General features: G+C 46.1%; 4 protein-coding genes across 13 annotated transcripts in view; 1 reads left to right on the top strand and 3 right to left on the bottom strand.

Annotated features, from left to right (window-relative positions):
• Window positions 1-4,416: 4,416 nt before the first annotated feature.
• hnf4g (hepatocyte nuclear factor 4, gamma) lies at window positions 4,417-22,998 on the bottom strand. Of its 2 annotated transcripts, XM_084460105.1 has the most exons (10): window positions 22,866-22,994; window positions 13,581-13,746; window positions 13,030-13,124; window positions 12,009-12,115; window positions 11,022-11,180; window positions 10,762-10,849; window positions 10,278-10,430; window positions 8,682-8,918; window positions 5,840-5,959; window positions 4,417-5,650 (listed from the first exon to the last, which is right to left on the bottom strand). In XM_084460105.1, the coding sequence occupies exons 1-10, from the start codon at window positions 22,882-22,884 to the stop codon at window positions 5,559-5,561; spliced, it is 1,236 nt and encodes a 411-aa protein (XP_084316231.1). In that variant the 5' UTR covers window positions 22,885-22,994; the 3' UTR covers window positions 4,417-5,558. The 2 variants fall into 2 exon arrangements, with proteins under 2 accessions (XP_084316231.1, XP_084316232.1); XM_084460106.1 differs by lacking the exons at window positions 4,417-5,650; window positions 5,840-5,959 and adding an exon at window positions 7,117-7,631 and having other exon boundaries at window positions 22,866-22,998.
• A 3,379-nt stretch (window positions 22,999-26,377) lies between these two features.
• gpr141 (G protein-coupled receptor 141) lies at window positions 26,378-27,253 on the bottom strand (the record flags this gene model as incomplete). The annotated part of the gene is made up of 1 exon (XM_084454489.1): window positions 26,378-27,253. The coding sequence occupies one exon, from the start codon at window positions 27,251-27,253 to the stop codon at window positions 26,378-26,380; it is 876 nt and encodes a 291-aa protein (XP_084310615.1).
• Window positions 27,254-31,444: 4,191 nt separating this feature from the next.
• On the bottom strand, window positions 31,445-51,224 carry pign (phosphatidylinositol glycan anchor biosynthesis, class N). The gene is made up of 29 exons (XM_084460094.1): window positions 51,137-51,224; window positions 50,206-50,448; window positions 49,793-49,914; window positions 49,447-49,545; window positions 49,239-49,345; window positions 48,916-49,040; window positions 48,648-48,778; window positions 48,137-48,256; window positions 48,013-48,053; window positions 45,170-45,229; window positions 43,263-43,355; window positions 43,081-43,136; window positions 42,652-42,730; window positions 42,305-42,487; window positions 42,060-42,199; window positions 41,635-41,734; window positions 41,325-41,417; window positions 41,144-41,235; window positions 39,991-40,096; window positions 39,801-39,909; window positions 38,106-38,208; window positions 36,597-36,699; window positions 35,641-35,727; window positions 33,377-33,432; window positions 33,120-33,195; window positions 32,909-32,982; window positions 32,502-32,544; window positions 32,331-32,383; window positions 31,445-32,209 (listed from the first exon to the last, which is right to left on the bottom strand). The coding sequence occupies exons 2-29, from the start codon at window positions 50,430-50,432 to the stop codon at window positions 32,089-32,091; spliced, it is 2,799 nt and encodes a 932-aa protein (XP_084316220.1). The 5' UTR covers window positions 50,433-50,448; window positions 51,137-51,224; the 3' UTR covers window positions 31,445-32,088.
• Window positions 51,225-51,895: 671 nt separating this feature from the next.
• Window positions 51,896-67,500, top strand: part of relch (RAB11 binding and LisH domain, coiled-coil and HEAT repeat containing) — a 49,879-nt gene continuing 34,274 nt past the window's right edge. For all 9 annotated transcript variants that reach the window (XM_084460018.1, XM_084460019.1, XM_084460022.1 and 6 more), the window contains exons 1-5: window positions 51,896-52,409; window positions 60,352-60,441; window positions 66,543-66,614; window positions 66,763-66,818; window positions 67,392-67,500. The exon at window positions 67,392-67,500 is cut by the window's right edge and continues 5 nt beyond it. In XM_084460018.1, coding sequence (XP_084316144.1) covers window positions 51,956-52,409; window positions 60,352-60,441; window positions 66,543-66,614; window positions 66,763-66,818; window positions 67,392-67,500 — 781 coding nt within the window. In that variant the 5' untranslated portion in view covers window positions 51,896-51,955. The remainder of the gene's footprint in view (window positions 52,410-60,351; window positions 60,442-66,542; window positions 66,615-66,762; window positions 66,819-67,391) is intronic.

Genomic DNA, 67,500 nt, shown 5'->3' on the forward strand with positions numbered 1-67,500 from the left:
CACACACACACACACACACAAGCTCATTGCCCCCGTCTCCTCTCGAACCACCCCCCCCCCCCCCGTCCGGACTAGGCTGCCTCCTCCTCTCGACCCCCCCCCCCCCCCCCCTCCCCGCTGCCTCCTAATTTCATTCACTGAACCCGGGCCCCATCTTCATGACTCTGTAAATCATCCTCACTCGCTGTGTGTGTGTGTGTGTGTGTGTGTGTGTGTGTTTCTAATGTGGGTGGGTGTATTCCGCTCTAACAATGGGCATCTTAATCTTCTTCATCAAACACACACACACACACAAACACACACTTCTGCGACACTCATGCACACAGTCCCAGATACACACATGCGCACGCTTCACTGACACACACACATGCACACACATCAGTGACACACACACACTTCACCAACATGCACTTACACACACCTCACCGGTACAAAATCAGAGAGGGAGAGAGAGGGAGAGACAGACAGACGGAGAGAGAGAGAGACAGACACAGACAGACGGAGAGAGAGAGAGAGAGAGAGAGAGAGAGAGACAGAGACAGAGACAGAGACAGAGACAGAGACAGAGACAGAGACAGACAGACAGACGGAGAGAGAGAGAGAGAGAGAGAGAGATGGAGACAGACAGACAGACAGAGAGAGAGAGAGAGAGACAGACGGAGAGGGAGAGAGAGAGAGAGACAGAGATGGAGACAGACAGACAGAGAGAGAGAAAGACAGAGATGGAGACAGACAGAGGGAGAGAGAGACAGATGGAGACAGACAAAGACAGCACGGTGTATAGAGCCTTATTGGGGATGTGAAGTGAGTGCTGAACTCATGCTTTGATCTGTGAGTTGATATTCATATTTCATGTAAAACAGTCTTAGAATAGAACTGTTCCTGAATTTTCTTCACCAGATCGATAATCAAAACTACCAGTTAGGACTAGCACATCACTCAAGGAAGGCTCTAAATTCATTCCAGAATGAAAAAACAAGATTCATAGACCTCTCTTCATCTTAAGGGAGAGAAAAAACTATAGATATGCTGGAGACAGAAGGGAATTATGGGTACATGCAGCTGTGAGGAATGATTGTCTGCAATCTCTGTTGGTAATCTGGAGCCGGTGGCACAAACCATTCATTTTAGACCCGATTTATATTTCTATGTGTGTGTGTGTGTGTGTGTGTGTGTGTGTCAGTGTTTTTTCTCCTTCTCTTTTTCAGTTCAACTTCCAATGTCAAACTTTCCTCAGTGCTCTTCCAGAACCAGAGGTCCATATTCTCAGATATATGGCACTTGGAAATGGCCTAATTTCAACAGAAATATGATAGCTAATCTGAGCTGCTATTACACTCAACGTTTTTGTAAATGAACTGGATTTTCTCTCAAATATTGCTGGTAAAATATATAGCCTGCTTTGGAAACACATCATATCTGAAGTATTGGTGAGGACGTTGTCGTTTTGACATATATTCTATGCCATAGCCCGATAGTAAGACAGACAAACCCAGGCCCCCATTCAGTCGGTGTGTGGAGGTAGGCTAGAGAGGCTAGCAACTAGAGCGAGCCTATCATTATCAAACCATAGGGCACTACTGCCCCCTGGTGGATAAGGTCCTTATGACAGGCTGTCCCAGTGAGTGTTGATGTTGTCAGAGTTCAGCCAGAGTTTTTTTTTTTTCCTGGCTGTGGCGCCTGTCTATTGGTCAAACTCTAAACCGGATTAAAGGCACTGCATCTGTTCTAGCGATATTTCATCAAGGCCCAAAGTGAACATTTAGCCTTTTCGCTCGGTTGGATGGTAGCATGGATGTATTGGATGGTAGCCTACAGCCCTAACCCTAACCCTGTTGTACAGGTGCAGCATAAAGGCAGCTCGTAAACGTAAGGTCGTAAAAATATTTTAAAAAAAAGTCGTAAACGTAAAAACTCAGGATAGGCCTACCACCATGCAGCCTACACAAATGCAACGTGTGGTTTTCATGAGCGCCATGACCGATGGAAGGTATAAGAGGAGAAATGATTATGCGGTCCCTCTGTCCCTCTACCCGCCCGTGCTCAGGTGTAGCGGTGTGGAGCCGGTCTGTCAGTGTGAGGCGAGTGCTGCTGGGCGGAGATGAGATGTGTGACTGGCATGCTAACGCGTGGGTTTGTTTGGCCCCTGGATGCCCGCTAACGCGCGGGTTTGTCTGGTCGCCTGGTTGGCGGACCAGCATCGCAGCGTCCTGGGCTGTAGCACTCTGAAGAGGCACACGCACTTGCACACGTACACAATCACACACATAAGCGGTGTATTTGTATATAGAAAAGCATACAAACACATCACAACAAACATGTATGTATGCGCATGGAACCTGCGTTGTGTTTGGCTGTAGGCTACTGGAGGGATTGTGACACTCAGGATGGTGGATGAAGCAGCGTTTATTACCTGCACACAATGGGTCATCAAATAAAGAAATGAACATGGGCATGAATCTCTGGTCCGCCTGTAGCAGCTATTGTCCCTACTGCACTGGTGTATAATATTTTGAATATTATTCTATCCTGATGATCCTATCATCCATTCATTCATCCTATGACATACAACGTAAGATCAATGACATGTCAAAGGTATTAAAATACTATGTCAATCGGACACAGCATATAACTCAGAACAATACTTCATCCATTTTCAATATTTATCCTACAGAACAGCACTCACACACTCGTGTGGCGGAAAAAGGTACTACATGTGGAATGCAACATGACATTAGTGGCTAGCCATGCCCTAGATCGCGGATGCTAGCTACGCCACGAGTGGACTTTTATAAAGTGCACAAAACATAGAATTCAACCGACATATAATAGATAACCTGCACAATGGGTCATCAAATAAATACATTAACATGGGCATGAATCTGGTCCGCCTAGACAAAATAAATTCAACATTAGCTTTTCATCCAACCAATGCAACCATAGCTTACTTCAAGGTCAAACAGAGCTAATCAAATAAAAGTTAGTACATTAGAGTGTCGAATATCACAAGAATGTGATTCATAGGTTGGCTTATGTGTCATACAAAAGCAGACATTTAAGTGGCATGTGAAATACAAAGTTATTAGGTCTTTTCGTAACTTTCTATGCGGACAATTTTTTGCCCAACCCACTGTAGTCTACCTGCAGCAGCTAATGTCCCTTCTGCCTACTGTTTACCGATTTACAAAATAAAAATCACAACCCAATGACGCAGGATTTAACATCAACCTCAAGGAACTTCAACTCTGTTACACGCGTGCGCACACACACACACACACACACACACACACACACACACACACACACACACTCGTCAGGCGATGGTGTTTCAGCCTTTGGTGCTGGCTGCTAGTCCATTGTGGGGCTGATAGGAGGATTTGAGCATGTTGATTTCAGACATCATGATCATCTTCAGCCTTCTAACCTTCCATAAGCAGAATGGGCTCACCCACACACAGAGACCACTGCATGCATGTATGTATGAGCACACACACACACACACACACACACACACACACACACACACTCTCTCTCTCTCTCTCACACACACACACACACACTCTCTCTCTCTCTCTCTCTCTCACACACACACACACACACACACACACTCTCTCTCTCTCTCTCTCTCTCTCTCTCTCTCTCTCTCACACACACACTCTCTCTCTCTCTCTCACACACACACACACACACACACAAACAAACAGAAAATGTAGGCTACTTAATACATCTCTGGATACAAACACGTCAGACTATCCTTTTTCTAGTTGTTGCTGATCTATGCTGATCTGGGGTGATTTCCTCTGGGGTTTGGCCAAAGCAAATACCTTTGTTTTAGAATAATAGGACATTATGAGAAACATCTGGCAATATTCCTTTAATATCATGTCAATAAGGCCATGGACACAAGCCGCATATCCCAGACCAGTGGAACCAAGCTAGAACACAATGACTTTCAAAGGACAGATAATCTAACCAAGACTTCCATTTCACTCTCGCTAGATCCCTTCTGTATGACCTGCATGATTGTTTTGGGGTGTGATGGAATAGATTCGAATTGCAATATAATTATAATTTTTTCCCTCTGTATGTCTCTCTGAGTGTATCTCAGTATGTCTCTCTGAGTGTATCTCGGTATGTCTCTCTGAGTCTCTGTGCGTCTCTCAACATCCTTCTTCCTCCTCCCCTCTTCCATATTTCTTCTCTGATAATCTTTAGTCACTTTTAACATCATGCTTTTATTACTCTCACTCTCACACTAAGTATGTGGATATTCAACATTCAGTGCACTGAATTTGAATACAAACCCTGTCCAGCTTTTAATAACTGTACTGTAATTTCCTTTATGACCACAGGGTGGCGCCAGCACACATTTACCCAGATCATCACAAAAATCAACAATGACATGTGATATAAATTTCAATAAAACACTTTATTTTAGCTTTTGCTTTTTTAAGATTAGTTACAGAAAAATGTTAAATAGAATTAATACAATCCATCCAACAGAATTATATCTTTAAAAGATTATTTACAAATTGGAGATCTAGAAAACTTGAATAAGGTTGATTTAAACATGACTGCATGGTTGTACAGTAGCTTAACTATCAATATTTTGTGGAACAGCTATTCTGATACAATTTATTGACTTAGAATTGAAATGTAGCATCAGCTAGTTGGCTGTTGGATGTCTTTTTTTGAATGTGTAAGGTTTGAATGCAACATGAATAGTTACTAATACACAACTTAGTACTATACATGAGTGAATCACTTGTTTTTAACACAAAGAACAGGCCTTAAATCATCAGTCGATATGTTAAAATGTCATGATTTTTTACAAATGATATGTACAACATCAAGACCAAATACAGTACAAACAAATGGAAAAGAAATATACAATTCCCTTTACACACTTAGCTTTTGTCTTCAGAGACACTGAGGTCCAACACATGATATTAGTAATGACTATACCGTATCTGTAATGAACATAATCTTGGAGCCAGCAGCAACATTTCACTGTGACTGTACACCGTACATTACATGTGACAAATAAAGAAATCTTAGATCTTGTGTCAAGGTGGTGTGGCATTTACAACTTGGATGTTATTTGAACAGGCCCTTTCAAAAGTCGGTAGTGTGATTGCTTTGAGGTTGAATGCAATGTTGAGTGAACTAGTTTGGTTGGCCAACACCCTTGAACCTATTGCAGTGACCGTATTTGTCTTACTGTACGTTGACATCAGAACAAAGCAGCCGTTACTTCCCCATCTATTAAGTGATTTATATGCGCCCGTGCAAATACAGCGTTGTTAAGCACAGCGTTGTTAGGGTTAGGTTAGAGGCTCAGAGGGGAGGTTCAGGGGTTAGAGGCTCAGAGGGGAGGTTCAGGGGTTAGAGGCTCAGAGGAGAGGTTCAGGGGTTAGAGGCTCAGAGGGGAGGTTCAGGGGTTAGAGGCTCAGAGGAGAGGTTCAGGGGTTAGAGGCTCAGAGGGGAGGTTCAGGGGTTAGAGGCTCAGAGGGGAGGTTCAGGGGTTAGGGTTAGAGGCTCAGAGGGGAGGTTCAGGGTTAGGGGCTGGGGTGGGTGGGGCTAGGGGGGGGCTTGTACATCTCTGGTCCAGGACACTGAGGAGGAGATGGTATGGGTGTGTCTGGAGAAGCTGCAGAAAGAGAGCGAGAGAGAGATTATTATACGGATAAGAAATATTTCTGTAATTCCACTGTTTGGTACTGTTTTGGTAATGTGAACATTTGTTCTTTCATGCCAATAAACCCCTTTGAATTGAGTTGAATTGAGAGAGAGAGAGATGTGAAGCATGTGCATGTGTGTATGACTGCCTGTATCTTGCCTATCTGCGGTGTGTGTGTGACGGGCATGGTGCTGATGACCAGTGTGTGTCCGGTCAGAGGGTCCTGGGCCAGCTGGCCGTGGGCTGGGTGGTGCAGGTGGGCCGGCTCTGACGCCAAACCTGGAGAAGATGGACAGACGAGCCAGCCAATCAGAAATCAGGACAAAAAGGTATCCATAGCCTGAGTCTAGGATATATCTACTCATCATTTTGTCTACAGTTATATATCTACTCATCATCATTTGTTTTGTTAAATTTGTCCACCAGGTGGCATTCTTGAGCCCCAAAAAATCAAGACATATATACAACTAGTGACGTAATGACAAGGTGGCAGATGACGGCTTTAAGAGATGTATTATATATGTCATCACAACCATACGGTTTCAATCCTAGTAAACACATAATTACAAGTTGTGACATGACTACACCTAGTGAAGGTGTAAAGACAAGGTGGCAGATTACATATACATCACTAAATGTTTAACCTTATCATTACGGTTTTGATACTAACAAAGATGTAATCACAAGATGGCTGATGACACATATACACCTCACAAATCTGTCATTATGAACCTTTTAATTACGGTTTTGATACTAGCAAAGACGTAATCACACGCTAGCAGATGACACATATACAGTACACATCACAAACCTGTCATTAGGAGTCTAGATCTCACACCGTAATTACAAGTTTGCTGATGAGATACATCTAGCAAAACCGTCATCACAAAGTGGACCCCGGAGGCTTGAAGTTACGATGCCTGGATAGGGGACCAGAGGGCAGAGTTAACCCGGAGGCTTGGGGCTAGCCTCCAGAGACTAAGTCCCATCCGAGATGGCCGTTGGAATTAAAAACATTTGGCGGGAAATTCAAAGTTGGATCTCATAAAGACGTAATAACAAGGAAGGTCAATGAAGGCCTTTAACACTGGAACCGCCAAAGATGTCCATTGGACGATTGTGGGTTTTCATTTGCACATAACTATATTTTAATAAAACATTGAAGTCTGCCAGTCAATGACTTTTCCTAAAATGGTGTTCTGTTGCACCCCCTGTTAAATATATTCAAGATCATTCAAATAAAAAAAAAAGATGTTTTTTAATTTATACCTATATAGTGAATATAGGCTATAGGGAATGTGCAGTTTCACACTATGGCCCAATCCCAATACCCCCCCTTAGTCCTAGCCCTACCCCTATATTTTGCGCGTTCACGCGTAGGGTAGTGTGTCGCATTCCTTTTAGCTTCGAGGGCTAGGGGGCATATCGAGGGCTAGTGGACGTTCAAACAGCCCTCCAAAACAAGGGTTTCAGATGCTGACTTGAAACCATGGATGTATTAATAGAACTGGATAGGGTCACTCCATTCACTGACTGCTGGAAAGCGTGAAGCCCTATTGAACCGCGCCATCTTTGGAAAAAAAACCGTCACTGATATCTTTGACATGCGCAGTCAAAGGTATCAATGACACGTTCTTGTAGTCCACGAACAGATTGCGTTCATGGCTCTCCCCGCTCTGAGTTAGCGATGAAAAGCGGCTTGCTTATTAATCTACTTTCGTCAAATATATCCGTTGGAAAACATATTATTTTATCCAGGCATCTTAGTTTTAACAGTATAATTGTGACTGAACATGTTTTGTTTGCTAGTAGGTGATATTCATTCTGTTCACAACAACGCGATGTGCAGCCAGGCGAAATAGCTCCAGGGGACCTGGTCCCAGGCGAGTTGAACAGCTGTCCACCCAGAGACGGGATCTCTCGGCATGAAGTTCGTGGCTAACCCGCCGAGCTAGAAACAGAATGAATACCACCTATTAGCAAACAAAACATGTTCAGTCACAATTATACTGTTAAAACTAAGATGCCTGCCTAGCGATGCGTTCTCATATATTAACTTAATTATTCATTTATTAATGGTGACCTTTCGGTCAAACAAGGTTGGATTGACTTGCAACCACTTTTGAATGAAAGCTGGTGTTTAGCTGAACAAGTGATGTGATTTTTGTCATTGTACGGGAAGTGCCCCAAAAGTTTTAAAGTTAGACCATTCAAACACCTTTACAAAGATGTAATGGTGAGAAACTTTAGGAAGCTCTCACACAAATATGATAAGGCATAAACCTCTCATTCCACCTCATCCCTACTTGTCTTTTCTCCCTCTACGAGATTCTATCTTTGGAATTGTCCTATAAAGTGGAGGGTTAGACCATTCTCACCATTACATCTTTATGAGATCCAACTGAACCAACCAAAATTTTTAATTTAAACGGCTTCCAAGATCAAAGGCGAGGAAGCCGTGGGCTGTTGGAATTAAATTATTTTGGCGGGAAATTCAAAGTTGGATCTCATAAAGACGTAATAACAAGGAAGGTCAATGAAGGCCTTTAAAACATTAATGGTGACCTTTCGGTCAAACAAGGTCGGATTGACTTGAAACCACTTTTGAATGAAAGTTCACATTTAGCTGAACAAGTGATGTGAGTTTTGTCATTGTACACCCACCCGAAGTGCCCAAAAAGCTTGAAAGTTAGAGCACTGAAACGTCCCTACGACCATTCTCACCATTACATCTTTTTGAGACCCAAGACCTCAGATTTACTCAAGATGACGTCTTTGCTAGATAAGTCAGACAAAAAATAGTTTTGTTTTACGTTTTGGGAAGTCGATGGATCGTGATCACCACCTACTGGTCAAAGTGTAGAATGCAACTTTTCTCACGGAACCGTCATAAATATTCATCAATACGCATTGATGAGTTTGAGCGCCCTAACCCACCCTAACTTTCCTTATCCCACCCTGGTTTAGGGGTTAGGGGTTAGGGGTCAGGGTTAGGACCCACCTCCCAGCAGCATCTCCTGCAGCAGGCTGTCTATCTTGGCCAGGCCGCAGAGCCGGACGAACTGCAGCTGCTCGATCATCTGCCAGGTGATGCTCTGCAGGGTGGGCAGCAGCAGCAGCAGCTCTCCGAAGCGACCTCGCGAGTCGTACTGACGGTCGTTGATGTAGTCCTCCAGGCTCATCTGCACCTGCAGCCGCATGGCCTTGATCTTGGACGGGTCCCGCAGAGACTTGGCGTCTGGGGGGAAGGGGGGGGGGTTAGGGTTAATATAGAGACTTGGCGTCTTGGGGGAGGGGGGGGGGGGGTTAGGGTTAATACAGAGACTTGGTATCTGGGGGGAAGGGGGGGGGGGTTAGGGTTAATACAGAGACTTGGTATCTGGGGGGAGGGGGGGAGGGGCTTAATACAGAGACTTGGTGTCTGGGGGGAGGGGGGGGGGTTAGGGTTAATACAGAGACTTGGTGTCTGGGGGGAGGGGGGGAGGGGCTTAATACAGAGACTTGGTATATGTGGGGAGGGGGTTAATACAGGGAGTCGTGAATGAAGCGCACCACACAGATACTCGTCTTCTATGGGACATTTAAGTGGGTCACTTGACACAGAGACTTGGGTTCTGGATTAAGGGATATAGGGTTGGAGGGATGGAAGGATAGAGAAGTGGAGGGGTGGAGGGACAGAGGGGACCGATGGAGGGATGGAGGGGATGGATGGAGGACTGGAGGGACACAGGGATTTTTTTTCTTTTGGTTGATTGAAGCAAAGTGGCCAGTGCAGTGGTAAAGATGGCGCTTCCTAGATTCGTAGAGCTGCCCTACTCTAGAACAGCCTAGCCCTTCCTAGAGCTGCCCTACTCTAGAACAGCCTAGCCCTTCCTAGAGCTGCCCTACTCTAGAACAGCCTAGCCCTTCCTAGAGCTGCACTACTCTAGAACAGCCTAGCCCTTCCTAGAGCTGCCCTACTCTAGAACAACCTAGCCCTTCCTAGAGCTGCACTACTCTAGAAGAGCCTAGCCCTTCCTAGAGCTGCACTACTCTAGACAGCCTAGCCCTTCCTAGAGCTGCACTACTCTAGAACAGCCTAGCCCTTCCTAGAGCTACCCTACTCTAGAAGAGCCTAGCCCTTCCTAGAGCTGCACTACTCTAGAACAGCCTAGCCCTTCCTAGAGCTGCCCTACTCTAGAACAGCCTAGCCCTTCCTAGAGCTGCCCTACTCTAGAAGAGCCTAGCCCTTCCTAGAGCTGCGGAACTGGTCTGCTGTCATGATGTCATGGGTCAATGATTAACACCACCTTTCAAATCCGGTTTGTTGATAAAACAACAAGAGAAAACCATTGTCTGTCAAAATGGATGTTCTGCAAAGCCAAGGAATTACAGTAGGAAGTTGAAAAGAGCTACAGCATGATATTTGGGTCAAAATGGATCATGTCACACCATCCACATCCAAGTTAAAAAAGACTACAAAGTTGTTTTATTGTAATAAAGTTAGCCCGCATTACCGATACAATAACGAGGAAGTCATATAGTGTAGGCTATGTCAATAGCTAAGAGACTAGTCCCTGCTTTCCGAGGTGGAGGGTTAGTGTTAGTGTAGTGACACCTGGGTCGAAGAACACGATGGCCTTCAGCGCCGCGTACTCGTTGTCATCGATCTGGATGTCCTGGAAGGGCAGGACCAGTTCGTCCAGAACCCGGTTGGCCACGCGGCTGATCTCAGGCTCCGCACAGCTACGCTGGATCACACAGCCGTTACCTACAGGTACCCACACAGGAGCGTGTTAGAGAGGGTGTGTGTGTGTCTGTGTGTGTGTATGTGTGTGTGTATGTGTGTGTGTGTGAGAGAGAGAGAGCGAGAGGAGAGAGAGAGTGTGTACCTGTGTCTGTGTCTGCATGACATTTTTAAAGTCACAGTGAACTACATTCACAAAACACCCGAGTCAATGATTATAAAGTAGTATAACATTCATAGAGGCCGATGACCTGAGGGCTTGATATGGCAGCAGTAAATCAGGCTTCACACACCAGCATAGCAAGTCCTGATTGGCTGTAATTTAAGTACAAGTGGCTCATTGGCCATTTCTTACCCAAAAGCAGGAAGTCCTTATATGGCATTGACCTTTTGGCGACCCCAAGGAGAAGGTGTTCACCTGCATGAGCCCGAAGCAGACTCACCTGGACACACACATATACACACACACATACACGCACACACACACACACAGACATACACACGCATTCACACACACACACACACACACATACACACTTTTTAGATCACCCATTAATAACTCACAGTTTGTGGAGCCTCCATGTTTTATTTTATTTTATTTATTTTGTTGTTTACCTGGTCATCCAGCGGCAGCTCTCCGAAAGCAGGGATGTACTTGGCCCATTCTACCAGCACTAAGAGCTGCTGCCTCATTGAGTCACACACATCCACCACACTGGCTGACTTCTGCTCCGAGACCCCTACTGACCCTGCTGCACCACTCACCACACTGAACTAGAGAGAGGGGGGGAGAGAGAGAGAGGGGGTAGAGGGAGAGAGGAGGGGGGAGGGAGATAGAGAGAGGGGGGGTATGAGATATCAATGATTTTCTGGATCCCATGGGAGATTGGTGCTCCTGCCTCAACTCATCTGTGCAATCAATACACATGAACATATATTGAACATATTAAACACACATGCACACATATTGAACATATTCAACACACATGAACACATACTGAACATACACTACATACTAAACACACATGAACACATATTAAACATACTGAACACTCATGAACACATACTGAACATACCAAACACACATGAACACATACTGTATAGACTCAGTGTAGTCAAGCGACTGCTTGATGATTGGACACACCGCTGACATCAGCAACTGGCTAATATTATCAGCAAACAGCTAGCTCGGCTATAGGCCTGATAAAAGGAACCTGTTAGCACTAAATGTCCCCCATGTTGACTGGGTATTAACGTTAGGTGAATACTTGAATCCTGTGAACACAGACGGACACGAAAGTCCCGTTGGTGCTTGTTCATGACAATAAGCTTAGAGCGCCCTCTTGTGGTTAGAAGTGGTTCCATCGTATGCGTCATTTTCTATGCAGAATTATATAATACCCAATAATCGAATATATTAAATTTTTCGAAAATATTTAAGAGATAAAGTCTAAAATAATTTCTGAGCACACATGCACACACACACACACACACATGCACACACACACGCGCACACACGCACACAGACACACACACACACACACACACACACACACACACACACACACACACACACACACACACACACACACACACAGTTACCTGTTGAGACAGGGATTCTGCTTGTGCCAGTACAGTGATGGGAGGCAGGTCTTGAGAGTCCTGGATGCTTCGACGAGAACTGATACGATCTCTCTCATTCTGAACCGCTGAAACAACACACAGTCAGTGTTTCTGTTACGTTGTGCGTGTGTATGTGTGTATGTGTGTGTGTATGTGTGTGTGAGTGTGTGTGTGTGTGTGTGTGTGTGTGTGTGTGAGTGAGTGAGTGTGTGTGTGTGTGTGTGTGTGAGTGTGTGTGTGTGTGTGTGAGTGTGTGTGTGTGTTTGAGTGTTTGTGAGTGTGTGTATATGTGTGTGTGTGTGTGTGTGTGAGTGTGTGTGTGTGAGTGTGTGTGTGTGATTGTGTGTGTGTACACCTGTGTGTGTACACCTGTGTGTGTGTGTGTGTGTGTGTGTGAGTGTGTGTATATGTGTGTGTGAGTGTGTGTGTGTGATTGTGTGTGTGTACACCTGTGTGTGTACACCTGTGTGTGTGTGTGTGTGTGTGTGTGTGTGTGTATGTGTGTGTGTGTGTGTGTGTGTGTAACCAGAAAAACAAAAGCGGCAACAGCAGGGTAGTCAAACGTTAACCAATCGCAGCCCAGAACAACATGTCTGCAAAGCACATGATTGGGTGTCATAAACCTCCATGCCAAGGTTATGTCCTTCATAAACACACACAAACACACGCATGCACACACACACACACGCACGCATGCGCACACACACACACACACACACACACACAGACACACACACTGTGTAATCATCCTGTTTTATAGTTCAGCCATCTAACTCTCCCCACACACACTCTCTCTCTCACACACACAGGAGTGAATCACACACGCACGCACACACTCTCTCTGTCTCTCTCTGGTGTTCTTGCTGCAACATCTTGGTTGACAAACTGTGTGTGTGTGTGTATGTGTGTGTGTATGTGTGTGTGTGTGTGTGTGTGTGTGTGTGTGTGTGTGCGTGCGTGCGTGCGCGTGTGCGCGTGCGTGTGTGTGTGTGTGTCCTACCTTCTTTCTTCATCCCAGCCCTGAAACACTTGTGGAGTCGACAGAAACGACACTGGTTCCTCTTGTCCTTGTCCACTACGCACTGACGGTTAAACCTGGAGACACACACACACACACACACACACACACACACACAGACACACACGCGCATGCACACACACACACACACGTTGTCATTATACTGCTGTTTATTGATGCTTACATACAGTAGGTTATATCAGTACAGGAGTGTGCGTTATATCATTTTGTGTTTCAAAGTGTGTGTGTGTGTGCGTGTGTGTGTGCGTGTGTGCGCATGCGCGTGTGTGTACGCCTGTGTGTCTGTGTGTGTACGCCTGTGTGTGTGTCTGTGCGTGTGTGTTTGTGTGCGCATGCGTGTGTGTGTCTGTATGTGTACGCCTGTGTGTGTGTGTGTCTGTGTGTGTGTCTGTGTGTGTGTGTTTGTGTGCGCATGCGTGTGTGTGTCTGTGTGTACGCATGTGTGTGTGTGTGTCTGTGCGTGTGTGTTTGTGTGCACATGCGCGTGTGTGTTTGTGTGTGTGTGTGTGTACCTGCAGGAGTAGACGTGGTTCTTGCGTATGGAGCGTCTGAAGAAGCCCTTGCAGCCGTCACAGCTGGAGGCGCCGTAGTGCTTCCCGGTGGCCTTGTCCCCACAGATGGCACAGGTAGAGCTCAGCCCGTCAGCCTGGCTCAGGGAGGGCTCCGCGGGCATGCTATCTGCAGCACACACACACACGCACGCACACACACACACACACACACACACACACACACACACAGTAAAAACACATGTGTATATATACAAAAATACTGTAGACTCACAAATAAACATGTTCTAAAAACATAAACACATCTGGCCCATTTTGAGGTAAAAAAAAAAAACAATAACAAAAAAAACAATAAAAACACCTGGATTAATCATTACCTTTACATAACATGTTCTTTTCAAACGACATTTTAGATATGACGGGACCGGATAGTGATACCTGCATCTGTGTGTTCGCCAACACAGCTTAGACCTATCGACCTCCTACAGATCAGTTTAGACCTATCGACCTCCTACAGATCAGCTAGAACTAGATCAGCTAGGACTAGAACAGCTACGACTAGATCAGCTAGGACTAGAACAGCTAGGACTAGATCAGTCAGGACTAGATCAGTTAAGACTAGAACAGCTAGGACTAGAACAGCTAGGACTAGATCAGTTAGGACTAGATCAGCTAGCACTAGATCAGCTAGGACTAGAACAGCTAGGACTAGATCAGCTAGGACTAGATCAGTTAGGACTAGAACAGCTAGGACTAGAACAGCTAGGACTCAAGGATGAGGGGGTGGGCTTGTTAGAGGCAGTGTAAGTGTGTGGAGGATCTCCCTAAGGATCTCCCTATCCCCCGCATCATCCTCTCCAATCCACACCACACACACCCACACCGCACACACTCACACACACCACACACACACACACACGCACACGCACACATCTAAAAGCATCTTCAGCTCACAAAGAGGATTTTTTTAAATCCATTATTTCTATGTGGATGTGAGGTTAGGGCATCTTGACCAAGGAACAAAGTGCTGGTGGAACGCAGTGAGAATGATCTGATTAGAATCTTGCTTCCTAAGCAAGACTGACGAGGAATGGTCTTGATTGGGGAAGCAGGTCTAGATAAACAGACCTGCTGTAGCAAAGCTCTCAACCTCTGAGGAGCCAACCGCTGACCACAGTCTCTGACCATCACCTGTACCTGGCCTTCGGTCACTGTCTGTCTCCCTCCCCAGATAGCAAGCGGATCTGGGCCATATACAGTACAGGCCAGATCTGGCCCTTGTGGCTTAGTTCCGGCCCATATATGGCCCAGAATTATTACACATCCGCTTGCTATCTGGGTCTGTCTCCATTCAACTATGTTCTGTCTCTCTCTAAATATGTCTCCCTCTCTCCCCATTCAACTGTTCTTTCTCTCCATTCATCTAAGTTCTGTCTCTCTCTCTCTCCAGCTGTTCTGTCTCTCTCTCTCTCTCCCTTTCTCCATTCAGCTATGTTCTCTCTCTCTCCATTCTCCAATCTACGTCTTCTGCCCGTCTGTTAAGGCGGAACACACCATTCTGTGACCGGCCATGCCAGAGAGGGGTGAGTCAATGTTTGACAAACCCTTCTCCAGTTCTCCCAGTCCACGTGCCAGGCTGAGTGACATCAGTGTGTCACTCAGAATCTTTCCTTATTGGACACCTATAAAACACTCTAATATCATCTAATATCATAAAACTCTTTTTATCATCATAAGAGATTATTGATTAAATCCAGGTTGGGAAAAATAATTGAATATCAAACTACACTTTTTACAATACGATACGATAATAATTTATTGTCAGCAAGCTGAAATTTGTTTAGCATCCATGGCACCTCTGTTCAAGAGTTACACACACGTGGAGACACGACAAGACAGACATAAAACACATCCAGAACATTCCACACAATACAAAAGCCAATCAGTTGGAAAGAGGTTGACCTATTCTGGTTAAGCAGACCAATAGACTGGTGTACAAAGGAATTCTTCAGTCTATTGCGTCTTCTTGATTTCTTTGAACATTAGTGATCCACATTATCCCTCAACCCTCAGAGACTTCCTGGTAGTCCAGCTCCAGAAACACTTGTTACAGTACTGTAGGTATGGCTGTACAGAGTTCAAACTGTACACTTGGTAGCATGCTTCTCACTTGGTAGCATGCTTCTCACCGGTACTGTAGTACAGCAAAGATCTGAGGTGAGTGTTGAGAGGCTCGGCCGGTATTGAGTCCTGCCAATCATTAGCCTGTGAGCCTGTGAGAGCAGCTGTGCCAGGGAACAACAGAGGTGCACTCCTTCAACGAGGAGGATGTGCTGGCTAACTCGCTGCTCTGGCGCAGGACACACTGTCGGAAAGACCTCCATCCTGTGCGTGTGTGTGTGTGTGTGTGTGTGCTTACCTCCCCCACCATAGAGGACCTCAGCGTTCTCGAACCCTAGCGTGCTGTACGTGGGGTCCAGTCCCTCGCAGTAGTTTGCTACATCCATATCCAACAGGGATTTACTAAGTGGAGTAGGAGGATACTTCATTCCTGATCGAATGTCTCTCTGTCTCTACCTCTCTCTCTCTCTCTCTCTCTCTCTCTGCCTCTCTGTGTCCCCTCTTTCCTTATTCACTCTCTTATCTGTCTGCCCAGTTCCTTTCAGTCTCTCTCTCTCTCTCTCTCTCTCTCTCTCTGTCTCGTTCTCCTCTGTCTCACAGATGTTTCCTCAGTGAAGAAGGTAACCCCAGGCTGACCATGTAACCTACAGTACATCACCCTGATTGGTTTTCACACTACTAAAAAGGGAGGAGCTTCAGCCAGGTTCTGTCACTTTGTTGCACATTCCTTATCTGTCCTTTTCCACACTTATCACAAGGGGATGGAGCGATAATGGAGGAATAGATACTCTTTCTCCCTCCCTCTCTCTCTCATTTCCTATGGCCTATTGGCAGGTTTGAGAGGGAGTAAGAGGTGTGTGTGTGTGTGTGTGTGTGTGTGTGTGTGTGTGTGTGTGTGTGTGTGTGTGTGTGTGTGTGTGTGCGTGCGTGGCCTCCACTGCCTAATCTAATCAATGGCAGAGCAACACCCCCCTCCCCGATATGATCTACAAAGACACAGAATGAAGTGAAAAAACACTGATGATAATAACGCCTAACATCCCGCAGACAGAGGCCTGCTGAGAGTGTGCAGGCCGAACTAACATATATCACATCACACAATACTCAGCCAAGGACAGCAGCCATTGTTGCTCAGCGTCTTTGCGGGTTCCTCATCACACATTCAAGCCAGTTTGAAGCCTAGGACGTTTGTTTTAGAGCTCTGGGCAGCACCAGCTCGGGTCTGTGGACACTGTTGTGTGCTGTCGCCTGTGTTCCATACAGAGTTAAATAGCCTTCACTTTCTCAATGGAACCAGGACAGAATACTTTGTTTCCCCCACCTCTCTCCAAACAGCCCTGTTACACCTAATCCACTACTACAATGATGATTGGATTGGCAGGACGTAGACCCGCCCCACTGTCAATCAAGATAGTTTCACCGCACTAAATACCACAGTGGGTGAAGAAAAGCAATCAAATGGAGGCATTGTAATGGATAGATGACTGGGAACGATGTGGTAGTGAGGACTTGATAGCCTCCATCAATCACTAGTTTATGAGTGGAGCAATGAGAGGCCGTGTGCATGTGGATCATAACGCAGGGTGGGGATGTACGAGATTACAAACCAGCACTGATTAACCACACCTGAGAAAGAGCTGCTCTGGGATCCTCAACCTCCCAGGACACAGTATTGCACTGTTCAATGTGCAAGTGGTCTACAGAAAATGAGATCTACTACAGGGAGAGCAAGGAAGATGAACCAACTGTCCCCACAATATTAGATTAACCAACTGTCCCCACAATATTAGATTAACCAATTGTCCACACAATATTAGATTAACCAACTGTCCCCACAATATTAGTTGAACAAGAACGATTCACTTGTGGGGATATAGGGATGGTCCTCACAAGTTTAGGGTAAATTTTAGGGTCAAAGGTTAGGGTTTAGGGCTCGGGGTTACAATTATGGTTATTGTTTGGTTATGGTTAGGGTTTGGATTAGGGGTCAAAGATGATATTTAGGGTTAGGTTTAGGAGGTTTTTGGGGGCGATAGGGTTAAGGTAAGCAGTCAAAGGTTATGTTTAGGGTTACGTTTAGGGTTTAGGGTTAGGTACCCACAAAGATAGGAAAGTGAATGTGTGTGTGTGTGTGTGTGTGTGTGTGTGTGTGTGTGTGTGTGTGTGTGTGTGTGTGTGCGCGTGCGTGTGCGTGTGTGTGTGTGTGTGTGTGTGTGTGGAAGATAGAGATGGATTACTCTTTAACTAAGCTCTGAAGGTACAGCCCTGACTCATCATGTTTAGATAGAGAGGGAGTGAGGAAGTACCAGTCTTTATAATCACGTTCACACGCCCCTCTCTGAACCAGCCTACAGGAACTGGACATGTCTCTCTGAACCAGCCTACAGGAACTAGAGATGTCTCTCTGAACCAGCCTACAGGAACTGGACATGTCTCTCTGAACCAGCCTACAGGAACTAGACATGTCTCTCTTAACCAGCCTACAGGAACTAGACGTGTCTCTCTTAACCAGCCTACAGGAACTGGACATGTCTCTCTGAACCAGCCTACAGGAACATACATAGTCCTACTAATACACAATAGCCTACTAATAGTACATGTACAGTACTACAATAGCTTACTAATAGTACCTGTACAGTACTGCAATATCCTACAGTACTAATAGTACCTATACAGTACTACAATACCCTACTAATAGTACATGTACAGTACTACAATAGCCTACAGCACTAATAGTATCTCTATAGTACTACAATAGCCTACTAATAGTACATGTAAAGTACTACAATAGCCTACAATACTAATAGTACATGTACAGTACTACAATAGCCTACTAATAGTACATGTACAGTACTACAATAGCCTACTAATAGTACATGAACAGTACTACATTAGCCTACAGTACTAATAGCACATGTACGGTACTACAATAGCCTACGAATAGTACATGTACAGTACTACAATAGCCTACTAATAGTACCTGTACAGTACTACAATATCCTACAGTACTAATAGTACCTATACAGTACTACAATACCCTACTAATAGTACATGTACAGTACTACAATAGCCTACAGCACTAATAGTACCTCTACAGTACTACAATAGCCTACTAATAGTACAACGGCAGTACTACAATAGCCTACTAATAGTACATGTACAGTACTACAATAGCCTACAATACTAATAGTACATGTATAGTACTATAATAGCCTACTAATTGTACAGTACATGTACAGTACTACAATAGCCAACAGAATGAATAGTACCTGTACAGTACTACAATAGACTACTAATAGTACCTCTACAGTACTACAATAGCCTACTAATAGTACATGTACAGTACTACAATAGTCTACTAATAGTACATGTACAGTACTACAATAGCCTACAGTACTAATAGTACCTCTACAGTACTATAATAGCCTACTAATAGTGCATGTACAGTACTACAATAGTCTACTAATAGTATATGTACAGTACTACAATAGCCTACAGTACTAATAGTACATGTACAGTACTACAATAGCCTACTAATAGTACATGTACAGTACTACAATAGCCTACAATACTAATAGTACATGTGCAGTACTACAATAGCCTACAAAGTGTACATGTACAGTACTACAATAGCCTACTAATAGTACATGTACAGTACTACAATAGCCTACAATACTAATAGTACATGTACAGTACTACAATAGCCTTCTAATAGTACATGTACAGTGCTTCAATAGCATACAGTACTAATAGTACATGTGCAGTACTACAATAGCCTAAATACTAATAGTACATGTACAGTTCTACAATAGCCTGCTAATAGTACATGTGCAGTACTACAATAGCCTAAAATACTAATAGTTCATGTACAGCACTACAATAGCCTATTCATAGTACATGTACAGTACTACAATAGCCTACAGTACTAATAGTACATGTACAGTACTACAATAGCCTACTAATAGTATTTGTGCAGTACTACAATAGCCTACTAATAGTACATGTGCAGTACTACAATATCCTACACTATTAATAGTACATGTACAGTACTACAATAGCCTACTAATAGTACATGTACAGTACTACAATAGCCTACTTGTTAGTGCCATTTTTTCTTTCATCCTTTATACTTAATTGATTAATTGGCTTTATTAGTGACATTTCTGATTATTTATTATTTACTTTGCCTGAACCAGTCAATGTTGAGTACCCCCCCTGTTGTTGTTTCATAATATGCATTGTGTGGAGCAGGAAATGACTTCATGAAGGGGTGTTGGCATAAAGGGGTTAATGAGGACAGGTGTGAGAGAGAGATTGTTTGTTTTGAGGAGATGGGAGTGGTATAGTCTTTTGACCGCCAGCTTTTTGTTAATATTATTTAGACAAAGTTCATCACTGTTTTTTGTAAGTTCTCTTCTTGTGGCTGCATCACCAAAATAAATGAAGCTAAAGCAAAGTCCCTGAATCTCTGTGATTGCTTTGATTGGATGGAAGCAAAGAGCCAGTGTGTCCAAAACCACATACCCAATACAAAGGCAAGTGGCTATCATTTTCAAAGTAGTAAGAAGCCACAACACTACGAATAGTTCATGTACAGTACTACAATATCCTACATTAGTTTTATATGAGCTGAGGTGGCTCCAGCAATAGTCCACTTATCAACGAAAGCCTCCCAGAGCCATAAAGCAGCGCGCTAACAGGCCAGTCCAGTGAGAAACAGCCATAACCCTGTCCAGTGAGAAACAGCCATAACCCTGTCCAGTGAGAAACAGCCATAACCCTGTACAGTGAGAAACAGTCATAACCCTGTCCAGTGAGAAACAGCCATAACCCTGTACAGTGAGAAACAGCCATAACCCTGTCCAGTGAGAAACAGCCATAACCCTGTACAGTGAGAAACAGCCATAACCCTGTCCAGTGAGAAACAGTCATAACCCTGTACAGTGTGAAACAGCCATAACCCTGTACAGTGTGAAACAGCCATAACCCTGTCCAGTGAGAAACAGTCATAACCCTGTCCAGTGTGAAACAGCCATAACCCTGTACAGTCAGAAACAGCCATAACCCTGTCCAGTGAGAAACAGCCATAACCCTGTACAGTCAGAAACAGCCATAACCCTGTCCAGTGAGAAACAGCCATAACTCTGTCCAGTGAGAAACAGCCATAACTCAGTCTGCTTTTTTTAGATTCCTGTTTTAGGGTGTGAGATGAGGTGAACCTTTGTACCGATGGCTGAAAACAAGCAGCCTTTCCCTGCAATGGAAACCTAAAACAACTAAGTAGCTGGGCCACTGTCTAGGACCAGGTTTAACTGCATCCCCAGATCCTAACCCTACCTACTGTCTAGGACCAGGTTTAACTGCATCCCCAGATCCTAACCCTACCTACTGTCTAGGACCAGGTTTAACTGCATCCCCAGATCCTAACCCTACCTACTGTCTAGGACCAGGTTTAACTATCCCCAGATCCTAACCCTACCTACTGTCTAGGACCAGGTTTAACTATCCCCAGTCCTATCCTAACCCTACCTACTGTCTAGGACCAGGTTTAACTATCCCCAGATCCTAACCCTACCTACTGTCTAGGACCAGGTTTAACTATCCCCAGTCCTATCCTAACCCTACCTACTGTCTAGGACCAGGTTTAACTATCCCCAGATCCTAACCCTACCTACTGTCTAGGACCAGGTTTAACTGCATCCCCAGTCCTGTCCTAACCCTACCTACTGTCTAGGACCAGGTTTAACTGCATCCCCAGTCCTATCCTAACCCTACCTACTGTCTAGGACCAGGTTTAACTGCATCCCCAGTCCTGTCCTAACCCTACCTACTGTCTAGGACCAGGTTTAACTGCATCCCCAGATCCTAACCCTACCTACTGTCTAGGACCAGGTTTAACTGCATCCCCAGATCCTAACCCTACCTACTGTCTAGGACCAGGTTTAACTGCATCCCCAGATCCTAACCCTACCTACTGTCTAGGACCAGGTTTAACTATCCCCAGATCCTAACCCTACCTACTGTCTAGGACCAGGTTTAACTATCCCCAGTCCTATCCTAACCCTACCTACTGTCTAGGACCAGGTTTAACTATCCCCAGATCCTAACCCTACCTACTGTCTAGGACCAGGTTTAACTGCATCCCCAGTCCTGTCCTAACCCTACCTACTGTCTAGGACCAGGTTTAACTGCATCCCCAGTCCTATCCTAACCCTACCTACTGTCTAGGACCAGGTTTAACTGCATCCCCAGTCCTGTCCTAACCCTACCTACTGTCTAGGACCAGGTTTAACTGCATCCCCAGTCCTATCCTAACCCTACCTACTGTCTAGGACCAGGTTTAACTGCATCCCCAGCCCTATCCTAACCCTACCTACTGTCTAGGACCAGGTTTAACTGCATCCCCAGTCCTGTCCTAACCCTACCTACTGTCTAGGACCAGGTTTAACTATCCCCAGTCCTATCCTAACCCTACCTACTGTCTAGGACCAGGTTTAACTGCATCCCCAGCCCTATCCTAACCCTACCTACTGTCTAGGACCAGGTTTAACTAACCCCAGCCCTATCCTAACCCTACCGGAGAGATGGAAATACGGTATGTCAATTTAGATAAAAAGCTCCAGCCAGTACAGAACTTGAAACGGGTTATCACTTGTGATCTTTATTAGACGGTTCAACCAAGATATCTAATCTTTTTCTTCTTTCTTTTTTTAACTCTTGAAAACACTTTCATTGTGTCGTCTAAAGATCTCAGCAGATAGATCACAGCATTTTTGATTACGGCTTTATACGCCTGCTCAGCAAAATCACCATGGAGTGACCAGGGGCTAATGCCCCCCCTGAAGGCTGGAAGCACGAGGCTTACTATACTCTCTCATCTCGATAGTCTACCTGTACGGGGCAGGTAGGGGGTCAAAACACTTTCTGACTAAAACGGGACCACGTGACATGCATTGGACACGTAGCCTACAATTCGATAGCGGGGGAGATGATAAACGGGTGGCCTTGTAGCCAACAGGTATTTTAAATCCTATTTCTCAACATTAATGCGGAAGGGCTTCGACCACAATATATCCAGGGTATGCTCGTTCTCCAAATTTTACTTAGCCTACTTTAAATGGGAATTGCATGTTTTGAATTCCATGTTTAATCAAGCTGTCCACTTACCTTTTTTGTGTCCGCGCATTTATCCAGTCCAGCGGTAAAATGCGACGCGACGCCACCTTCTGTGTCACTCTGCGAGCTGAATGTGTGAGGCGCTGCGACAACCTAGCAGGTAAGGAAAGCTACGGGGCCTATAATTCATTGAGCGACACATTCGACGGCGCCGCCATAGCCTGTCATTAGATCGATTTACTAAACAAACTGGAAGTAGGGTGGGGATGTTAACCAGTAACTAGGTCCCATAAAAACTGAGTGAGGAATCACCAGCTAGTGTGTGAATGTATCGGCTATGGACAGCACCGTGCCTTCATAGGCGAACAGGAGGGGGGGTAAGGTAATGTTCCACACATAATAGTGAAATAGTAACAATTTAGACATGTAGCCTATTCATCATTAACGCTGGGATGGTATAACGGCTATAATTGCAGTAAGAGAGCAGTTTATATCGATTGTTTATATCGACCATGCTATCGACAATGAGTAAGCCGCAGTTGTTATTTTAATTAGATTTTAAGGAAAATCGGGGGAGGGGGGGGGGGGGTAGACCTAGGCCTAATGATACTATAGGACACCAGTAATTTAATTTTTAATAGTCATATTCAAACGCGGGCAGTAGATGGCGCTGATGTATTGAAATGTGCCACAGAGGAGCACAGTCTAGTTTAAATATGCATCACAGATTAAAAAGAAAATGCAATAATAATTATATTAGGAAGTTGTGCAGTGAACCTGCTTTTCCTCCTGCAAAGGCATAGTATTCTAGAGATTAAATAGCCTAGTATTATTGTTAGGGCTGTCAATTTAACACATTAATTAGATTAATTAATTATGCAAACATTAACACGTTAATAAAAATCACTCTGTTAATCACATTAATCGATTTTGTCCAGCTGTAGGTGGCACAATTGCTGCGTCATTGCCTGATTTAACATTATTAAAGCGACAAACTTAATTTGGACCTGAATGACCCCGTTAGCTACGTCGTAGGCCTATGTCATGCAAAAAGCAGAGGCAGATAATCAGACTTTGCTGGAAAGTTGACTTTCAAAAAATTCCCAGATGGGACAGTTAATAAAAGCGTGGTCATGTGCAATATCTGCAAGAAATAATTTGCATACCATCGGAGCAGTTCTAGCCTCACTTCATCTCATCATCTCAATGCTAAACATGTTGCAGCTGTCAGCCCCATGCAGTAGCCTATAGCGGGTTTCGTCAACCCACACTCACTGAGAACAGGTTCCGAATGAACAAGTCTACCTCTGAAAAATGGACAAACTCCTTCTCAAAGTGGATTTCTGTGGACTGCAGGCCAATTTCAATGGTAGAGGACAACGGCTTTATGGAGGCGTTTCAAATCGCTTCCTCTGATGCAACTTACAAGCCGCCTTCAAGAGGCACCGTTGTTACAAAAATCCACCAGCTGTGTAGCACGGAAAAGATGACAAGAATGGAAGTAGGCTACTGGCGCGGTCCGAATACGCTGCTCTGACCAGGGATCACTGGACATCGGTCAGTGATCACAATCACAAAGACACAATAATGTTAATTTGTGACACAATCATTTTAATATTTATGAAAACTGTGATGAGGCTCTAGCCGTGCATTTGTCGAGAAATAATGCACACTCCTCCAGCCAATCAGAATCAAGTATTCACCCAGGCCATGGTATAAATCCAGATACTGGCAAGATTTAAAATTGATATCGATACTAAGTGTGTTTGTGAAACTGAAAATGAATATAAGTAATTTATTGTATGATTGTACAGTAGATACTAAATTATGTTGGTCATAATCACAATCAGCTCAATTACTTATTCTTCTCGATTTATTTCAGATTTCAGATTTATTTATATAAATAGGGACAGTGCATATTAATGAACGTTTCAAATGAAATGTAAACATGCCATATTTAAATAGTACAATGGTAAATGGACTGCATTTATATAGCACTTTACAATGAGGGTCTCTCATTCAGCCATTCACACACACATTCACACACCAATGGTGGCAGCTGCCATGCAAGGTGCTAGCCTGCTCATTGGGAGCAATTTGGGGTTCAATGTCTTTTCCCAAGGACATTTCGACATGTCGTCAGGATGAGCCGGGTTTTGAACCGCTGACCCTACGGTCACTGGACGACCCGCTCTACCCCTGAGCTACAGCCGCCCCCAGATTGAGCCACCAGGCTAATTTCACCAGGCTAAATTTGGCAGTTTGATGGCAACAAATAAAATCATAATTCACAGGACCAAAAACCACACACCAACTAAAACTCACTCCACACAACAACAGCACACAGCCCCAAGTACCCACCCACCCACAAACCCTAAAAACACATCAAGTTGATTACACTAAAGTCACCACAGACACCCATTCACAGTACATGAAACAGAGCAGAGTAGCCTATATGACCTAAAATTCACTCTTTATCACAGCAATATAGCAATATTTAAATCTTACATAGCCTATTGCAGCTTTAATATTTGTGAAGCTTTATGTATTGTCATTGAAGAATGTTTTGAAAAAGAAAAGAAAAAGGAGTCTTAACATACCGACAGACAGTAACAGTATGTTTTTAAGCTACTGTATATTTTGTTAAACACCTGACTCAGCATATCACTTTTCTACCTCAGTAGCAAACAGTGACAGAACAGATACACATTACATTACAGTCATTTAGCAGATACTTTTATCCAAAGTGACTAACAATAATTGCATTTTAAACATAGGAAAAGCCAATGTACTACTACTTGCCAGAACTCACAAGTGCATCTTCTTTCTAAAACAAGTGACTAAGAGCATAATCTAGTGCTGAAGGCAGAATGCAAGAATAGCATTCTAAAATACAATAAGTGCTTAGCAGGGGGGATTGTTGTAGTACTTCTTGAAGAGATGAGTTTTGAGCCTGCGACTAAAGACGCGCAGCGACTCTGCTGTCCTGACGTCAGTGGGCAGTTGGTTCCACCTCTGCGGGTCCAGGACCGAGAAGAGCCGCGACGATCGGCCGCAGGTACACATAAGCTTCCCATCAACCATTGCCTTTTTAGCCCAGTCCATCCAGACCTTTATCTATCCCATCCCAGCTTAATTTTATACTTATACAAAGGGTACTTTTTGTGTTTTTGTGTTAATTTGTAAAATTGTATTTATTGTAAATTTACCTGTAAATTTGTAATTTGGGAATTGAGTATTAGAGTTTATCTGTAGCATAATCTTGGAGCTAGCAGCAATATTTCACTGTGACTGTACACTATGTGACGAATAAAAGGAATCTTGAATCAGTGTGTTCAAGGTACCTTTAGATCCCAGCAGTCAACGGCCATTCTCAGGTAAAGCAGCGAAACACCACTCAGGAAAGTCAGGAATACCAGTACGGTACATCACGCTGGTACGGTACGTCACGCTGGTATGGTACGTCACACTGGTACGGTCCGCCACAGTATTGAGGCATGACGGTGCTGCTGATTGGTGCACCGGTGCCACTAGCTGGTTGTAAAGTGGGGAGCGCTGTGCTGTCAGGCCCGCCAGCCTGGAAAGCAGGAGCCCCGGCCCATGAAGGTGACCACGTCGAAGCAGCTCACAGCGGTGAGGCAGAGAAAGACCTCGTTGATGTTCTCCAGGTCCACGTGGTACACGTAGTAAATCCTGAACAGGTGGTAGGGCACGAAGCACAGCATCAGGATCAGGACGAAGCACAGGCTCTTCAGCTGGGCCCAGAACTCCTGCTGGGAGCACAACTCCTTGCACCCGTGCTTCCTGATCACAATGACCATGACGCGCACCTGGAGGACGGTCAGCACGCAGGCCACCAGCGTGACCACGGTGCTGATCGTGAGGTTCAACGCCTGGACCAGGCCGCTGTCCGCCAAGTGGTGGCCGAAATTGAAGCACTCCGTTCTGTTGTCCGACAGGGTGGCATTATCGCCATGGTTCGCGTCCTGCCTGCCATATTTAAAAAGGAGGACGATGGGCACGGCCACCAGCACGACCGCCCACACGCTCACGCTGAAGGCAAGGGCGTGCAGCCTTCTGTAGAAGCTAATGGTGTCCGACCCGCGGTGGTAGGCCACTAAGCGAATGGTCAGTATGACCACGTAGATGAGGAACGCCATGTTCATGTGCACATGGATCATTCCGCTGACCACGTTACACAGCTCCCTTCCCAGGGACCAGCTTCCGGTGGCGTAGTAGTACAGCCGGAAGGGGACGGTGAGGAGGAAGAGGAAGTGAACGATGAGGAGGTTGAGGATGGCGATGGTGGTGACGGACCTCATGTTGCGCTTGACGATTCTGGCCATGAGGCTCGCGCTTGGAAAGCCGCTCAATAGGACCAGCGAGTAGATGCATAGGAGGGCGACACTGTAGGAATGGCGCTCGTCGTCATGTCCCATCTTAGCGTGAGGGGAGGACTTCTGAGGATGAGGAAGACGAAGAAAGAGAATTATGTTTAGAAAGGTGGGAGAGAGAGAGAGAGTTTAGAGAAATTAAAATTCAGAGCGGGTACAGTAGCCTTGGAAGAGATCACGTTGGTTAACACATAAGTTCATGTTACCTGATTTTAACCAGTATAATACATGACATGGTCTTCATACTGATATCATTCTGACATTATCACACATGTAAAGACCACCAGACTTGACAGGTAGCCCATGTACAACAGTGATCACATACAGCACTAGCTGAGCCTACATCTCTGGGTTCTGTCATTCGCTCGCATGGCTTCTCCTGTCACTGCTATGCCGATGACACCCAACTGGTCCCTCTTCTGACACAAGTGGAGGCACGCATAGCTGGGTGCTTGGCTGACATCGCGGAGTGGATGGCGACACACCACCACCAGCTCAACCTGGACAAGACTGAGCTGCTGTTTCTCCCGGGGAAGGGCTGTCCGCACCGGGACCTGGCCATCACCATTGAAGACACAGTGGTGACGCCGACTTGGACTGCGAGGAATCTGGGTGTGACCCTGGATGACCAACTGACGTTTTCCGCACATATCACATCCATCACACGCTCCTGCAGATTCCTGCTCTACACATCAGGAGGATTCGCCCTTTCCTCATTGATGAAACGGCTCAGGTAGGCTACTCATCCAGGCCCTGGTCATCTCCCGCCTAGACTACTGCAACTCCCTCCTCGCTGGGGCCCCGGCGTCAGCCATTAAACCCTTGGAACTTGTCCAGAAAGCTGCTGCTCGTCTGGTGTTCAACCACCCCAAGTTCTCCCACACAACTTCCCTTCTCCGTTCCCTACACTGGCTCCCTGTAGCAGCTCACATCCTGTTTAAAACTCTGGTAGTAGCCTATAGGGCAATGAAAGGAACAGCGAACTCCTACCGCCAGGCCATGGTCAAACCCTACACCCCCTCCCAACCACTACGCTCTGCTACCTCAGGGCGATTAGTTGCTACGTCACTCCGAGGCCCCTGTGGTCGATCGACACAGTCACGGCTCTTCTCTGTCCTGGCCTCGCAGTGGTGGAACGAACTGCCCACCGACGTCAGGACAGCAGAGTCGCTGCCCATCTTTCACTGCAGGCTCAAAACGTACCTCTTCAAGAAGAACCTTCAACACTAGATTATGCGCTTAGTCACTTATTTTTACGAAGGAGATGCACTTGTGAGTTCTAGCAGTAGTAGTAGCTTTTCCTATGTTAAATGCAATTATTGTAAGTCGCTTTGGATAAAAGCGTCAGCTAAATGACTGTTACTGTAAAGTAGCAAATAAACATTGACATAAACAATGACATTAGTAATTTAGCAGAGTTTTATCCAAAGCGACTTAAAATATTTTCATTTAACATTCATGTACAGCAGGTAGACATGAGAAAAATGTCATATGAAAGGTCCAGGCGCTCTAGTAGCCCTCAACATCTTAAGAAATGTCCGTCAACCCAGCACAATAAAAATTTGAATAACAATGAAACCATTTAATAGCCTGCTCCCGGAACAGAAGCTGAAACTTCTAATCTGATGTTTCAAACGAGAGTATACTGTAATAACTTACCTTCACATGAAGGAACGATAATAAAATATTAAAAACAAGATCCAGGACCCCCTCAGGAAACAGAAAAAACTATCAGAAAAAAACGGCCACATCAGATCAAGGACCACATCATCTGCGGGGGCTAGACACTGAAAGGTCCTCGCAGGTCAAAAACACGGTTTGCGACTCTTGTGAGTACCATAAATGGTGGGTGTTCATGTATCTGCAGTTTGTGTGTGAGAGAGAGAGAGAGAGAGAGAGGGGAGGGGTGTGACTAAACCAGTGTGTTCATTTGTCAGCAGTGTGTCCGAGGGGTGTGTGTGAACCAGGGTGTCTGAGAGGAGGGGTGTGACCCAGGGTGTCTCCAGCTTGTGTGTGCGAAAGTGAGAGCGAGAGAGAGGAGGATGTGAGCGAGTGTGTTAATGTGTCTGCAGTTTGTTTGTTTGTGTGTGTGTGTGTGTGTGCTTTCAGTTTGTGTTTGGTTGCACATAAGCCCCCTCAACCATGGAGTTGGCAACTTCCTCTTTGTCTGCAAACTTCTGTAGGACAGTCTTCTGAGAAGTGCCTATGACGTCAAACCACCACCTACAGTGTGTCAAAATAATACTGCAATCACTATTGCAGGAGTGGCCAACCAGTCAGAGACTAAGAGCCACAAAAATTACTGTGGTACCACCCAGAGCCACACCATATATATCAGCGTTTCTCAACCTTTTTTTCAGTCACCGCACCCTTCATAAGTACTTAAAATCCCAAGGCACCCCAGTCTAAAATAAGAAGAAAAACGTTATTGTCCATTAAATATACATTTAAAGTTAATTTATTTAATTTATTTAAAATTAATACATACAACAAGATATTTTCTGACATAATATATTTTGGACTGGGTTGGGTTACGCTGGGCTGGACTGGGTTAGGCTGGGCTGGGCTGGGCTGGGCTGGGCTGGGCTGGGCTGGGCTGGGTTAGGCTGGACTGGGCTGGGTTAGGCTGGGCTGGGTTAGGCTGGACTAGACTGGGATGGGCTGGGTTGGGCTGGGCTGGAGATTTGAGCCTTTGAAATGTCCCAATGATAAAACCACCATGGCCACCATAAAACATACGTTTTGTAATATCTCGACTTCTAAATAAGCTGGAACATTGATTTTAACTGCTAAACCTACATTTTCAGGGTCAAGGAATCCAATGATTCCAACGCAATTGAAGTAGAACTGACTAAAGTGCATTTAAGATACTTTTTATTGAGGAGTTAAAGCAATACATGGCAATATTTGGACCTTTACAAACATGTCTGGTGCTAATTCTCCAATTAGATTTACTAAAAGTAAGCTGAATCGTCCAGTCTACTCAGAAAGATAATACATTGACATTTATTACCTTTTAAAACTTGCACCCCCGGGATGCAGCATTCAGTCGAAGTGCGCATGCGCAACGTTGTGCTTAAACAACACAGTAGTAGCTAACTATTCCGGTGTCTTTGGATATCATGCGTTTTTTAGCTCAATGATATGGTGGAAGGGAGAAAACTGAAGCAAAACATCACGGAGGAAACCAGAAAAAGACAATCTGATAACGTTTAGACAGTACGACCGTGCACTTACTCGCAGAGCCTGTGGGGGCGCAGTTCCAAGAAAACCTGAGAAAACGCTATGTATTGCTTTAAACTAAAGTCTCATATTGACCTTTCAGGTGCTGAATGTTTCAATATTGAACTTGGAACCTCCGTGGAATTGCACAGTACATATATATTTGATATAAACACCATACGCAAGTCTACCTATGAGCATGTCAAAGATCACTTGGAAAATGTGTACTCCCTTGGAACACAGAAATCTTCCACCCATACTTAAGAGTAGGGCTACACGACATTGGAAAACAAACTGACATATATAGTGATATGTATTGCGCTATAATAAACACAGGAATTTTCACCAGATGACTGAATAATGTAGAATGACTGTGATTGGTGGTTCAATGTGATGATTCGCTGTGCATGCATGACAGACTTCTCTTGTATATTTGTCATGGAAAATTAGAACTTTTGTATCAAGCAGCAAAAAAAGTTGTATGACGTGTTTGAGACAAGAATTGAAAGAAGAAAAAAAAAAAAAAGCACCTGATGTGACTGTTGCACATGTGCACATTGAGATGACGATGCTGAAACGAATATTATTGTGCAGCCCTACTTTAGGGCCAAGTAAGTCAGAACACAGCCATGTCAACATCAATGTTAGATGTTTGCATTACACAAAGCTCTTTGTCTGCTTCATCTTAAGGAGCATGTCTTGATCTATGTCTGCGCCTCAAGACAAGAGGATGTACTGTAATGCATCACTTCACATCTGGTCAGTGAGTGCTGCCGACAGGAAGTGAGACAGACTGAGGCGATGGTAGAGGGGATATTTAAGGTGTGTGTGAGACAAACAAGGTGACCCCCCCCCCCCCCCCGGTTCCGTTCTCATGTTTCTATGCTAGTGCCGCTAACGCTGAAGAAACAGGTAGTGAAGAAGAAGGAGGAACACATATTATTGAGTAATACACACCAAAGAAGAACTCGCACATACTCATTTTAATAGCTTCCTTTGTAAAACAGCTAATAGTATCAGGTCTCAAAAGCCCTGCCTTACTGTCTAGTAAAATAAAGTTTGAATAAAAAACAAAACAAATTTTGGGTAAAAAATAATTTCCACCATAGAAGAAGAACTGTACAAAACCACATTACTGTTAAATTACAAATCGATCGTGTCACATGCTAAAATTAACAAGGTAGTTGTTGGTCCTAGACCCTTTAATTACATTACACAACTTGAATCATATAAGTCCCTTATATTTGGCACTAACACTATTAACTATGTAATACATGTCAACTATTCAAGTATACTCTGACTCAATCTAAATCGAGTACGCAATTAGACAGCTTTCAAGTAATGTAGGCAGACACAGTGAGACGTTTTCAGTGCACACACAAAGGGTACAATATGTGTAGGTCCAACACATTTTTTTTCATTCATTCATTCATTCTTTCATTCATTCATTCATAAACACTCGTATACTACCATTTCAACCTACATCAAAACCGAAGCTTGACTGAAACCCTTAAGTTACACACCTGGCACCTGCTTGACATTTAACTATCTCATATCTTACAGTAAATAAATATCACAAAAACTGCAGAAGCCTGAGAAAAATGACACGCACACCTGTGCTCCAACACATACTCTCTTGCACTCACACACAAGGTAATTTAGGGGAAATGCATCTTGCGTCTCCACAGCGTGAGTCTCCTGGAGGTGAAGAGGTGGGTGAGCAGACTCAGCAGCATCAGGAAGATGGTCATTGACATCACAATCACATAATGGCTGATACTAGGAAGAGAGACAACGGGAAAACAGGTTTATATGGGTGTGTGTGTGTGTGTGTGTGTGTGTGTGCACGTGAGAAAGAGAACTATACCAAAAGCTATTGTTAATTTCCTAGGTGACCTACCTGGTGCCAATGTCCAACCAGCTCCCATAGTCCTGAACCAGGAAGAAGAAGTGCTGGCCAATGAGAGAAGAGATGAGAGGAAAAGAGGAGAGACAGTTAGGATCTTTCCCTTTAAAACAAACAGATAAATAACATTCAAATCCACTAGCGCTCTACATGGTCCTCTCTTACCAACGCCATCAAGTCCGAGATGACCAAGACTATGAGAAAGAGACTACAGAGAAAAGGAGAGAGCGAGGAAACTAGAATTAATGACCGACATGCAGTCACAACAGATTGTAGTGCATGGCAACTAAACCACAGCCTGGCCTAGAATAAACCTAGCTCTAATGGAGATGGTGGAATGTGTTTTTATATTTAAGAGCTTCAATATATGTGGGCTTAAGTCTCCATCCGGAAAAAATGAACTTTTGTTCCTCAGCCTTGGAAGTGATCATAGATCTAACATGAGCGGATGGGGGAAACCAAGGATGTTAGGGTACTGCTTCCACCCATCCATGCGCTGTCAGATTAGATTGTAGTGTATGAAGGGGGTGAGGGGAGGACGGGTGTGGTTCAGACTGGGCTGGCTGGTTTACCTTCTGGAGGACAGCTGTGTGGTCACCTGGATGGTCTCGAAGGTGCACATCACTATTATGAACGGGATGATCACCTGCAAGAATGCGCTAATGGTGTTTACTGTCCATGTCTGTGATACAAGTTCTCTCCACAGTGAGTCACTGCCATCAGAGAGCTTCCTTTACCTTGGTGTGTGTGTGTGTGTGTGTGTTTGTGTGTGTGGTTTAGTACCTTCCACATCATCAGTCCACCCATGATGAAGGGGTTGAAAACAGTGAGAAAGCAGTACACTGAAGCTGGGTCAAAACTAGAGAGAGAGAGAGAGAGAGAAAGAGAGTGAGAGAGAGAGAATAGTATCATCAATCTAAATACAGTACAATGGAAGAGAGTGCCAGTTCACATTATGTGATGTACCTGTATTAAAGTACAGTGCCATCATACTACTACTACTAATAACCTTAGTTGAGATGTCGAATCCTCCGCCCTACCTGTTGATGGAGGCTATGTTTCCTGTTCCAAAGAATGCGGTGATTATGAAGAACACCTGGGAGGCTGTGGTCAAGGGAGAGGTCATATTTGTACTGTGACGGTTTGACTAGATTAATGTGGTTGCCAGTCAGGCTAAACCTGACAATTAAGATTTAAGGTTCCTTTTATCCCCTAAGGTCAGTCAACCTCACAAAGGGTGCATGTATCAGTTATTTTATGTTATATGGACTTCTCATGAACCCTCATAACAGGTACCAAGGTTTCCGTTCTTAATATTAAATAATTTTTTCCTCGTAACCATATACCACACATTTCAGTAAGACACCATACCAATGCGTTGCATTCAATAGAGCAATAAAGGCACATGCACAGGTAATATACGGGGCAAAATCTAAATCAAGCAAGGCAATTCAACAACACAAATTGCAATCAGTTCATTCACACAAGTTGTCATCATAAATCGAAGATAAATCACACCAATATCGAAAATAGTCCATCCACCAATTAGTCAGATCCAGGGTCAGTTATGGAAACACATCAGTCCTTTCCGACAGCGCAAAACCGCTGAACCCTTGGCTCAGTTCACAGTTCATAGCTATGAACTATACAGGACCTAGGGTTTGGATCCTGTTTTGATATTCTACACATGGTGCGCACACAGAGAAAGCCTAACATGAGACAAGCCCCGGGAGAGAGGAAGGCCATGGTTTCGAAGTTGAGACACCATGAACTGCCTACTTCCTCTGTATCAGGGCCAAGCCAATAATAAAGACCTGTGATTGCATGGCACAGTTGTACAATATCTATTTTAAAAAGCATGTCTCTTCTGTTTTTATCTACCATAGCATGTCTAAAACCTTATGGTAAGTGTAGACTCTCAGTAAAGTCAGTCTCAGTCTCTAAACTCTTCGTTCAACTGCAGAGGGGGGCATTCCCAGCTTTCTTGCTAAAGCTGTGTGGAAACCAATAGGGTACAAAAACAACAACAACTGCATTGCAAAACCAATCCAAAACAGCTAGGCGTAGGTGTGTTGAGGTCTGAACCAATCCAAAACAGCTAGGCGTACTGTAGGTTTGTTAGCGGCAGTTCTCGACGCCATTCTAGCAACTACCTTGGATATAGAAAACCCGGTAGACGTTAATCTCATATTGTCTGATATAGTGAGACTACGGTAGGAGTTAAGCACGATTTATGCTTCGTCGAGCGACACTTTTAAAACCGTCGTTTGACACTTTTGATGTCATGGGCGACACTTTTTTTGTGAAAAAAAGTGTCGCCAAGGGCTGTCGTGCACCAACGGATCTTTTTAATGTCGCTGACTCCGTCACATATTGTCGCTGAAGTGTGATTGGATAGCTGGATAGAAGGCTTGTGCGTTGCCATGGATACGCTTGTTCCGCCTTGTTTTAGTTTTGGCCGTCATTTGACGTTTAGGAGTAGAGGAACGTCTCTCCGAGCTTGTGAGGAGATATCCCCATCGATACAATTCACCCCTGCCCCTTCACATATGCCCAAGTACTGCGGAATTCGTGGGAGGAATACAGTCATCTTTGCCGATCAGAATGAAAACAAACCACAATAAAATCCGCTCTCTGAATAACCTCTTTACCTCAGATTAAACTCTTTCCCTCAGAATGCCGCTTCTCTCAGAATGACAACAAACCATAGACGATGCGAAGTGTCGCCCGAAGCATAAATGCTACATGTCAAGCAACACTTATTTTTTTGTCGAGCGACATTTGTCGAGTGACACTTTTCAAGAAGCATAAATTAGGCTTAAAGTCGCACTGACATGAAAAAAGCATTCTGTCCCATTTTGGTTCACATAATTGGTCATAGTGTTCACCTATTCAACAATGTATGCCAAAAACTTTACAAAATTCTACTTTTGTTGTAATCTTATATCAAAGTATATAATTTCTTACTTCCTGGAAAACGGTAGGTCACGTGCAATGACGACAACAGGTACCTTAGATTTTAGTCCAATAATCTCACGACATCCACCCGTCAATCAACGCTATCCTTCTATCGAATCTGTCTCAAGTTCTTAAAACCCGTCCACTCAATGTTCCAATCAAATTCCTCTAAACATATGTCCCACCCTCATAGCTTGTTTGCGTCGGAAATACGTCAAACTACGGAAGTTAGATGATCTCAAACGTCCGTTTCTGTGCGACTTTAACTCGTCTCTCTGGACTCACTACTGCCCCCGCAGGCCCCTCATGTACATGACAGAGAGAACAAGGTACAGTAGAAGGATACAAAGAAGTAGGATCGTCGAATGTCGTCCAGCTTCAGTTGTCGGATTTTGGTGATGTCGATGTTCTCAGCGAAGTCTATGGTGGACAGCTGAAAACACACGCAAAAAAGTGTGCTCCATAATACATAATTATATAACTGAGCAACACACTGTTAATGGTCACAGAATAAATTAGTGTGCCATTTATTAAAAAGGCAGATATTAAGAAAACTCCCATAGGAATTGAATGCTAGCAATGCTAGCAAGGAGGTCACTTAGCAGGTATATTGACATTCCAATGATATGGGGCCTTGCCAAGCATCTGGGTTAACTGGACTAGCAAATACAGGGGGGGAGTTTAGGGCCCTGGGGAGCACAGGGGGCTGTTCACTAGCTGTGGTTCCTTACTGGCTGATTTACACATGGATGATTTAAATGGGAGCGATCTGAGACACGTCTGTGGAAATAGACCAGAGGTGCTATGAATAAAACGGATCCCCTGTAAAGTCGGTGTTGTAGTTACATTTATTTGTTGGAAAATGTTAAAAATTCACCAAGGAGACTTGTGTATGACTATAATCATCGAGTATAAAGACAAAGTTAAAAAGGTATTTCCAATGTGGTCCTCTCACTGAACACATTATCTCATTATCACTTATTTCACTGTGCTACTGAGATTGACAGTGACTTGTGCCACTGTGTGCGTGTGTGTGTGGGCGGGGGGGTTAGTAGGGACTAGGGGGTGTTGTGTGTGTGTGTGTGTGGGGGGGGGGTTAGTAGGGACTAGGGGGTGCTGTGTGTGTGTGTGGGGGGGGGGTTAGTAGGGACTAGGGGGTGCTGTGTGTGTGTGTGTGTGTGGGGGGGGGGTTAGTAGGGACTAGGAGGTGTGTGTGTGTGTGTGTGTGTGTGTGTGTGTGTGTGTGTGTGTGTGTGTGTGTGTATGTTTGTGTAGTAGGGGGTGTTGTGGGTGAGTGTGTACCTGCTGCCTCCCTGAGCTGCCCTGTGAGAGCACGGCCTCCTGCTCAATGTTGATCCACGCAAACATCAGCCAGGACAGCACTGGAGGAAACAGCGCCTCATACCTGGGGAACACACACACGCAAACACACACACGCAAACACACACACGCAAACATACGCTCACACACGCAAACACGCGCGCGCACACACACACACACACGCAAACACACACGCGCACACACGCGCACACGCACGCAAACACACACGCGCGCGCACACACACACGCGCACACACACACACACCCACCTAGGCCGTTATTGTAAATAAGAGTTGCTCTTAATTAACTTGCCTAGTAAAATAAAGGTTGATGATGATGATGACACACACACACACACACACGCAAACACACACATGCAAACACACGCACGCAAACACACAAAGGGCTCATTCATAGTCAACGCAAGCTACGCTAGCGCAAGCTACGCAAGGCTACGTAAGGGGACGTGCGTAGAAACGTAGAAACGTGCGTAGAAACGTCATGCCAAAAATGTTAACTTTACGCGAGCGCAAGTGCTGTTTACACACGAACCGATAGGGACACTGACGCAAGGCCGCGACCCCCACGCGCTCAGAGTGAACCAAAATACTTGTGTAGATCCGCGTTCACAGCCGCGTCAGCGTAACTTGCGTTGACTATGAACCAGGCCAAACACAGGCACACACATGCAAACACAAACACGCGCGCGCACACACACACAAACACATAGCCCTTTTCCACCAAGAAGGAACTGGTTCGGTGCCGGTTTGGAAACCTAATTTTGAACGGTTCCGAGCATTTCGACCAAAAATAAATGAGTTCGGGAACCCCAAAGTGATGATATCGCAGGCGCGGTCTATAGATTTGCAAGATTTGCTGTAAACACATGTGCTTTACTCCATGATAAGAGTGGTAAGCAACCGCTTCAGCTATGTGTAAATGTGTGCAGGGAATAAGGCTCTCAAGTGTGAATGATCTCATTCTCTCTATGCTAAGTGCCAACTATCTGAATAACCAGCCATCCAACTGACTTAATACAAATGATATAATTGACAATCGCTAAAACAATAGTGTGATGGCGACCTACTACAATTATAATGAAGTAGACTACGCAAGCCACTTTTGTGACACACCACCTAAAGAATTTACACATGCCTGTATCTCCAAGCTAATGACGTACAACAGTTCCGCTCAAAACCGGTCAAAACGCGGGCCCGTTCCCTAGAAAGAACCAAGGATCTAAGAATTCTGAAACGAACCGGTTCACGAACCAGAGTTACTTTGATGGAAAAGGGCTAACAGTGCAATGTCTAGCTGAGTAGGAACCAGGGAAAGCGGTAGGAACCAGGGAAAGTGGTAGGAACCAGGGAAAGTGGTAGGAACCAGGGAAAGTGGTAAGTGGTAGGAACCAGGGAAAGTGGTAGGAACCAGGGAAAGTGGTAGGAACCAGGGAAAGTGGTAGGCCTGTGTGTGGGGCGGAGCTGCTTGTTACCCGGTGCTGAGGAGGAGGTAGGAGGCCGTGAGCGACAGGGAGATGCTGAGCAGCCGCTGGAACAGCCGGGTGGAACTGAACATGGGAACCAGCAGAGAGGAACCTGGGGAGGGCAGAGAGAAGGTTCTACTCAACATGGAACCAGGAGAGAGGAACCTGGGGAGGGCAGAGAGAAGGTTCTACTCAACATGGAACCAGGAGAGAGGAACCCGGGGAGGGCAGAGAGAAGGTTCTACTCAACATGGGAACCAGCAGAGAGGAACCAGGGTAGGGCAGAGAGAAGGTTCTACTCAACATGGAACCAGCAGAGAGGAACCCAGGGAGGGCAGAGAGAAGGTTCTACTCAACATGGAACCAGCAGAGAGGAACCCGGGGAGGGCAGAGAGAAGGTTCTACTCAACATGGGAACCAGCAGATGAACCCGGGGAGGGCAGAGAGAAGGTTCTACTCAACATGGAACCAGCAGAGAGGAACCCGGGGAGGGCAGAGAGGAACCCGGGGAGGGCAGAGAGAAGGTTCTACTCAACATGGAACCAGCAGAGGAACCCGGGAAGGGCAGAGAAAAGGTTCTACTCAACATGGAACCAGCAGAGAGGAACCAGGGGAGGGCAGAGAGAAGGTTCTACTCAACATGGGACCAGCAGAGAGGAACCCGGGGAGGGCAGAGAGAAGGTTCTACTCAACATGGGAACCAGCAGAGAGGAACCTGGGGAGGGCAGAGAGAAGGTTCTACTCAACATGGGAACCAGCAGAGAGGAGAGAAACCTGGGGACCGCAGAGATAAGGTTCTACTCAACACGGAATCAGCAGAAAGGAACCTGGGGAGGGCAGAGAGAAGGTTCTACTCAACATGGGAACCAGCAGAGAGGAACCCGGGGAGGGCAGAGAGAAGGTTCTACTCAACATGGAACCAGCAGAGAGGAACCCGGGGAGGGCAGAGAGAAGGTTCTACTCAACATGGAACCAGCAGAGAGGAACCCGGGGAGGGCAGAGAGAAGGTTCTACTCAACATGGAACCAGCAGAGAGGAACCCGGGGAGGGCAGAGAGAAGGTTCTACTCAACATGGAACCAGCAGAGAGGAACCCGGGGAGGGCAGAGAGAAGGTTCTACTCAACATGGAACCAGCAGAGAGGAACCCGGGGAGGGCAGAGAGAAGGTTCTACTCAACATGGGAACCAGCAGAGAGGAACCCGGGAAGGGCAGAGAGAAGGTTCTACTCAACATGGGACCAGCAGAGAGGAACCCGGGGAGGGCAGAGAGAAGGTTCTACTCAACATGGAACCAGCAGAGAGGAACCCGGGGAGGGCAGAGAGAAGGTTCTACTCAACATGGGAACCAGCAGAGAGGAACCCGGGAAGGGCAGAGAGAAGGTTCTACTCAACATGGGACCAGCAGAGAGGAACCCGGGGAGGGCAGAGAGAAGGTTCTACTCAACATGGAACCAGGAGAGAGGAACCTGGGGAGGGCAGAGAGATGGGTCTACTCAACATGGGAACCAGCAGAGGAACCCGGTGAGGGCAGAGAGAAGGTTCTACTACTCCCTTTGTCAGGCCAATATTAACAGGCACACACACGCATTCATGAACACACATGCATGCACGTAAGCACACACACACTCACACACACACTCGCACAAACACACACACACACACACACACACACACACACACACACACACACACACACACACTAACCTAGTGTGGTCCAGCTGATGACCTGGTTGAGCAGAGGCAGTCCTTGCTTCTGTTGCAGGCTGGAGTGTGTGAGTGTGGGGATGAACGCACACACTGCCACATGGAGCATCTACACACATGAACAATACTGGTGAGTGTGCAAACACACACACACACACACACAGAAGGTCAAGCCTACAGTTCTATGCACCTGAGAGATGAAGAGCTGGCGGTCGCCCAGGTGCAGAGGTGTCCGTCGTCGTGCCGACCACAGGTAACAGGCGGAGTTCAGGAGTGTGAGGACGCCTGCACAGGTCCTAGAGCAGCGGAGACACAACACAACCGCTACCATCACAACACAACCTCTACCATCACAACACAACCTCTACCATCACAACACAACCTCTACCATCACAACAACAACCTCTACCATCACAACACAACCTCTACCATCACAACACAACCTCTACCATCACAACACAACCTCTACCATCACAACACAACCTCTACCATCACAAACAACCTCTACCATCACAACACAACCTCTACCATCACAACACAACCTCTACCATCACAACAATAACCTCTACCATCACAACAACAACCTCTACCATCACAACACAACCTCTACCATCACAACACAACCTCTACCATCACAACACAACCTCTACCATCACAACAACCTCTACCATCACAACACAACCTCTACCATCACAACACAACCGCTACCATCACAACACAACCTCTACCATCACAACACAACCTCTACCATCACAACACAACCTCTACCATCACAACACAACCTCTACCAGCGGCTTCTCTGTCAACTGAGTATATGTTGTGAAAAAAGGCTGGAGTGAACAGAGGAATATTGGTGATACACATGTACACATAGTACAGGTATAATATGCACTGAAATGTAATCACTAGCTCCTTAGTGTGCTTAATCGTGGAGTAAAACAAGTAATTAAGTAGAAGAAAGTCAAGTAAAAATACGAAATATATAACAAATTCAAAATGTCTACAAGATCTGAAAAATATATGCCCTGGATAATTTACAGATCTATGTTAAAGCTAAAGGAATACAAAGATATACAGTTAAACAGGTAGTACAAGTATATGTATGAAATATATATATAAAGGTGTGCACATTGTGTATAAAATATATGTCTATACGTCACATGGTTAGGTGGAAACGTGAAGGTAGTGTTGGAGAAACTTACAGCTTACGGCTACTTACAGATTTACAGATGAAAATTAGCCTGTTGGCTATATCTGGCATATTTACATTTATGTATGTATTTATTTAAATGTGTATTAATATGTGCTGTACCTATTTTAAATAAATAAACAAACAAACTTACACCAGGTGTACGTTAGGCTCTCTCCCCACCACGGGCATCATGGGAAACGTGGCCAAACACAAACAGCCCAGGAACCAGCTGACTGAGCGAACCTGGATAGGAAGAGTGGGGGGGGGGGGCGACGCATGACTGATCATCGTCCAACAGTCCCTTCTAGGCATGTCTCTCTGTGCTGGCTTACCTTGGACGTCCTGTGGAGTCCAGAGAGCATGGGCCAGACAGACAGAACCACCAGCCCCAGAGTGAGCATGGCGCGATGGAAGAAACTCGCCACCTGGGGGCGATAAAGACAATGAAACATAATTTCCCAAGAGCTTTGAAGCATTAGGTTATTTGATTTTCATCCACTGAATTATAAAATGCTTTGGGGGAAGGTATTGACACAAAGCTTTTTGCTTGTGGATCTTCGATAGAGCCTTATGGATTAAGTCATTAGACTTGATATAATACATAATCGCTGCATACAGTATCACTGATTGGTTGATAATTACCAGTAGTTCTATCCCGAACGTGACCAACACAAAATAGCCTAAACATTTACACAGGGGGAGAGATGGGGCTGACCGCATCAGGTCCGCTAGCGTTCCAAACCTGAAACACGCACGCACACACACACACACACACACACAGAAACAAACAGCCACACACACAGCTTTATACATTTTAAACCATTTGAATAAATACAGAACACACAGGCCCTTCAATAACCATGAACAGAAACTGTTATGACGCACGTTCAGGTCAGAGGAAAACTACTTTCTTTCAGAGGAAAACTACTTCCTTTCATCCACTGACAAAACAAAGAGAGGTTAGAACAAAACATCAAAACACTGGTCCGTCTGATTCGCTCAATTTCACTGTCATTGATCAGTGAGTGTGTGTGTGTGTGTGTGTGTGTGTGTGTTTAAGGACCCACTCTTTGAGGACAGAGTACCACACAGGAACTGGCAGTAGGCAGTAGATGTAGTAGGTTGGAGGACTCTTCTGAACCAGGAGGAAGACTCCTATGAGTCCCGTGACACACACACACACCCAGTCCAGGGCTCTGCCCGACATCTACGGCAAACAGACACAGCATGAAAACTCAGCGTGTGTGTGTGGGAGCCTGTGTCTACACGTGTGTGTGTGTGTGTGTGTGTGTGTGTGTGTGTGTCCCCTCACCTGGCCTGTGTGAGTGGGTGGTCTCCTGAGACTGGCGTGGGTCTTCAATATCAGTAGAACTACATAAAAGGTCCAGCCTACAAACCCCAGCACCACGCTGCAGCCCAGGAAGAGCCTGTCGTAGGTGTGGTAGTATGCCAGCCCCTCCAAGGCATGGGAGATCAGAGACCTGCACAGGGAGATCTGGGTAGAGAGAATCAGACAGCAGATAAATTACATGTATTCATGAAATGGCTACGTGTGTGTGACGATAAAGTAGGCCTGGGTCCCTGGGTACTGTTGGACTCAGCCTGGGTCCCTGGGTACTGTTGGACTCAGCCTGGGTCTCTGGGTACTGTTGGACTCACAGCCTCTGTGTACTTCTCCAGCTGGATCAGGACCCGGGCCTGCCGGACCAACTCCGCCTGCCTGGCCTCCGTCAGCAGCCTGGAGAGAACACACCGGTTGGGCGAGAGACACAGACACCACTCACACAGGCCAGGTGAGGGGATACACACACACACATGCATGTAGACACAGCCTCCCACACACACACGCTGAGTTTTCGCGTTGCCACTGCTTTTACACTGTTCTGAAGTGTCCTTTTTTTGCATTTCGTTTTATATGACCTTTATGTGTTGCACTTTGTCTTGATGCTTTTAATGTCTCATGTAAAGCACTTGCCTTGCCTCTACACCCAGCTGCTGTACACCACCCCTCATCTGCAAACTGATTCAATACCGTACACTAACATCTCTCAAGTCATGTAAAAGAAAAAAAATCTGAATCTTTCTTACTGATATGGAGTAAAGAAGCATGATAGAGTGGTTTCCTGTTTCTGAGCCATCTTCACCTGGACAGAGAAGCACATGTATAGAGTCTGAGTCAACCAGACAAATCCATTCATGGACATACATTTGAATGTGTTCATACGGTATGTCCGTATTAGCATGGGAAGCTGCGAGCTAGCATACTGCACCTGGAACTGCTCCAGTATCTGCAGGGCGTTGGACAACATGCTCTCAGCTTTGAACTGCTCAGTGTTGTTCAGGTAGAGAAGAGGCAGCACACCCTGGGACATAGACATAGATATATACACACACCCTGGGACATATATATATATATATTCACTCTGGGACATAGACATAGATATATACACACACCCTGGGACATAGATATATATATATATACATATACACCCTGGGACATACAGTAGATATAGATATATACACACACCCTGGGACATAGATATATATATATATATATATATATATATATATATATATATATATATATATATATATATACACCCTGGGACATAGATATATACATATACACCCTGCAACATAGACATAGATATATACACACACCCTGGGACATAGATATATACACACACCCTGGGACATATATATATATATATATATACACCCTGGGACATAGACATAGATATATACACACACCCTGGGACATATACTGTATATATACATATATATACACACCCTGGGACATAGATATATACATATATACACATATACACACACACACCCACACATATATATATATATATACACACACCCTGGGAGACGACGGAACAAAACAAACACCAAGCATGCTTCTGCTAGTACAGGACACTCTAACCTAACCCTAGTACAGGACACTCTAACCCAGGGGTCTCAAACTCGCGGCCCGCGGGCCATTTGCGGCCGGCCACACCCCTCCATCCGGCCCGTGACATGATGTCAGAAATATCATGTAATCCGGCCCGCAAAATAATTTCTTATAAACGGCGCCGGCAGGCAGGCCTACAATGCGATATTCAAGTCGCTCAAACGTGGGGCGAAATTCTGTGCGTAGCACGCCAGGTGAACACTGCATAGTCACAGGTGCAATCAATCCGCACGCGACTATGAACTATGAACGGAATGCAGCTCGCCACCGAGAGGCTGTTTTCATGGTTAACTAACGTTAGGAACACAGACGGTTTCAAGAAATATGGACATTGCAGTATTTTTTGTGAAGTTCAATGGGAAATGCTACCTGCCTGTGGCAAGAACAAAGTTGCCGTTCTGAAGGAATATAATGTCAAGAGCTATTCATTACTACACATGGAGAACAGTGTCATAGGGAGACGAGAGGAAAAAACGAGCCACACAGCTGAGAGGGCTAACATCTCAGCAGTCTTTCAAGATGAGTGTCTGGGAAGAAATAGAGTTGTAGCCTACAGATGTATTCAAGTGTCTGGTAAGAAATGGAAACAAACTTGAACTTTAATAAATGCAAGTACAGGTCCAGGGCAGGCTTACAGTAGTGATGCATATTGCAGCTGAAACAGAACAAAGTACAAATGTAGGCTATTCAAGATAAAATAAAAGTTAGGAAAAAAGATTTGCAGCACTAACTGTTAAAATATGTTAAAATGAATGGAAACCGGTTTGAATTTGTATGATGAAAATGTTAGTTATGGAATAGTCTTGCAACATTTAGAGTTGTGAGTCTAGTTATGGAAATGAAAAATGATATTTTCCAAAATATTGCACTTTCTTATAGTTAGTAGTAGTTGAAGTTGACGTGGCCCTCCTATGAGTTGACGATACCAGCAGTGGCCCCAAGCCAATTTGAGTTTGAGACCCCTGCTCTAACCCAACCCTAACCCTGCTAGTACAGGACACTCTAACCCAACCCACAAACCCTAAGACACGGTTTACAGTCATAGGGAATATGGAATCGCTTGAACAAAACAATAACGATTGCAATTATATATATATATATCTTCATCTATGAATTGCCTTGTTGCTAAAATGTGCTATACAAATAAACTTGCCTCGCATATTTGTTTGTTAGTTTCACGTTTGATTTTGATTCTCAACTTTGAGAAGCATGACTTACCACAGAGTTGAGTGGGATGGGGACTCCAATAAGAGAAGCCATCAAAGGTGCTATGTCAGCCTGTACACAAACACGCACGCACACGCACACACACGCACACACACACACACGCACAAAATGGTTTCTGTTACAGTACTTATTGTTTATTTGTAGACATTGCTTAAAATCCTGAGATTACAGTGCCTGAATGGCAGTGACATCATCAGGCGGCGCAGTGTGAGAGGCAGTGACATCATCAGAGTGTGCCACAGTGAGAGAGTGGAGAGAGTAGCTGAATCCCAATCTGAGGCCCAGTCCCAATGTCCACCCTTGCAGACTCGCAGACTTAAGGGCGCGCTCCCGCGAAGTCCGCGAGGGCTTAGGGGTGTCCCAATGTCAACTCGGCAAGTGCGCGAGGGCTCTCCGGCAGCCATTTTGAGCCCTTTATGGCCCCTTCCCGTAAGTCTGCATTTCTGCAGACTTAGCCCAAGGGAATTACCCACAGTTCATAGCGTCGTGACGTGAAACACGGGGTTACCTGAAGAACAGCCAATAAACAAGCACGGACAGATCAACCAACCGTAACGTTCACGTTACAGAACAAAATATGTTTTCATGTTTTCAGCTGGACTTGCTTATCTGCACAAGTAGCCTTATAATTAATTTGGTTTCATTATTTTTAAGTATGGGTTATTAACCCCATGGGTTTGTATAATGTGATTTGTTTAAAATTATGTAGGCTATGGTTATAATTTACATCGATTTCTGTTGCTCTAAATCATATGATTGCCCAGTTAAAAGCAGTATGACATTAATGACCCATTTCGGTGCAGTGTTCTTTGAATTGAGATTTCCAACATGAATATGGAAAGAGTTGTGAGGTGCAGGAATGTGTATACATAATATATTATCATTCTTAAGTTAATACTTTTGGATTCATCACAAACAAGAATCACAGGCAGTAATGTAGGATCGATGCGATCCTACTAACAAATACTGGGTTGGGTTGATATTTGATCGCAGATGCGATCGCATATGACCACAAAATGAAATGATTTCAAGTTGAACAAATGTTTTGAGGGTAACACAGAGAGTTCTGATAATAAAAGGGGATTTGACTCAGCCAAAATTAATTTACACGAAGGCCTACAAGAAAAACATGTACAATTTACAAATTGATTTAAAAAAAAGCCCCACGCCCACAATAGTAAGAAATATGTTTTCACGTCAACGTAATGTGATGTCACAAGTGCTGTCCCATTCCTTGTTATACCAATTCGAGCCCTTGCAGCCTCTCACACTCGATCACTTCACCAGGTGACGTCAATAAGTCTGTGAGGGCTCAGGGCTTGAGGGTTTAGGGGACATTGGGATTGGGCCCAAATGTGGGATGGACTCCCCACTCCACCGGAACCGACCGGGACAGGGCCGTCACCATGGCATGTTTAGGTGATTGATGGGAAAAATGTTTAGGATTTATAATACAAATATAAATCACTATAATTAAATCCATGTATGATGAGAAATGGTCAAAAGTCCAAACGGAAATGTTTTTTCAAATGAACTCTAACTAAATTAATACTATAACACTGTCCCGAGACAAATACATAAATCAATTAATAACTTACTCCTATGCCTCTTTGGCAGCATTCCTTCTTTTGTGAAGATCTATTTGCATATCGCAGCCTAATGGAAAGGAATATATGATGTAGGCTACATTTGACGTAGACCTAGGCCTATTTAGATTTATTTTATGTCGGCTATGAATACAGGCTTTTAAGAGTTTGCAACAAGTCAAGTGATCTAGGGATAAAGTGATTGTATCACTTGGGTGTATCTTTTGACACCATATTCTGCGATTTTGTTTGATGCAGTGAAATCGGTGTGAGAAAAACAAATGTTTGAATGCTGTAAAATAATCTAAAATAATTGACAGTGTAGGAAGACGGAACTTTATTTATATGTGGTTTCCTGCGGCATCTATTTGGCACGTGCACTTCCTGCTTCGGCTATCGGGAGCTTGCACCGATGCAGGCTTGCTATTAAAGGGGTTGACAGCCCACTCGCACTCCAAGCGCACTCCGCGATAATTGGTTTGGGACGTCCCTTAACATGGCGAAGCTCGGCGTGAACGCGCAAACGGAGGGGGAGTGGATAGGGCGAGGGCTTAGGGGGTGGTTTGAGATTGGGCCTGAGAGAGTGGAGAGAGTGACATCATCAGAGTGAGCCACAGTGAGAGAGTTGAGAGAGTGACATCATCAAAGTGAGCCACAGTGAGGCTGCGTTCCGAATCGCATACTTCTACTTCTTACTACCAGTACCTACTACAGCTGCCCTTAGAAAGTACGTACTTTGCAAGCAGTAGGCATCCAATTGGGACATACTACCTTGTCATAACATTGCGCCTTGAAATTAGCCCACATCCGTCGCTGTCCATAACGCGACATTCATCTACAGCTGTCACAACTCGAACATGTGACGCACATTTCCGCTGCGCACAGGATTGTGGGTCAGAATAGCCAGAAAAGCCTGCTGGCTTGCATACTGCAAAATACGATCGGATGTAGTAGGACATCCTGGTATTTTTGCCATACTGCATGTGGCATACTATGTATTGGGACATACTACATTCTGTTTTGGCATACTATATAGTAGGGTAGTAGGCGATTCGGAACGCAGCCAGTGAGAGCGGGGAGAGTGACATCATCAGAGTGAGCCACAGTGAGAGAGTGGAGAGAGTGACATCATCAGAGTGAGCCACAGTGAGAGAGTGGAGAGAGTGACATCATCAGAGTGAGCCACAGTGAGAGAGTGACATCATCAGAGTGCGCCACAGTGAGAGAGTGGAGAGAGTGAGGTCTCACCTGACTGACGTCAACCCTGCGAAGTCTCTCCAGCTGCCAATCTGAATGAGCAGAGAAAAGGAGAGCTGTGACGGGTCCTGATGTAAAGAGAGGGAGTGACGCTCTGCTGGCTGCACTGCTCTACCTCGCAGGTACTGGTCAGGGTACCCCTGGGGCTCCAGGACCCTCTGAGCGCCGTGAACCCCGGCCCCCCACACCACCAGCGGGGTCAGGGTCTCTGAGGGGTGTCCTGCTCCGTGGGAGCCTGGAGATCACACACACACACACACACGCGCGCGCACACACACACACACACACACATGCACACACACACACGCACACAGACTTTATATACTGATACATGGCACGTATTTTGACAACTGGTACAGTAAGTACTGTATTTGGTACACACACACTCTCTCTCCCTCTCTCTCTATCGCTCTCTCTCTCCCTCTCTCTATCGCTCTCTCTTTCTCTATCGCTCTCTCTCTCTCTCTCTCTCTCTCTCTTTCTATTGCTCTCTCTCTCTCTATCACTCACTCTCTCTCTCTCTCCCTCCCTCTCTCTCTCTCTATCGCACTCTCTCACTCTCTCTCTCTATCGCTCTCTCTCTCTATCGCTCTCTCTCACTCTCTATCTCTCTCTCTCTCTCTCACCCCAATTGGTCATGCCATGGTCGGAGGTGAAGACGTAGGCAGTTCTTCCATCGTTATTGAAGAAGTCTTCCAATACTGAGACTAGCTCTGCTACACCAGAGTCCACCAGACCTATGTTCTCCAGATACTCCCTGTGCACAAACAAGCAAACAAAGTAAACAAACAAACAGGTCCTTCGACTCGTAGGGTAGTAAATAAACAAGTACTGTAAAGCACAACACGGGAGCTATGCTAGTTAGCGGTTGCGATGACGAGGTTTCCCACTCACGGTGACATGGGCCTGTGGGCGTGTCCGTTGGTGTCGATACCCAGCAGGTGCAGGAAGAAGACGTTCTGCTCTTCATGCAGGCTGGACAGCAGAGTGATGTTGCTCTGAGCAGACAGGAGGAAAGACTGGGAAGAGAAGAGGGGCAGAGAGGAAGAAAGAGAGAGAGAGAGAAAGAGAGAGAAAGAGAAAGAGAGAGAAAGATAAAGAGAGAAAGAGAAAAAGAGAAAGAAAGAGAGAGAGAGGGAGAAAGAGAGAGGGGGGATGTTGCTTATGATTGCTCTATTCCCAAGTGATAATGATGGACACATGTAGATGAACTGCACCTTGACCTCTTCAAACACCCAGGTGTCTAATCTAGAGGCATCTGTGGATGCAAAGTCCTCCTCTTCTGCTGGGTAGGTGTGTGTGTATACATGGTCTCCACTCGCACCTGCAGGATAGAGCATGTTGAAAACACCAGAGCATCGTCAACTCTTTGTTGTTTGTTTATCGTGTGTGTGTATGTGTGTGTGTGTGTGTGTGCTTGTTTACCTTTAGCAAACATGGGAAGGATGTCAGGACTGCCCCAGCACCAGGAGTGTCTGCTCTCATTGAATACAGAGTCAAACTCCACTGGGTTCTCCTTCCAGCCTAAATACACACACACATCACCACATGGCCATAAAAGTACACACACACAAATACAAGCAAGCCGCATGCACCCACACACACACACACACACACACACACACACACACACACACACACACACACGAGATTCAAAAGTCTAAAAGGCTCTATTGAAAATCTCTGAGATATTATGGTTGCATGCAATCCCACACGCACACACTCACACACGCACACACACACTCACACACTCACACACGCACACACCAACCTTTAGCAACAGCGCTAACGTCTTCGTAGAATCCAGCGATCAGAGCCACATGACCAGGCCGAGACTCAGTGGGCACACGAGTGTGTGACACACCCCAACTACCCTTCTCCTCCATCACACTCCTGCACAACACACACACACACACACACACAGGATACCCAGCTTACAAGCAGTGCTATAAACACACACACACACACACACACACAAACATTGCCCACATCATCTAACACATAAACATATCAAACACACATAGTGAAATAGAGTGAGGTGTGTTTGCCGTCTCAGGATCTCTAAGGTCAGAGACACAATACCAGCAGTCAGCAGTGAACACACACATTATAACGAGCTCCCCTCCACACACACACACACACACACACACACACACACACACACACACACACGGATGAGCTGACCTTAAGTACGGTGCTCTGGATGAACCGTTGGGGTGGAGTGTGTACAGGCTGTCTGCCCTCAGGCCGTCTGCAACCACAAGCACAAGCCTCGCGGCCGGGGGGGGCAGGGGCACGACCTGGGGGGTCATCCCATGGACCAGGGGAGACGTGAAGTAGATGTCAAAGATGGAGACAAAGAAAACTACGTGGACCAGAAGCCCCACCAGGAAGAACGTGATCATCCTCATGATGGCCGCCTGGAGACTAGGGAAGAGAGGGAGAGAGGAGGGGAGAGAGGAGAGAGGAGGGGAGAGAGGGAGAGAGGAGGGGAGAGAGGAGAGAGGAGGGGAGAGAAGAGAGAGGGAGAGAGAAGGGGAGAGAGGGGGAGAAAGGGGAGAGAAGAGAGAGAAGGGGAGAGAGGGAGAGGGAGGAGACAAGAGAGGAGAAAGGGAGAGGGAGGAGAGAGGAGGGGAGAGAAGAGAGAGGGAAGAGGCGAGAGAGGGAGAGGGAGAAGGGGAGAGAGGAGGGGAGAGAGGGAGAGGGAGGAGGCCAGAAGGATTAGAGGAGATGGACAGCAAGAGTGAGCCTGCTAGCACTGTACATGGAGAAATAAAGGGATGGGGGAACCCTGTCTGAGCTGAACAGCCATATGTCACAAGAAGGTCAGAGGGTTATGGATCAGGGCCTCAATGTGAAGGAATAGCCCGAAAAATAAACGACCTTTCAATACGCAATGTCTACTCGCTGAAGCCACAGTGGCATCAACATCTATGAACTGTTACATTCTCGAATTATCTTCATTATTATAAATTATGATAGCTTGTGCTCTGTCGTTGGTTGACAAAATACACGTAGGCTATTTATACGTGCATACATAATGCACAATAATAGTACTGTATAAAGCAACGTTACTGCAGAGGAGAGACCATCTTAGAAATGATCTGGTTCTTACCTCTCTTCGCCTCTGCGTTTCAAGTCCAACCACAAATCTCGTTTGGAATCTTGAGTAAATCAAGACCAGTGTTTCAGGTCATTCATCATCACCCATACCGACACATGTCAGTGTCCTGGCTAAGATAGTTGTTGGTAGTAAGCTAGCGATGCAACTGAACTGACTTTTACTGTACACACGGCGAAACAGGGACCGTGTGGCTGGCAGCTAATCTATCGACGCAACGTGCTTTTACAAAAGCCACTGTCTGTCTAATTTATAAGCAGCTTAAAACCTTTGAAGAAATCAGTCCCTGGGTCCACTTCCTTGTTGTGTATGGCTTTTGAACTCTACTGTACATATGACTTGTGGGTATTGTAGTTCAATTTACAGACACACTATAGCACTAGCTACCTGCTTTCTTTGCAGACCAAATGAAGGTTGAACACGACGACACGTGTACGCAAAATATGACAATCACCACTGAGGGGAATGATGACTTCCCGTCGCTTTCCCGTTGAGATGTGGTTGATATAAAGAGTATTGACTTTTATTTGGTTGAGCAGCTTTCTACCACGGTGCTGCTGTCAGCTGTCAAAACCTGCCCTGCCCAGTTTTGCTCCCAGCTCCTCCCGTAGCCAATCGGAACCCACAAACCCATGTGGAGGGCGGGTCCTGGGATGACATTCCACCGATCCGACCAATCACATCTCCGCTTTTCCACTTGCGCTAGACTAGTCCACCAAGTAGCTGCCTCGCTAGCCGTCCGTCCAGCAGGAAGACGGGTCTAGTTATTAGCTAGCTAGCTTGGTTGCTGTATAAAATCCATACAGTGCAAAAATGGCGGCGGGTAGCGTCAACCCGTTTAATCTCAGCGATTCCGAAGAGGAGGCTGAACAGAGACCGGATGGCAATGCTCCGAGTCCGAGCGATGGAGCGCCGAGGCCCCCGACGAGCAATCCCTTTTCCCCGCAGGCTGACGCGGAGCCCCCGGCGGCGCTGCTTCTGTCAAGCAATCGAACTAGTCCCAGTGTGGAAGGCATCTCGGTGTCGACCGCGGCTGCCGCTATGGCAGCCAACACGGAGACACGAGTATCGGTGGATGTCATTGCCGCTCAGCTATTGCGGGATCAATACATCCTTACGGCCCTTGAGTTTCATACCGAACTGCTGGAAGCCGGGAGAGAGCTTCCGAGATTGAGGGATTATTTCTCGAACCCGGGCAACTTCGAGAGGCAGAGCGGCACTCCGCCCGCTAGCAAAGACCAGGTACTGGGACCTGGTGGGCCACTGAGTAAGTAGCTTGTTGATACTAGCTAGCTTGGTAACAGCGATCGAGCTATTTTGCTGTCAACAGCCTGACAGGATAAAGCTAGCCTAGCTAGTACGTCTGAATGCTTGCTACAGCAGAAAACAATGCTGGTGTTTATGATTGGGGATCGGTGCACCTGTCAGCGGACGAGCATCCTACTCATATTTCACATTTGTGTTATATGACGGGAATTTGAGGCCTCTACAGATCAACGGTGATAACGGAATAGCCTATCTGGATTTTTTTTTTTTGTGCCACTGATCATGTACAGTATAACGTACTAGCGTTATTGATTGCATTGTTCACCTGGTTTTGAACAGGTGTCTTTGGGGGTCAAGAGGGTCTCGATGGAATTTTCCCCTCACACGGTTGACACCTATGTTAGTACCCTCTGTTCCTTTTTTGCTACAGTGTTCAGGGCTGTGCATTCCTTAGTAGTCATCCCTAACAACCCTCAACCCCTGGGCAGTTCTTACTAACTTACAGTAGCCTACAAGACTGACGCTGCGCATTACACCATGTTCATGACTTTCATCACAACCATCTCCTCAGAATCAGGAGACTAATCACTTTGTTTTGTCTTGTTTATCTCAGGGAGTGTGAGTGCTTGTTGCAAAGTAGCTATGAGCTATCGACTTGAGGAGCTCTAGGTAGCTACTAGGCTACTACTAGACTAGCCTTGGAGCTACTACTACTAGACTAGCCTTGGAGCTACTACTACTAGACTAGCCTTGGAGCTACTACTATTAGACTAGCCATGGAGCTACTACTACTAGACTAGCCTGGGAGCTACTACTACTAGACTAGCCTTGGAGCTACTACTACTAGACTAGCCTGGGAGCTACTACTACTAGACTAGCCTTGGAGCTACTACTACTAGACTAGCCTGGGAGCTACTACTACTAGACTAGCCTGGGAGCTACTACTACTAGACTAGCCTTGGAGCTACTACTACTAGACTAGCCTTGGAACTACTACTAGACTAGCCTTGGAGCTACTACTACTAGACTAGCCTTGGAGCTACTACTACTAGACTAGCCTTGGAGCTACTACTACTAGACTAGCCTTGGAGCTACTACTACTAGACTAGCCTTGGAGCTACTACTACTAGACTAGCCTGGGAGCTACTACTACTAGACTAGCCTTGGAGCTACTACTACTAGACTAGCCTTGGAGCTACTACTACTAGACTAGCCTGGGAGCTACTACTACTAGACTAGCCTGGGAGCTAGACTAGCCTTGGAGCTACTACTACTAGACTAGCCTTGGAGCTACTACTATTAGACTAGGCTTGGAGCTACTACTACTAGACTAGCCTTGGAGCTACTACTACTAGACTAGCCTTGGCCATGCCGTAGCCCATGGGGAGGCAGATGGCATGGCATGGCAGCTGGTCCCCTACTGTATCTTGGCAGCCGGCACACGTCTATTGTCACTGTCTGACATTGTCAACCTGTGGGACAGGCATGACAAAGTGGCCCTTAGACATATGCCCGTTCTGCAGACTGCATTGATCTGGGTCAGTAGAGAGGAGGCTGGGTTCCGGTCCGTGCCTCGGGGGGGGAGGGGGGGGGGGACAGGATGCAGGGACAGATGATGTCAGTAGGTCCCCCATTGTGTTCACCTTTCAAACAGGAAAGGGGGAGGAGTTGAGGAGTTGAGACGAGGGCCTGCCAGACAGGGTCTACTCTGCCCCTAGAGACGGTAGCCATGGAGAGTTTAGGCCTGAGCCACACTCCCCAGGGGCGTAGAGGTCAGAGGTCACGTTTCTGTCAAGCACTTAACCTACAGTTATATAATTGATGTGACTTAGGCCTTTAGTGAGTCTATAGCAAACGGTAAGCCTAGCTATATTTAGCATTAGGGTTGGGTATTGGCAAGGGCCTCATGATACGATACGTATCACGATACATACATCGATACAATACATATTGCGATACTCATATTTACTTTTTAAATAAAGCTATAAAATACAACTCCATCCCCTGCTCCTTGGAGGTGATCTAAGAGGTGATTTAAAATCATGAATCTCATTTCATCTATGACTGAATTCTATCCTTAATTATATTGTGTTCTGTATATTTTTCCTTGTGCAAAAAACTATTTTCTTTTACTATCAATACTGCACCTCAGAAAATCCATGCAGTATTGCGGGAAAAAATATAGCAATGTACAGCTGTATGGCAGAGCCCCATTTAACATGACAGTACTATCATATGATTATCATTTCACTCACACCACCATCAATGAATCTGAGATGGGGAGGTGGGAGATGGAGGGGGAGGTGGGTGATGGGGGGGGGGGGGGGGGTGGATGGAGGGGGAGGTGGGTGATGGGGGGGGGGGGCGGGGGGATGGAGGGGGAGGTGGGTGATGGGGGGGGGGGGGGGATGGGGCTGCTAGGCTTAGCGGCGCTGGGGGCCTGAATGCCACCCAACTCAACGTCTGCTCAGCGAAGGAGTTAACCCACTAAGATAGAGCTAGTTAGTTAACCCACTCAGCTAAGTTAACCCACTAAGATAGAGCTATTTAGTTAACCCACTAAGCTAAGTTAACCCACTAAGATAGAGCTAGTTAGTTAACCCACTCAGCTAAGTTAACCCACTAAGATAGAGCTAGTTAGTTAACCCACTAAGCTAAGTTAACCCACTAAGATAGAGCTAGTTAGTTAACCCACTAAGCTAAATTAACCCACTAAGATATAGCTAGTTAGTTAACCCACTCAGCTAAATTAACCCACTAAGCTAGAGCTAGTTGGTTAACCCACTAAGCTAAGTTAACCCACTAAGATATAGCTAGTTAGTTAACCCACTCAGCTAAGTTAACCCACTAAGCTAGAGCTAGTTGGTTAACCCACTAACCTAAGTTAACCCACTAAGTTAAGTTAACCCACTAAGCTAGAGCTAGTTAGTTAACCCACTAAACTAAGTAAACCCACTAAACTAGAGCCCACGGTTCCTCTCTCTGTGATATCCTCAGTCCAGGGAACTTGCTGTCACCAGGGACAACGCTGCCCCTCCTTCTCTGCTCGCTGTTTGATCCTCTAGTCTCACAGATTAGCATGTTGTTATGAGGGCGGTAAGATCAGGTCCAGATTAGCATGTTGCTATGAGGCCGGTCAGATCAGGTCCAGATTAGCATGTTGTTATGAGGGCGGTCAACTCAGGTCCAGATTAGCATGTTGCTATGAGGCCGGTCAGCTCAGGTCCAGATTAGCATGTTGCTATGAGGCCGGTCAGCTCAGGTCCAGATTAGCATGTTGCTATGAGGCCGGTCAGCTCAGGTCCAGATTAGCATGTTGCTATGAGGCCGGTCAGCTCAGGTCTAGATTAGCATGTTGCTATGAGGCCGGTCAGCTCAGGTCCAGATTAGCATGTTGCTATGAGGCCGGTCAGATCAGGTCCAGATTAGCATGTTGCTATGAGGCCGGTCAGCTCAGGTCCAGATTAGCATGTTGCTATGAGGCCGGTCAGCTCAGGTCCAGTTGAATCAGAGGTTTGTTCTTGTTCGTGCAATAAGTCAATCTCCTTTTGCTCAACACAAGCAACACCAACACACCAAGGTAAACCAACACAACCCTGAATGTTTTTTTGCACACAGTGGGCTAGGAAAAAGTGAGTAAAACCACACGCACACAACACACACACACACAGTTTGCTGCAGCTGTTATAGAGGGCGATTAATGCCATTATGGGGACGCTGGTGTGGGTCCGCGTGGTTCTGGGCAGCCCGCAGACCGGGATCCTGTTCATATACGTGCCCTTCATTGGGCGTGTGTGTATGTGTGTGTATGTATGTGTGTGTTTGTGATGTGTGTGTGTGTGTGTGTGTGTTTGTGTGTGTGTGTGTATGTGTGTATGTGTGTTCCACAGAGTGTTTGTGTTAATCCTCTCTGTCTCACGTCCATATCTCTGCTCTTTAGAAGGGAGTGATGAACCGGGTCAGGTCCATATCTCTGATCTTTAGAAGGGAGTGATGAACCGGGTCAGGTCCATATCTCTGCTCTTTAGAAGGGTGTGATGAACCGGGTCAGGTCCATATCTCTGCTCTTTAGAAGGGAGTGATGAACCGGGTCAGGTCCATATCTCTGCTCTTTAGAAGGGAGTGATGAACCGGGTCAGGTCCATATCTCTGCTCTTTAGAAGGGAGTGATGAACCAGGTCAGGGGTGAAATCAGTACAGAGCTGCAGGAGTTGGGACAAAGAGGACAGCTGGGATTATTAATGAGATAGACTACCCTGCACACCTGTTGGGCTAGATCCACACGACCTCAGGCTGTAGAAGGGACGCTGTGTGCTCTTGTTGAATTTGATCTGTGATTCATTCCAGGGCCCACAGCAGGCTGCTCTCATTGGGTGAGATGTGGCTGGTCAAAGTTCACTCAGCCTCACAATGACAATGAAGGTGTGTTAGAGAGAGGTGTGTTCTAAGCCTAAATGACTGTAAGGTTCTGCCAAATCGTTCTCTCTCTCTCTCTCTGTTATAGCCTCTCAGATTCCTGACATTCTGATATCTGTCTGTGATCTGAATGTTCAGAGTTTTAACAGGCTGGTGAGATTGTGCTGTATTTAATTAAGCCTGTTACTTAAACGTACAATAGGTACAAAGATTTGTGTGTGTGTACACAGTTTGTGTGTGTACACAGTATGTGCTTGCTGCTTGCATGCATGCAAGTGTGTGTGTGTGTGTTGTCCCCAGGGGGATAGAGAGGTCTAGCTGTATCACTAGCCTGTGAAATGTCAGGCTGTGTAGCATTATGCTGTGTTCACACCGGGCGTAAATTTTTCCTGCGGCGCGGCGAGTTTACATAGAAAGTCAATACAATTCGCGCGAACTGAGCGGCGCGAATCGCAGAAGTCGGCGGCACGACGGTCAGGATTTGCCGCGCAGCTACATTCGCAAAAGTTCTATTTTTTTTAACTTTTCTGCGGCGGATTCGCGCGGCGACCCATTGATCCCGCGGCGAGACGCCCGGTGTGAACACAGCTTTAGAATACAACACAAACTAGGGTGCTACTCAGCTGAACAGCCTTAGCCTACCCGATTTTATAATCAACTGTGTGACCTTTTTGCATATCACACACACACTCACACAAACATCAATGTTATCTCTGTTACACTCACTAATGGTCAGTTCTGAGCCATGGGTGAATTCTGTGCTTAATTTCTACAGTTTGCCACATGAACTTAAGCCGAGGGAAAGGTTAGTTTGGAAAATGAATCTATAATGCCGGGCTCACACTACAGGATATTTAAAATCCTAACCAATTTCGAAATCGGGTTACATCACGCACATAAGGAGAATCTTAACAGATATTATTCTTGCACATCTCAAACAAGCACACACAGCAAGATTTGAAAATAACGGCTCATCACACACTACAGGATCTTATCGTGCCCGAGGGAGCAACGAACCACTGGTCTCGCCGTCTCACTTGTAAAGTCGGAACGTAATAATCTTAAATATCAAACATGTTTGATATTATCGGGGCCGCCCCGATGGGTCTGCGAGCCGATCGGGAAGTATAAGATTGGATCTGTAAACCACTCACATTACAAGATCATCTGGGCTGAACATCGGTACCGACCAACGTTCCAGACCAGATTTCTCCTCCGATTGTCGGGAGGGGTGAATCGGGGATAAATCGGCCCAAAAATCCTGTAGTCTGAGCCCGGCATAAATCTTCTAATCTGAGCTGGGCTAGGCGGGGGTTGGGGTTAGTGTTAAGGTTGAGGGGGGGGTGTTAGAGTTGGGGTTACTGTTAGGGTTGGGGTTAGTGTTAGGGTTGGGGTAGCTGGTTGTTTGTGAAAGGGGAGCGAGTGTGTCCTGTTCTGTCAGTAAGTGGGTTACCAGGTGAACAGATGGTCACTGGGAAAGCCCAATGACACACACACACTGGACACTTTTTTTCACAAGTCACGACAATACTTTTTCATTGTCCAGCAGCCCCCCCGCTTCACACACACACACACACACACACACACACACACCAGGCAGTCACAGGATTGAGTAGCCACAGCAAGCCTACAGGAATCATGTGACATGGGACAGGCCTCGACATTTACCCTAAGGTAACAACAGCCCCAGCCTTCCCACCCTGAGGTAACAACAGCCCCAGCCTTCCCACCCTATGGGCAACAAACGCTACCTAGGCTAAGAGCTAGCTAGCATTAGGCTCCTGCAGCCTGAGGAGAACCCCTGCTAATTCTTCTTGCTTTATCCAACTGTGAGAGTAGAAGGGTGTTTTGAAGTGGCGTGGGAAAGTGAAGGTCCATAGTGAGGATAGCTAGCTAGTAGTTACCAGGCCATGGTTGACCGGGCCAGGAAAGTAGCGTAGCTTGTATATCTCTAGGGCACAGAGAAAGCAGGATAGCAATACAAGGAAAGCTAACACCGCTAAGCTAACTAGACTAACTAGACTAACTAGACTATCAGTATAGACTATCAAGCTAGGCTGTGACATGGAGAACATCTGGAGCTCGGTTAGGCCCATTGGATGTTACATCTCCATTAAGTACACTACAACCCTGTGCTGTCCCAATACAGGACAGGGCAAAGACGGGACAGGGCAAAGACAGGACAGGGCAGAGACAGGACAGGGCAGGGCAAAGACAGGACAGTGCAAAGACAGGACAGTGCAAAGACAGGACAGTGCAAAGACAGGACAGGGCAGAGACAGGACAGGGCAGAGACAGGACAGGGCAGAGACAGGACAGGGCAGAGACAGGACAGGGCAGAGACAGGACAGGGCAGAGACAGGACAGGGCAGAGACAGGACAGGGCAGAGACAGGACAGGGCAGAGACAGGACAGGGCAGGGCAAAGACAGGACAGGGCAGAGACAGGACAGAGCAAAGACAGGACAGGGCAGAGACAGGACAGGGCAGAGACAGGACAGGGCAGAGACAGGACAGAGCAAAGACAGGGCAGAGACAGGACAGAGCAGAGACAGGACAGGACAGTGCAGAGACAGGACAGCGCAAAGACAGGACAGCACATACATGTACATACAATTAGGTCATGTGTATACTGTACGTGCGTGTGCAGCGTGACGTGTGAGTGCGCTGCGCCCTATACAGAACATGCAGGTGTCTATAGACGGTATCTCCATTGCGGGAGGTGGGGGGGGTCGTTGCGGGAGTCCATGGCGGGGGGGGGGGGGGGGGGGGGTCAGAATCAGAGGGGGTCCTGGAGTTGTGCAGGACCAGGAGGGAGGGCAGGTTGGACCAGGAGAGAGGGCAGGTTGGACTAGGAGGGAGGGCAGGTTGCAACCCATCACCACCTCTGTGAATCGGATGACGCGCTGCAGTCTGGCCCTGTCCTTGGCTGTAGCGGTGGAGAACCAGATGGTGATGGAGGAGATGAGGATGGACTCGATGGAGATGTAGAAGAGTGACATCATTTCCTTTGGTAGGCTGAATTTCTTCAGCTGCCTCAGGAAGTACATCCTCTGCTGTGCCTTCTTCGCAAGGGAGCTGGGCTGCATTCCGAATCGCTTACTTCTACTACTTACTACCAGTACCTACTACAGCTGCCCTTAGAAAGTACGTACTTTGCAAGCAGTAGGCATCCAATTGGGACATACTACCTTGTCATAACATTGCGCCTTGAAATTTGCCCACATCCGTCGCTGTCCATAACGCGACATTCGTCTACAGCTGTCGCGACTCGTACATGTGACGCACATTTTCGCTGCGCACAGGATTGTGGGTCAGAATAGCCAGAAAAGCCTGCTGCCTTACATACTGCAAAATACGACCGGATGTAGTAGGACATCCTGGTATTTTTGCAGGAAAGGATGCTGTGTCTAGGCTAAATTGTCTGAGTGCAATAGTGCTGAGGGTCTGTGTGTTGAGGTCCATCTGTCTATGGTAGACAGTCTCTCTGGGTTTAACCCTGCTGTCTGCTTTTGTGTTCCCCCTCAGACCGCGCGGGCAGCATCAGCACGCTGGACTCTCTGGACTTCGCCCGATACTCAGACGACGGAAACCGGGAGTCAGATGAGCGCGTGGTCGGTAAGACGGGAGGAGAGAGGAGAGGCAGAACAGACGGGAGGAGAGAGGAGAGGGAGAGGAGTAGAAGAAGAAGAAGACAGGTCATGGATAGGGACAGTTAGGTTTTTATATCCTCTTCATGATGTCACAATGTAGACAGTCTTGTTCCAAGGCCACAGTCATCCCTCTGTCACAAAAGCACTCAGATGTTTAGGACGTCACAGGAACATGGACTGGACTGTAGATGGTAAATGGACTGCACTTATATAGCGCTTTTATCCAAAGCACTTTACAATGAAGGCCTCTCATTCACCCATTCACACACATTCACACACCAATGGCGGCAGCTGCTATGCAAGGTGCCAACCTGCTCATTGGGAGCAATTTTGGGTGCAGTGTCTTGCCCAAAGACACTTCGACATGTTGTCAGGAGCAGCCAGGATTCGAACCACCGACCCTATGATCATTGGACGATCCGCTCTACCTCTTGAGCTACAGCCGCCCCATATAATATTTACATATTTATACAATTTATATAATACTATAATTGTCCTCCTTATTGTCCTCTATGACTCGCCAGTGCCACTTTATGTCACAGTGGCTCACTATTCTATAATAATATCACATTTTCCATCTATGATGTCACAATGCCCTGTTCATTTTTCCACATTGATGTCACAAAGCCCTGTTTGACATCACAATTGTACTCCTGTATTAATGACCACGGTCATTATAGCATAGTGACACAGTATTATGTCAGCACTATCCAGTCACAGCTCAATAATGGTGACATCAAGATGGGTTGAGACGTGTCGTGCCTAGATGTAGCCTATTCCTTTAGTCACATCAGTCCACAATGGACCAACGACCGCTCAACCTCAAAGATAGAGCGTCTGTGCTGAATAAGAAGTCCCTCCACAGCAGAGGCTGTCTCTGAATGAGGAAATTCACACTCTCCTCTCTGGCTTTGTCCCGACAGGCAGCTAATCTTAACCAAATACATGATCCCTGAAAAGATCATAGAAATGAACATCCTCAGATGCTGAACCGAGACAGCTAAGGAAGCCGTGCTTCACACTAGCCCAAATATAACAGGTCTACCTGTCCACCCAGTTTATAACAGGCCTACCTGAACACCCAGTTTATAACAGGCCTACCTGTATTACCCAGTTTATAACAGGCCTACCTGCTCACCCAGTTTATAACAGGCCTACCTGAACACCCAGTTTATAACAGGCCTACCTGTATTACCCAGTTTATAACAGGCCTACCTGAACACCCAGTTTATAACAGGCCTACCTGAACACCCAGTTTATAACAGGCCTACCTGCTCACCCAGTTTATAACAGGCCTACCTGTATTACCCAGTTTATAACAGGCCTACCTGAACACCCAGTTTATAACAGGCCTACCTGTACACCTAGTTTATAACAGGCCTACCTGTATTACCCAGTTTATAACAGGCCTACCTGAACACCCAGTTTATAACAGGCCTACCTGAACACCCAGTTTATAGCAGGCCTACCTGTACACCCAGTTTATAACAGGCCTACCTGTATTACCCAGTTTATGACAGGCCTACCTGTATTACCCAGTTTATAACAGGCCTACCTGTATTACCCAGTTTATAACAGGCCTACCTGTATTACCCAGTTTATAACAGGCCTACCTGTACACCCAGTTCTACTATTAAAGCCCAATGCACAGCTTTACCTTCCCTCTCTGTCTTATTTAATGTACTGTAATACCCGTATTTGTTCAGGGATTTGTATGTGCTTGTGAAATTGATCCGTTAATGTTTTTCATCTGTATTTAATTTCCTCAATGCTAACCTGAAATATGTCACTTTTCGGCCTGTTAGCTTTTGCTTTGTGAGGTGAAATTACAGACGGATACATGCTAAATGCTAACTTGCACCACACTGCTAGCGAGATATGTGTCAGGCTACTCCTGACACATTTAACGGCCATGACTCTTTCAGTGACACAGTCTTTGGCCTGTAGATTTCTGCAGAAAGCAGGTGGAAAAGCATGCAGCAGAGAGAGACTGTGTAGCCCTGACCTAGCCCTTCTCAGTCCCGTTGTCGCATTACGCTCGCTCATGCCAGACAACAGTCCTTTGCTGGTCCATTCACTTCGCCGTCAGTTAGGAGAGGCGCTCACATTTACAAGTGTCAGATAAACATGAAACTTCACTTACCTAAGCAAAAGGGTCTATTTTATTAAATGCTGGGTTTTGAAGCCTCGGCGCTACCATTAAATAACTTATTTAGACGCGTTCTGTCCTAGTGAAATTATTTTTCTGAGGTAGTCTTCTTCTGTGGTGGTGGCGGTGCTTTGAAGCTTCAGAAATAATTTCACTCGGACAGAACGCGTCTAAATAAGTTATTTAATGGTAGCTGCCATTTGTTGAAATAATATTTACAATTGTAAATATGAGCGCCTCTCCTAACTAGGCCGACACCGATTTATTTTGACGGCAAAGTGAATGGACCAGCAAAGGACTGTTGTCTGGCATGAGCGAGCGGAATGCGACAACGGGACTGAGAAGGGCTAGCCCTGACCCTGACCCCACACCCTGAACCTCACCTAGATTCACCCCCCCATCCCCACCCCAACCTTCCAATCCCCCCCCCCGTTCCCAACCCCACCCCCGACCTTCCCTCTCCTCTGTCTCCTCCGTCCTGACAATATGTCCGCCCCCAGCTGTCTGACTCGTGGGGTTGTCCGGCTTTTTCCGATGTTGATCAAACCCCAGTGGCCCATACTGGACAAGTCACTCCCATCCAGGCTAGCTTTTCTCTCATCTTTCTCTTTTTTTGTCTCCATTTTGTTGCGCTTGCATCCTGTGCACTCCTGGTCTGTAGCGAAACACACGGTTTGCCTCAATTGTCTCATCTGGAGTTAAAATGTGGGTGAACTAAGCCTCCCTTTAATAGTGTTCATCAGGCCTGTGGTGATCAAGGTGTCATTCAAGAGACACTTGGCTTTTGGTGACACATTGGAGTGGGTGGACCCCGTCACCCTCTGGACCCAAGGGAATTTCACTCAGGCACTGAGTCAAACTACTAGCAGGCTACGGATCTGAAGTGCACAGCCATGCAACGGGTCCTCTCTGCTCCCCATCGCTTCTTTAACTCCCATGTGTTTTGAGTTTTTCTTCTTGATAGTGTCTAAGCACATGCCTGACTTCCTGTGTGTGGGTTTGTTTCTGTTCACCTCTGCACCTCTCTGAACCTGCAGTAACCAGGGTTAATGATCCCTCTCTGAACCTGCAGTAACCAGGGTTAATGACCTCTCTGAACCTGCAGTAACCAGGGTTAATGACCCCTCTGAACCTGCAGTAACCAGGGTTAATGACCTCTCTGAACCTGCAGTAACCAGGGTTAATGACCTCTCTGAACCTGCAGTCACCAGGGTTAATGACCTCTCTGAACCTGCAGTAACCAGGGTTAATGACCTCTCTGAACCTGCAGTCACCAGGGTTAATGACCTCTCTGAACCTGCAGTCACCAGGGTTAATGACCTCTCTGAACCTGCAGTAACCAGGGTTAATGATCCCTCTGAACCTGCAGTAACCAGGGTTAATGACCTCTCTGAACCTGCAGTCACCAGGGTTAATGACCTCTCTGAACCTGCAGTCACCAGGGTTAATGACCTCTCTGAACCTGCAGTCACCAGGGTTAATGATCCCTCTGAACCTGCAGTAACCAGGGTTAATGACCTCTCTGAACCTGCAGTCACCAGGGTTAATGACCTCTCTGAACCTGCAGTCACCAGGGTTAATGATCCCTCTGAACCTGCAGTCACCAGGGTTAATGATCTCTCTGAACCTGCAGTAACCAGGGTTAATGACCTCTCTGAACCTGCAGTCACCAGGGTTAATGACCTCTCTGAACCTGCAGTCACCAGGGTTAATGACCTCTCTGAACCTGCAGTCACCAGGGTTAATGACCTCTCTGAACCTGCAGTCACCAGGGTTAATGATCCCTCTGAACCTGCAGTAACCAGGGTTAATGACCTCTCTGAACCTGCAGTCACCAGGGTTAATGACCTCTCTGAACCTGCAGTCACCAGGGTTAATGATCCCTCTGAACCTGCAGTCACCAGGGTTAATGACCTCTCTGAACCTGCAGTCACCAGGGTTAATGACCTCTCTGAACCTGCAGTAACCAGGGTTAATGACCCCTCTGAACCTGCAGTAACCAGGGTTAATGACCTCTCTGAACCTGCAGTAACCAGGGTTAATGATCCCTCTGAACCTGCAGTAACCAGGGTTAATGACCCCTCTCTGAACCTGCAGTCACCAGGGTTAATGACCCCTCTGAACCTGCAGTAACCAGGGTTAATGACCTCTCTGAACCTGCAGTAACCAGGGTTAATGACCTCTGAACCTGCAGTAACCAGGGTTAATGACCCCTCTCTGAACCTGCAGTCACCAGGGTTAATGACCTCTCTGAACCTGCAGTAACCAGGGTTAATGACCCCTCTCTGAACCTGCAGTAACCAGGGTTAATGACCTCTGAACCTGCAGTCACCAGGGTTAATGACCTCTCTGAACCTGCAGTAACCAGGGTTAATGACCTCTGAACCTGCAGTAACCAGGGTTAATGACCTCTCTGAACCTGCAGTAACCAGGGTTAATGACCTCTCTGAACCTGCAGTAACCAGGGTTAATGACCTCTCTGAACCTGCAGTAACCAGGGTTAATGATCTCTCTGAACCTGCAGTAACCAGGGTTAATGACCTCTCTGAACCTGCAGTAACCAGGGTTAATGACCCCTCTGAACCTGCAGTAACCAGGGTTAATGACCTCTCTGAACCTGCAGTAACCAGGGTTAATGACCTCTCTGAACCTGCAGTCACCAGGGTTAATGACCTCTCTGAACCTGCAGTAACCAGGGTTAATGATCCCTCTGAACCTGCAGTCACCAGGGTTAATGACCTCTCTGAACCTGCAGTAACCAGGGTTAATGACCTCTCTGAACCTGCAGTAACCAGGGTTAATGACCCCTCTGAACCTGCAGTAACCAGGGTTAATGACCTCTCTGAACCTGCAGTAACCAGGGTTTATGACCTCTCTGAACCTGCAGTACCCAGGGTTAATGACCTCTCTGAACCTGCAGTAACCAGGGTTAATGACCTCTCTGAACCTGCAGTAACCAGGGTTAATGACCTCTCTGAACCTGCAGTAACCAGGGTTAATGACCTCTCTGAACCTGCAGTAACCAGGGTTAATGACCTCCACCATGTTCAGTCGGCCAATCGTCTCTTTTGACGGTGATAATTCAGTCCGGCCAACGTAGATTGAATTTCCTGTGTGGCAGCGAATGCTTGAGATGATGAATAGGTATATGAATAGCTATATTATTAGGTATCAACAGATTCCAGTGGCTTCCCCATCAAATCCACCATAATCCATAATCCAAATTCAATAATCTGAAGATATGTAAACCCAAGTAGCCCACTCACCAAGCAGTGTGTGGCGTAAAGACCCTGACTACAATGCTAAAAGCACAGAGCCACATTTGAGCAGAGACTGTCCTTTAAACACATTTCCATAACCAGGAAGTGAAATTGTGTCACTTTCTACCTGTTGGCTGTGAACTCCCTGGTCAGACAGCTGCTAGTAAAGTCTGCGTCCCAATAGTCTGAGTTGGCTTCCTCCCCTCGTGTCATTTGCCCCATGTGCACAGATGAAAGGACACAGCTTTGGTCGGGGAAAGCCTTGTTATAATTGCTTCACACTAGTGTCAGTCTATCAAGGGGCCAGTAAAAGCTGTGCCTATCATGGAAAGGGGAGGAGGAAAGGATGCCACTTTACACTATTGAGACTCACCCTCATACGCACATGTAGGATGGAGGACTGACATCCAGCCAGCTATCCCATGATCCTCTGCTGCATGCGTTCCTTAGACCCATAGTTTGCATGTCCTTGATTATTTTATTTTTTTTGCCTCAGCTTCTTACGATACTTGTTGTTCTGTTCTGTTTGTTGTTGTTTTTTTTGGTCATTGTGGTTTGGTTTTTCACGGCCATCTTTATTTTATTTGTGTTTTTGTTTGTTTGTTCCCTCTCCTTGGTTGGATGCACTTCCTGTGTGTGTTGTCACTTCCTGTCCAGTGCTGGAGTTTGAGCTACGGAAAGCCAAGGAGACCATACAGGCTCTGCGCGCCAACTTGACTCAGGCAGCAGGTGGCGTACTTTCCACTTCTTCTTCTCCTCCTCTTCATCCATCTCTCTTTGTTCTCGTTAGAAGAGAGCTCCTTTCACACCTCCTCTCCTCTTCAAGGGCGGCCCAGATCCGCTCGCTCATCCCTCTGACGTGTCCTTGTTCTTCCAGAGAATGAAGTGCCCTCACAAGAGAGGAAGAACTTCACATCAAGCCCTGAGATTCAGGTTGGACCTCTAGTGCTTTTTAATCCACTACACTTTTATCTTTTATTACCATTTATCTGAGCACTTGGACTAAACATCAAAAGCAGAAGAGTTAAGTATATCCTGCTCTCTCTCTCTCTCTCTCTCTCTCTCTCTCTCTCTCTCTCTCTCTCTCCCTGTCTCTCTTTCCCTCTCTCTTTCTCTCTCTCTCCCCCTCTCTCTCTCTCTCTCCCTCTCCCTCTTCCTTTCCCTCTCCCTCTCCCTCTCCCTCTCCCTCTCCCTCTCCCTCTCCCTCTCTCTCCCTCTCTCTCTCTCGCTCTCTGACTCTCTCCCTCTCTCTCTCCCTCTCTCTCTCCCTCTTTCTCTCTCTTTCTCTCTGTCTCTCTCTTCCTCTCCCTCTCCCTCTCTCTCCCTCTCTCTTTCTCTCCCTCTCTCTCTCCCTCTTTCTCTCTCTTCCTCTCCCTCTCTCTCTCTCTCCCTCTCTCTTTCTCTCCCTCTCTCTCTCCCTCTTTCTCTCTCTTTCTCTCTCTGTCTCTCTCTTCCTCTCCCTCTCTCTCTATCTCTCTCTCTCTCATCCATCCACCTCCCTCCCAGGAACCTATCCGCTCTCTGGAGAAAAGAGCCTTAAATTTCCTGGTGAATGAATATCTGTTGAAGAACGAGTACAAACTCTCAGCCATCACGTTCTCCGATGAGAACGATG

This window comes from Borostomias antarcticus, assembly GCF_949987555.1.
Source record: "Borostomias antarcticus genome assembly, chromosome: 2".
NCBI classification, from domain to species: Eukaryota; Metazoa; Chordata; class Actinopteri; order Stomiiformes; family Stomiidae; genus Borostomias; species Borostomias antarcticus.

Excerpts from the sequence above, each read along its gene's own strand:
- pign (XM_084460094.1), bottom strand. The coding sequence starts at position 50,432 with ATGAGGATGATCACGTTCTTCCTGGTGGGGCTTCTGGTCCACGTAGTT. Across the intron at positions 48,054-48,136 it reads CCCTGACCAGTACCTGCGAG|ATTGGCAGCTGGAGAGACTT; the intron begins GTAGAGCAGTGC and ends CTGCTCATTCAG. Across the intron at positions 39,910-39,990 it reads GCCAGCTCTTCATCTCTCAG|ATGCTCCATGTGGCAGTGTG; the intron begins GTGCATAGAACT and ends TCATGTGTGTAG.
- hnf4g (XM_084460105.1), bottom strand. Across the intron at positions 10,431-10,761 it reads TAAGGACTTCCTGCTTTTGG|GTAACGGCTGTGTGATCCAG; the intron begins GTAAGAAATGGC and ends GGGTACCTGTAG. Across the intron at positions 5,651-5,839 it reads CACACACACACCGCAGATAG|CTTCTCCAGACACACCCATA; the intron begins GCAAGATACAGG and ends CTCTTTCTGCAG.